This window comes from Malania oleifera, chromosome 1 (assembly GCF_029873635.1).
Source record: "Malania oleifera isolate guangnan ecotype guangnan chromosome 1, ASM2987363v1, whole genome shotgun sequence".
Classification (NCBI taxonomy): Eukaryota; Viridiplantae; Streptophyta; class Magnoliopsida; order Santalales; family Ximeniaceae; genus Malania; species Malania oleifera.
The window spans coordinates 143,596,596-143,668,684 of NC_080417.1; the positions used below are offsets into that span (position 1 = coordinate 143,596,596).

Consider the following 72,089-nt stretch of genomic DNA (forward strand, 5'->3'; position numbering starts at 1 on the left):
CTTGTAGGTTTGCGTTAGGACCACTCTATCTAAGGATAAATGTGAAATTTGGAATAGCTTCCCAAGAGAGGGGGTGAATTGGATTCTTTTCGTTTTTAATATTTTTAATACTTATGACACCAAAATAAGAAAGTAATAAACTATCAATCACACTTCAAGATACTAAAATTTAAATTCACAAGCCAATCAAGCAAGAATTTAAGAATCTTTATCAGCTACCCTGTAGATATTCTTAACCTTCTTTGAACAAAACCTTTGTATGCACTTCTCTTGATTAATATTTCTGCAGATTGACCAACGTACTCCCTTTTGGGTTTCTGCAAACGGTCAATCGAAGCGTACTTTCTAAATATCAAGAGTTTTCCTTTGATTCTAACTTTAGATCCTGCAATCTGCACTTTAAAACATACAATAATAGATTGTACAGAAAATAATAAGTAAAGAAGAAAGAAAGACACAATGTTTTTACGAGGTTCGGCTTCAACACAGCTTACGTCCTTGCCCTTGGCAAAACACCGAAGGGTTGCACTATAGCAGTTCCTTTACCCGATGGAACAACACCTGTTTACAATCACTCCTTAGCCAAGGCTAGAGCTTGCCTTCTTCAAAAAATATTCCCTTTTTTGGTCAACGATATAACAACCTCAAATCGTTCAAAATCAACAAGAAAAATAATCAGAAGATTGTGTACATAAGTGCTCACACAAAGAGCAGGTTAGTACAATTTCAAAACTATATACTTCAAAAGATAGATATCAAGAATGAAATACACTTTTGAAGCTTAATAAGAATTTCACTAAATTCCTTTTCTCCAAATGAGAAATCAGCAATCTAACTTTAGGAATTGATGAATAAGAATATCAGAATCACAGCACTTTTAGTTTGCAAGAGATGATTAAGATGAGGCTTTGAGAGCAAGAGAGCTTATGAGAGATTTTCAAAGATTGGTGTCTTTTGATTTACAAAAACCATGTATTTATAGGATTTCAAACAAGTTTCCTTGTTGCAAAAGTCTCCTTAGAGGATTTCCCAAGTTGTTAGAAAATTTGGAGCTCAAACAGCTATTATTTAAAATATTAAATTTTAAAAAATCCACCCGTTGAACAGTGTTCAAATGACTGAAGAGTCGAGTTCAGTCATCTGAAGTTCCTGAGACCCTTTAAAAATTGAACTGGACACAGGGTTAGATGACTGAAGATAGGGTTCAGACGACCGAAGAGTCGGGTTCATATGATCGAAGATACAAGTTCAGTCATCTCAACAGTTACTACCTGTTTCTGTTTCTTCCCAGAAAATCTTCAGACGTCTGAAGTAATTCTTCTGACATCTAAACATGAAGTTCAGTCATCTGAAGTTACAACTTTAGTCATCTGAATAGAAAGTTCAGTCATTTGAACAGACAAAAACTGTTGAAAAATATTTTCCATGAAAAAAACTGATTTGCTCTCTTAATCAAAACTTGTGTTAATAATCCTAAATAGGTTTTTAAGTCCTCATAATCTCTTGGAAAAGCTTCAAAACATATTTCAATTGATATTTAACTTTGAAATAGTTACAATGTATTTCCTAATAACTTTATATGTCATGCTTGAGATATTTCTCATGCTTTTTGCTTTTGAAGTTCTTTAAGTATGTGCTTGAACTTGCTTTATCTGCCAATGCTTTAATTTTTCTCTAGATCACTTGTTAGTTTAACTTTCTTGATGTCCCACACTTGATCCATACTTGATCTATACTTGCTCCATACTTGATTTACACTTGATTCATACTTGATCTACACTTGATTTATACTTGATCTTCACTTGATTTCCTAAAACAAAAACTCAACCTTTCCACATTAAAGTATCCTTAGTTTGTTATCACCAAAACTGATTGAAAGACCTTATTAGGCCAACAATCTCCCCCTTTTTGATGATGACAAACAAGGAGTAAAGATAAAAGTTTTATGTGAAATAAAGTACTCCCTCTTACTATAGGCATTAATAAGCAAATCAAGGATCCATGTGGATAGCCATGTAGTTCATCAAAAATACATGTTCATAATATGTTCATATGTTTCCATGTTCATAATATGTTCACTCTTTATTTATCCAAATGGTAAGATATTGCTGATATTGCTAATATTGCTTATTATCTTTTCTTAGAACACTCTCTCCCCCTTTGTCATTAGTCAAAAAGAGTAATAAGATTGTGAAAATCCATCAAGAAGTCATTCTTATAACAATATGTAGTTAGTACAAAGGGTCATCTAGAGATTTTTTTAAAAAAAAATTCAAGTTCCCTTACAAATAGCAAAAATGTAACACAAAAAGCTACATAGCATCATGATTATGGACATCTGAGGTACATAAGTCCTGATACTTTATTACAGAAAAAAAGTTTCATAGTGACCTAGGTTAGGTAATTTCTAACTATCCTAATCTTCTTCTTCAGAGCCATCTCCTTGCTCTTCTTCTTCTTCTTCTTCTTCTTCTTCTTGGGTTCCTTCTTCTTCAGTTTCTACTTCATTACCTTCTTCTTCAGAATCTCCTTCTTTTTCTGCAGAGTCATTATCATCATCATCATCATCTCCACTTTGAGGAGTGGAGCTAATATCCATGGGATCACCTCCCCTAGAAGATCTAGCCTGATACTTTTCTATGTGAGTGACACGCTGATCAAGAGAGGTAACCTTTTCTTTAATATTTTGTAGTCCAATGCGTACTTCAGAGGAGAAACTGGAGAAATCCCTTTGGAATGATAAGAACCATGAAGGCGTATCATGAGATGAACCAAGATCCTGTGTAGAAGAAGATTGTGCTGCTGCTGAGGCTGAGGCTGAGATTGAAGTTGACCCTGAGGCTGGTGCTGTAGATGCATATTGAGTTCTACTTGTTTTCAAGTACCATCCTGAACTCCCCTTATCATACCCCAGTTTCTTTAGGGAGTTTCTTTAGGGAGGTCTCATTGAAAAGATTATATCAGGTTCTTTTGATAAAGAATTCAGAACTATTTGCAACATGAAGATGGTTGAAAAGAAGAGTAAGAATCCCTCCATAGGGAAGAACAACCTGGGAGGATTCAAGTTTGGTCCACATCCATCGAATGATTAAGCCAACTAGGTCTAGTTTATTTCCTTTAAGAAGACACAAAAGGACAAAACATTCAATATAGGAGAGATGATCAAAAGAGCCTTGTTTAGGGAGGATGTTGTTTGCAACAAATTTGTGTAGAATTTGGCCTTTTAAGCTTAATTGTTTGTATAATGGAGGATGCCCAAAATAAATAGGTTCTTTGTCCATGATCATTGGAAGGAAAATTTCAAGAGTGAATCCTTCTTCTAGAATCCAGGATAGAGTAAACATAGGACAGTTGAAATCTCCCGGACTAATTTTGAAAATGCGAGACAATATTTCAGAATTTAGCAAAATTTTCTTTCCTTTAACTTCTGAAGAAATAATCCCATTTTCATTTGTCATATTAGCATAAAAGATTTTGAAAAGATGAGGATAGCATCCTTTGGGTTGCTGGGTGATAAAATCAAACCATCCTATGGCATGAAATAAGGGAAGGATATCAGGAAATTCAGAATCAAAAAATAAGATATCCAAAATTTTACCTAGGATTGGATCTACTGTACCGAGTGAAGTACGATAACGAAGTCGAGCTCGAGGAACCACAAGCCACTTGTCAAGGTTTTGAGCATCCTTCCCAGATGAAGACCCTTGGTTGGCAGTGTGCTTGATACGAGGCATGGAGATACTTGATTTTGGATGCCCTAGGTTTCGTGGACTGAATCTTTAAAGAAGGAAACAAGCTTCGAATTTAGGGTTTGTTGAGTGAGGAGAAGAAAAGATAGAAAGGAAGATGTTCAGATGAGTTGAGCAACCAACTTCAGAAGTCTTATATTAGGGTTTTAGTCTGTGATTTATATTTAAACCCCAAGACTTCAGATGACTGAAGATTAACTTCAGTAGTCTGAAGATTTTTAATTCTGGAATTTGAAGATACAGTAGGATCCTAGACGTCTGAAGTTCCAGGTTCAATTATCTGAACCTGTTTGCTAAAGTGTTCAGTCGTTTGGGGTATGAAGTTCAGACGACTGAAGTTCAGAGAAATGTTGTATTTATTTTTCTAATAAACCTCTCTGCTATGGATTAGCCCAAGTTCTCTCCTAATATGTATATATCTTTCTTCACTTAGGGGTTTTGTAAAAATATCAGCCCAATGGTCATTTGTATTTATAAACTCAAGAATTATATCCTCTTTTTGAACATGATCTCTCAAAAAATGATGCCTTATATCTATATGTTTAGTTCTTGAGTGTGAAATTGGGTTTTTAGATATATTTATGGCACTAGTGTTATCACACTTTATTGGTATTGTCTTATAATCTAGATTGAAGTCTTTTAATTATTGTTTCATATATAAGATTTGTGCATAACAACTTCCGGCTACTACATACTCAGCTTCGGTGGTTGATAAGGTTATAGAGTTTTGTTTCTTTGAAAACCATGATACTAAGGAATGACCTAGGAAGTTACATGTGCCACTAGTACTTTTTCTATCAATCTTACATCCAGCATAATCAGCATCGGAGTAACTTACCATTTTAAAGTCAGTGTCCTTTGGGTACCATAAACCTAGATCAAGTGTTCCTAGTAAGTACCTAAGTATTCTCTTAACGGCTATTAGATGAGATTCCTTAGGTTCTGATTGAAACCTAGCACACATACAAACACTAAACATAATATCAGGTCTACTAGCAGTTAGATATAGTAAACTACCAATAATTCCTCTATAGTGTGTTATGTCTACTTTTTCCTTTTTAATCTCTATCAAGGCTTGTGGATGTACTCATAGGGGTTCCTATGGGTTTACTTTGGTCCATATCAAATTTTTTAAGCATATCTTTTATGTATTTAGTTTGATTTATAAATGTTCCATTTTTTGCTTGTTTAATTTGTAATCCTAGAAAATAATTTAGCTCCCTTATTATACTCATTTCAAATTCTTTTTGCATACATGTGGCAAAGTCCTTGCATAGATCTTCATTTGTAGCTCCAAATATAATATTGTCCACATATATTTGAACTATTAGCATATTTTTGTTTTTGGATTTAATGAATAAAGTATTATCAACCATTCCTCTTGTAAATTCATTTTTAAGTAGGAATTTACTTAACCTTTCATACCAAGCTCTTGCAGCTTGTTTCAAACCATAAAGAGCTTTTGTTAATTTAAATATATGGTTTGGATTTTTTGAATTTTCAAAACCTGGAGTTTGTTTGACATACACTTTTTCATTTATATATCTATTTAAGAATGCACTCTTTACATCAATTTGATATAACTTAAAATCCGTATGGGCTGCAAAAGTTAGAAACATTCTTATTGCTTCCATTCTTGCTACTAGAGCAAAGGTTTCATCGTAATCAATTCCTTCTTCTTGATTATAACTTTGTGCTACTAACCTAATTTTATTTCTTACAACAACTCCATTTTCATCCTTTTTATTTCTAAACACCCATTTAGTTCATATGACTGATTTATCTTTGGGTTTAGGTATAAGTTCCCACACTTGACTCCTTTCAAATTGATTTAGTTCCTCCTGCATAGCTATAATCCAAGAATCATCATTTAAGGCTTCTTCAATATTTTTGGGTTCATCTTGAGATCAAAACGGCATAATGGTTGCAAATATTTTTTAATGAGGCTCTAGTGGTTATTCCTTTTGATGTTTCACCAAGAATTTGTTATTTTGGGTGATTTTTTATCATACCTCCATTCTTTAGGAAGCTTCATATTTTCTATAAGTTTTTCCTTTGGAGTATTATTATTGTTTTCTTCTTTTATTTCAAGATCTCTTCTTTTTGTGGAGTTTCTTCTTCTTCATCATCCTCAATTTTATTGTCATGATTGTTTGATTCATCAAATGTTATGTGTATTGATTCCATAATAGTAAAGGTTCGTTTATTATAAACCATATAAGCTTTACTATTTATAGAGTAACCTAGGAAGATATCTTCATCAGATTTTGCATCAAACTTTCCTAGATCATCTTTAGTGTTAAGGATAAAACATTTGCATCCGAATACATGAAAGTAGGAAATATTAGGTTTTCTACCTTTCCAAAGTTCATATGGTGTTTTATCTATTTTTGATCTTATTGATACCATATTTACATGTAGCATGCTGTATTTACAGCTTCTGCCCAAAAGTATTGAGGTAGATTATTCTCATTCAACATTGTTCTTGCCATTTCTTGTAGAGTTTTATTTTTTCTTTCTAAAACTCCATTTTGTTGTGGAGTTCTCAGTACTAAAAAATTATGATTTATTCCATGTTCATTACAAAATTTATCAACTTCCTTGTTTTTAAACTCTCTTCCTTGGTCACTTCTAAAGCTTGTTACATTATAACCATTCTCATTTTGTAATTTCTTGCATAAGGTTATTAATAGATTACAAGCTTCATCTTTGTTTGCTAGAAATATTACCCAAGTAAATCTTGAATAATCATCTAATATTACAAAAGCATATTGTTTTCCTCCTAAACTAAAGGTTTTAGTTGGACCAAATAAGTCTAGGTGCAAGAGTTCTAGGGGTCTTTTGGTGGATATATATTTTTTTCTTTTTGAAGCTTGTTTTTACTTGTTTTCCCTTTTGGCATGCATCACACATCTTTTCTTTAATGAATTTTGCATTTGGAAGTCTTTTTACAAGATTTTTCTTAGATAATTTGGACAGTAGGTCCATGCTTGCATGTCCTAGTTTCCCATGCCATAACCAACTTACCTCATTCATTGCTGTCAAACAAGTTATGTTTTGATTTACTAATTTCTCAAGATTTATGCAATAGACATTATTATTCTATGAGCTATAAACAAAGTTTCTTTGTTTTTAGGATTTTGGATAACACATTTTTCTTTCATAAAGATTATTTTGAACCCTTTGTCACTTAATTGACAAATACTTAAAAGATTTTTTTTTAATCCTTCTACTAATAGCACATTATCTATAGTGAGTGAAGGTTCTTTACCAATTTTTCCGATGCCAATGATTTTACCTTTGGCATTGTCGCCGAAGGTGACATATCCCCCATCCTTTTGTTTTAATGTAGTGAGCTTGGTCTTGTCACCGGTCATGTGCCTTGAGTAGTCCTAAAGCAAACCTACAATGAAGGATACTATGTGTTAGTTTTTAGAACCCAAATTCTTTTGACTTTCTTTATTTTGTTGTTAGTTCCACTATTGGCTTTCCATCCTCCTTGGACTTTAACATACTTTCTTTTTAATGGGCAATTAAACATTACATGACCTTTAGTCTTGCACACATAGCAAGTGGTGTGTTCATATTTGTTGTTTGATGAAGTGCTAGCATAATACTTAACTTCCTTAACAAAGTATCCCATGTGTAACTTTTGTTCCTTTTATTTGCTTTACCATCATAGCCTATCCCTTCTTTGTTCCCATGAAACATTTGCTGTCCAATCATCTTTTTAAAGTTTTCTTTACCTTTGGTAAAGTCATAGATAATTTTTTCTTTATCCTCTACCGCCTTTTTTGAGTTCATTTATTTCTAGATCCTTTTCATTCAAATTGTCTTTATGAGTTTTACCTAACTCTTGAGTTGCTATATTTATTTCTTCTTCCAAGTTCTTAATATAATATTTTTTTTCTTCTTCAATAGCTTTGAAAGATTCAAGTTGCTTCACTAGTTCTTTATTTTGATATTTCAAAGTTATATTTCTCTTGGAAATTTTTATGAATCTTTTATGTAGTGAGAATAACTCAGCTTGTATTTCCTTATAAGAAGGCAAACTATCACATGACTCATCACAAGACTTATTTTGAGATTCGGTTGAAGAATAGTAAGAATTTACCTCTTCGTCATTTGCTATGAAGCACATATTAGCCATCTCTTGTCCACTTGTTTTGTTATCTATTTCGCTGGACATGAGTCATCCTAAGTAGCCTTCATAGCTTCCTTCCTTTTCTTCTTGTCTTTCTTGAGCAGTGGACAGTCCGGTTTGATGTGCCCTGGTTTCTTGCAAAGATAGCATATTGGTGGTTCATTCTTACCTTTATTTTCTTTCCTACTTGTCTCTCCTTTTTCAGGTTTCTTTTTATTGAACTTTCTAGAAAATATTTTATTCCTTTTGTAGAATTTGCCTAGTCTCTTAGTAATGAATGCTAATTCGTCTTGATTTAAGTCACTTGTTTCACTTTCCCCTTCACTAGTGTTGTGACTAGATGCTTTTAGTGCTATGGATCTTTTATACTTTGGTTCAGGATTTCTTTCTTTTAAAGCGATTTTATAGGTAAGAAGTGAGCCTATAAGTTTATCTAAAGAAGTAGTCTTGAGGTTTCTTCCTTCTGTGATAGCTGTAGCCTTTGGTTCCCATATGGAGGGAAGACCTCTTAGAACTTTTCTGATCATTTCGTAGGTTGTATAAGTTTTCCCTAAGGCGCTTAAGAGATTTATTATGTGGGAAAATCTGGTGTACATACTTGATATTGTTTCATCAAAATTCATCTTGAAGATATTCGCTTGTTAACATGTCTATCCTATTGTCTCTAACATCATCTGTTCCTTCATATGTTACTTCTAATTTGTCCCAAATCTCCTTAGCTGTTTTACAAGCCATGGCTCTATTAAATTCATTAGCATCTAATGCACGGTATAACGCATTTATGGCGCTTGAATTTATTTGAAGCATTTTATAATCTAAGTTGGTCATATCTTTCTTTTCTTTTGGAATCTGTTTTCCATCAACTATCTTAGTGGGAATAAGGTTTCCATCCATAACAACTTCCCATGCTTTCCAATCCATGTGTTGGAGATATATTTCCATTCTCTTTTTTCCAAAAGGTATAATTGTGTCCACAAAAGATTGATGGACAGGTTGAGGATTGGCCTTCACCGAAGGGTGCTACTCCAACGTTTGCCATTTGATCCTTTTATAGTTTCTCATTAGGAATTTCTAGAACTTAGCTCTGATACCAATTGAAATTTGGAATAGCTTCCCAAGAGAGAGGTGAATTGGATTCTTTTCGTTTTTAATATTTTTAATAATTATGACACCAAAAAAAGAGAGTAATTAACTATCAATCACACTTCAAGATACTAGAATTTAAATTCACAAGCCAATCAACCAAATTAAATAATTTAACCAATCAAGCAAGAATTTTAGAATCTTTATCAACTACCCTATAGATATTCTCAACCTTCTTTGAACAAAACCTTTGTATGCACTTCTCTTGATTAAAATTTCCACAGATTAACCAACGTACTCCCTTTTGGGTTTTCGAAAACGGTCAATTGAAACGTACTTTTTACGAGGTTTGGCTTCAAAACAGCCTACGTCCTTGCCCTTGGCAAAACACCGAAGGGTTCCACAATAGCAGTTCTGTTACCACGTGGAACAACACCTGTTTACAATCACTTCTTGGTCAAGGCTAGAGCCTGCCTTCTCCAAACAATATTCCCTTGTTTGGTCAATGATCCAACAATCTGGAATCATTCAAAATCTACAAGAAAAATAATCAGAAGATTGTGTACAGAAATGCTCACACAAAGAGCAGGTTAGTACAATTTAAAAACTATGTACTTCAAAAGATAGATATCAAGAATGAAATACACTTTTGAAGCTTAACAAGACTTTCACCAAATTCCTTTTCTCTATATGAGAAATCAACAATCTAACTTCAAGAATGGATGAACAAGAATATCAGAATCACAATACTTTCAGTTTCCAAGAGATGATCAATATAAGGCTTTGAGAGCAAGAGAGCTTATAAGAGATTTTCAAAGCTTGGTGTCTTTTTATTTACAAAAACCATGTATTTATAGGCTATCAAACAAGTTTCCTTGTTGTAAAAGTTTCCTTAGAGGATTTCCCAAGTTGTTAGAAAATTTGGAGCTCAAACAGCTATTATTTAAAATATTAAAATTTAAAAAATCTGCTCGTTGAACAGTGTTCAAATGACTGAAGAGTCGAGTTCAGTCATCTGAAGTTCCTGAGACCCTTTAAAAATTGAATTGGACACAGGGTCAGATGACTGAAGATAGGGTTCAGACGACCGAAGAGTTGGGTTCAAATGACCGAAGATACAAGTTCAGTTATCTAAACAGCTACTGTTTGTTTCTGTTTCTTCCCAGAAAATCTTCATACGTCTGAGTTTATTCTTCAGGCGTTTGAAGTAATTCTTTAGACATCTGAACATGAAGTTCAGTCATCTAAAGTTACAACTTCAGTCATCTGAACAGAAAAAAAACAACTAAAAAATATTTTCCATAAAAAAACTTATTTGCTCTCTTAATCAAAACTTGTGTTAATAATCCTAAATAGGTTTTTAAGTCCTCATAATCTCCTGGAAAAGCTTCAAAACATATTTCAATTGATATTTAACTTAAAAAACTTACAATGGATTTCCTAATAACTTTATATGCCATGCTTGAGATCTTTCTCATGCTTTTTTCTTTTGAAGTTCTTTGAGTATGTGCTTGAACTTGCTTTATCTGCCAATGCTTTAATATTTCTTTGGATCACTTGTTATTTTAACTTTCTTAATGTCCCACACTTGATCTATACTTGCTCCATACTTGATTTACACTTGATTCATACTTGATCTACACTTGATTTATACTTGATCTTCACTTGATTTCCTGAAACAAAAACTCAACCTTTCCACATTAAAGTATCCTTAGTTTGTTATCACCAAAACTGATTGAAAGACCTTATTAGGCCAACAAAATGGTACTTGGATAGCGGATGTTCAAGGTATATGACGGGAGATAAATCCAAGTTCACTTCTCTTACTCAAAAGGATGGATGATTTGTAACTTTTGGTAACAATGCAAAAGGCAAGATCATCGAAATTGGTAAAATAGGTAAACACTCCTCACTCACTATAGATGATGTCTTGTTAGTTGATGGTCTAAAGCATAATTTATTAAGTATTAGTTAACTTAGTGACAAATGATTTGAAACAATGTTTAAGAAAGACAAATGCATAGTTTAGAATTCTGAGGATCATAAGACAGTATTCACTGCACATAGAATGAACAATGTATATTGCATAAACCTTGATGGCTTGATCTCTCAAGATATAACTTGCTTAGCTACCATGAGTGAAAATAGTTGGCTTTGGCAAAGAAGATTAGGACATGCTAGCATTAATCTCATATCTAAACTCTCCAAAAAGAATTTAGTTAAAGACTTGCCTAACACCAAGTTTATCAAAGATAAAGTGTGTGATGCTTGTCAACTAGGAAAACAAATTAAGAAAATCTTCAAAAAGAAGAAACATACATCAACTAGAAGACCCCTAGAACTCATACACTTAGACTTGTTTGGTCCTACTAGAACTTAAAGCTTAGGAGGAAAACAATACGCCTTTGTAATTGTTGGTGATTACTCCATATATACGTGGGTATTGTTTTTAGCTAACAAAGAGGAAGCTTGTAATTTGTTAATCACTCTATGTAAGAAGCTTCTAAATGAGAAAGGGTATAACGTCTCAAATCTAAGAAGTGACCATGGAAGAGAATTTAAGAATCTAGACGTTGAAAAATTTTTCAATGATCATGGCATAAGCCACAACTTTTCAGCACCTAGAACCCCATAACAAAATGGAGTCGTTGAAAGAAAAAATAGAACTCTTCAAGAAATGGCAAGAATTATGCTTAAAGAAAATAACTTACCCAAGTATTTTTGGGCCGAAGTTGTAAATACAACTTCCTATGTAGTCAATAGGGTTTCTATTTGATCAAGCCTAAACAAGACACCCTATGAATTATGAAAAGGAAGAAAGCCTAATATAACCACTTTCAAGTCTTTGGATGTTAGTGTTTCGTACTCAATAACAAAGACAACTTAGGAAACTTTGATGTTAAATCAGATGAAGGTATTTTCCTGGGATATTCTACAAATAGTAAGGCCTATAGGATCTATAACAAAAGAACACTCACCATAATTGAATCAATTCACGTAGACTTTGATGAATCAAATCTTTTTTTAAAAAAAATCCAAAAATGAAGAAAATGATGATATTTTCAAAAAGAATGATGAGATAGAAATCAAGGAAGAAAAAGAAGTAAATGAAGGAAACCCAAAAGATGAACCTATATAAAATCCGGAATTACCAAGAGAATGGAAGTATAAGGAAGATCACCCTCAAGAACAAATTATAGGTGAACCATGTAGAGGTGTAACTACTAAATCTTCTCTAAAGAATCTATGCAATCACTATGCATTCCTATCTCAAAATGAACCCAAATATGTTTAAGATGCCCTTAAAGACAACTCTTGGATAATTGCCATGCAAGAAGAATTAAACTAATTTGAGAGAAGCAAAGTATGACAATTAGTATCCAAACAGGAAAATCATTCGATCATAGGACTAAATGGATATTTAGAAATAAAAAGGATGAGAATGGTAAAATCATTAGAAAAAAAAAAGCTAGACTTGTAGCTAAAGGGTATAACCAAGAAGAAGGGATAGACTATGATGAAACCTTTGCCCCTGTAGCGAGAATGGAGGCTATTAGAATGCTACTAGCTTATGCTTCCTACAAAGAATTTACGTTATACCAAATGGATGTCCAAAGTGCATTCTTAAATGGGTATATTATTGAAGAGGTATATGTTGAACAATCCCCTGGTTTTGAAAATATAAAAAATCGTAAACATGTGTTTAGGCTAACTAAGGCTTTGTATGGATTAAAACAGGCCCCTAGGGCTTGGTATGAAAGACTTAGTGGATTTCTAATTGTGGAAGGTTTTTCAAGAGGAAAAATAGATAGTACCTTGTTCATTAAAACTAAGGAATATAACATACGTTTAATTCAAATCAACGTAGATGATATAATATTTGGAGCCACTAATGAACATCTATGCAAAGAGTTTGCAAAATGTATGCAAGAAAAATTTGAAATGAGCATGATGGGAGAATTAAACTATTTTCTAGGACTTCAAATCAAACAAGCTAAAAATGGGACTTTTATAAGTCAATCCAAATACATAAAAGAAATGATACAAAAATTCGGTATGGAAAATAGTAAACCAATAAGAACACCTATGAGTACCTCCATCAGCCTAGACAAAGATGAAAAGGGAAAACCCATAGACACAAAGTATTATAGAGTTATGATTGGAAGTCCACTATATCTAACAGCCAGTAGACCCGACATAATATTTAGTGTGTGTATGTGTGCACGTTTTCAATCAGCACCTAAGGAATCACACCTAATAGCTATTAAGAGAATCCTAAGATACTTAATAGGCACTAAGGACTTAGGACTATGGTATCCTAAGGAGACCAGTTTTGAAATGATTAGCTATTCGGATGCGGACTATGCAGGGTGTAAAATCAATAGAAAAAGTGCAAGTGACACATGCCACTTCTTAGGAAGATATTTAGTTTCTTGGTTCTCTAAGAAACAAAACTCTGTGGTTTTGTTAACTGCTGAAGCTGAATATGTAGTAGCCGAGAGTTGTTGTGCACAAACACTTTACATGAAACAATAATTAAAAGATTTCAGTATAAAAAACACAACTATACCAATTAAGTGTGATAATACGAGTGCAATAAACATGTAACGCCCCGAACCCTTAAACCTGGGTTTGGCGCTTTATACTGGATAAAATCCTTGATAATCCATAATTAACATAACATACGCAGCGGAAAACATAAATAAAATCTCCATATAACACAATACCAGAGTTTACTAATTTCTATCTATAATCCAAAGTATCCATCCAACACCTGCATTCCCATATATACATACATCTCCAAAAGCATTTCAGTATTTCCACAACCATCCTGTTCTTAACAGGCTTAAAACATAAAAACTTAAAACATAAATATTTACATTCCCCCAAAGTGTTTTGAAAATATACCCTTTCTCTTTAAGTCCCTCAAAATGCTAAATACCCTCGAGCTCCCTAAGCTCAACCTCAAGGATGTCCTGAAAAAGAAATAATCATATTCGGGTGAGACACATCTCACTAAGGGAAGAAATATACATATTAAAATAGCGTGTGGCCAACATGAGATAGATAGATATCATTTTTATTTCATTTGCAAATCATCATATAATATTGAAATCGTTTTCTGAACCTAAACAATCACATGCAAATATTTAACCCACGAGATTACCCAAGAATAGGGGTGATTACCCGCCCATACAAGTAGCACCCCTCTGCTCTGATACTTAGGTAACCCTAAGGTCACAATTAAAACATATCAGAGCACTCACCTTACTCAGTAAGCCCTCAAGTGGTAGATTAATCTCGTACTCACACAATTCAACAATAGTTTACTGGCAAAGGCCCTAAGGATAGGGAATCCTACCCGCCCATAGAAGTAGGTTCCCTCTGCCCTAGTGTTTTATGCAGCTACTGCCACATCTGAAGCTACTAGTGCACTCGCCTTACTCAGCAAGCCCTCAGGCGAAGAGTATGCCTCGCCCAATCATAACATGTTCTACATACATACATACTTGTATTATCATAATACATCATTCTGTTCTGTCATTATACATTCATGCACATTCATTCCTGTTCATAACTTAACTTTACGTTTCGTTTCACTTTAAGTAACTTTTTCCCATTTACATCATTTGCCTTTGTCATTTCATTTCATTGCCATTTCATTAGTCATTTCATTGCATAACATTTCATTTCATTACTTCATACTACAGCTGGTCTTTAGCCATCATCAGTTAGTCTACGTAGAAACATGCTAAATCTGCTAACACAGCTCCTTTTAGCTGTCATCAGTTAGTCTACACAGAAGTGTGCTAGATCTGCTAATATGGCTCTCTTTCAGTTGTCTTACATTTACATGGTTGTATTTAACAAACACAGGCAACATTATCCATATCATATTTTATTCTCATTGTTTTACTTACTTAGCCTACATCTCATACATTTAACATATAATTTGCACAGATTCTCATGCCACACAATTTAGCAGTAAAATTTATACATATTTCTCATAAAATAAGGCAACCCATATTTAACATTTACATGCTCAAAATACACTTCATTTCTTACATAATTCCTTAGAAAATTCTTTTCACTTTTGTTTGTTTACTTTCACACATACATAACTATATCGACAATCCTAGGCTCAGAAAACATAAATTTCATGGCTGGCATTTTAAACCCACATAAAAACATATATATATAAATAACACATTTTTTTTTTTAATTCATGAAAAACCTGATTTAATATATAAATTTCTCCCTTACCTTGTTTCTTTAACTACGCCAACAGGGACCCTGAAAAGATGCCTGTGGCGTTCACCCGGATCCTGAAATTAAATTCCTAGTTCCAATAAATTATTCCTGAATAAAATATTATTTAACTAATTTCTAGGCCCATAAATTCTAAATAATTAAATATATCCTTAAATATAACCAAATTACCAAATTTTCCAAATTAATTAATTTATTTCCCCAAAATACTACCCATCTAGCCTTCCCTAGGCTCCACGCACTTCAATTTAACATTTAAACTAATATTTAACATTCCCACTTAATTTTATAAATTATGCTTGCGGGGCCCAAAATTATATCCGCAGCGCTTACCCGAACCCTGATTCAAAAACCTTAATTTCATTAAAATTATTTCTAAATAACATACTATTTAAATATTTTCTAGAGTCATAATTTTAAATTTACAGTTATACCCGCATATTTAACTAATTTGCCAAATTTCCCAAATCCCACTCTCGCTTTGGAGTAGGGCCTAGAAAATCTCAATTGAAAAATTATCTACGTCAAAATGACGACGACGACGACTAGGACCACGTGGTGGTACCTGTTCGCCGATTTAACAGCAGATTTAAAGTAAAATTGAGAAAATGGGAAAAAATTACCTTTCCCCAGTAACAGTGCCTAAGTCATTCCCACGACCAATCTACTCCAGTAGAAATGTCAGCAGCGGAACCAGGATTCCAACGGCACCTTCCGTTTCCCAATCCGCTGCCAATTCACTGAGAAATTGAGAGAAGGAGAGAGGCGGAGATGGAAGTGGCTGGCGTGCAGGAGAGAAATTTCAGGGGTGGGAGGGCGAGCTGCTTCTCTGCTTCTTCTTCTTCTTTCTTCTCTTCTTATCTTCTTCAGATTACTTTATATATATATATATTGCTTTAACTTACATATATATATATATATATATATATATATTATATTACTTTAACTTACATATACATATATATATTAACTTTTATATATATATATATATATATTATTTTAATTATTATTATTTTTTAAATCCAATGTGATAATATTTAATTTAACAACTAATAATTTAATTACTTAATTAATTTTTTTTTCAATTTTTTTTCCCACGTCATTTCTTTTATTTATTTATTTATTTATTTTTATTATTATTATTTTTTTAATTTATTTTAATCCTTTTAAATTTTCGGGTTTTTACAAAACATATCAAAAAATCCTATCTCACACTCAAGAACCAAGCACATTGACATAAAACATCACTTCCTAAGATATCATGTCCAAAAGGAAGACATCGTTCTAGAATTCATCAATACAAATGATCAATGGGCTAATATCTTCACTAAACCTCTCTCAGAAGATAGATTTATAACCATTAGAAGAGAGCTTGGTCTACTACATAGTAGAGAAACTCATTGAAAGGAAAAGCTCAAAGAAAAATATACAGCCAGGCAGCCAGCCAACTGACTCTACGGTCAGCCGATTGACTGAAGAATTCTTCTTGGAATAGAGGCTAGTCAGCCAACTAATCCCGAGGTTAGCTGACTGACTGACAGAGCAACCCTAGACACTCAAGTCATTTGAGTGGTCAGTCAACTGACCTAGGGTTTGTCTCTTCGTACGCTCTAAGTTTGTTTTGGCATATACTTTGATATGGTGAATGATACAACACTTAGTTTGGCTATTTTCTTTCCCTTTGTTTCTTGAATAATAGACTTCATGCTTATGTGTCATATGCTACATGTGTATATCTTGAAATTGGTATCTTGAAATCTTTAATGATGATGCAAAAATATTAATGATTTATGGCTTACTATATTTTTGAAAATCTGAGCATATAGTTATTAGGCATGTTTTAGAAACATGAGTTTTGAAATGACCTGACCATGTATGTTTATGATGGATCACATGAATAAATGAAAAATTTCCACCCAAAAGCAGTGCATGATATGACATCAATGTTGGTAACTAAAGAAGTATATTGGTATCCATGAACATATCACTTGGTTTTTTAGCAATACAACATAATTATGAGCATGTAATGATATTGGTAACATAGTCATGATCTTAGTGTTTGAATGATGCATTATGCATGACAAATGTGATTTTTGAAGTATTTGTTTTTCACAAATATGAATGTTGGGTACCATATGCATGACTGAAAATTTAAAATGTCACAACACATATGCAATAAGAATGCCAAATATGAAATATGACTATCGTAGCACACTATATATATACTATATTTCAATATATTGAGAAGTGTGTGTTTATCTATTCATTTGAACTTAATTTTTTTCTCTTTTTGATTGATGTTAAAAAGGGAGTAACATTGAGCAAAAAATGAGCATGATAAAATTGAGCATTGAAAAATTCAAGAATGAGATATGTATCAAAAAAAAGAGGGAGAAGTATTTGATATTGAATAATCTTGAACTTGAATGATGAAATGAGCATGATATTGTATGATGAGCATGATTGTATGATATTGTAATTGGTCTTGAAATTGCAAATATTGTAGAGAGTAAAATGATGCTTGCTGTAAGGGGGGTCTTTTTAAGGCTCACTCATATTTTTTTTGCTCCTCATTTGTCATCATCAAAAAGGGGGAGATTGTTGACCTAACTGGGTTTTTCAATCTTATTTTGATGATAACAAAATGAAAGATGTTTTAACATATGTTGTTGAGTGGTTTTAATTCAGGTCTATGTAAAAGGACACTCACAATTAACCATGGAAGTAAGCTGGAGATCAAAGTCAATCAAATGAAAACTTCTAAGAACATTGAAGAAATAAAAGATACATGAAGAGCTTAAAGGCCAAGCAGACCTTGAAGTAAAGACTGAACCTCTAGACGCTGCAAGACTTAGTGATTAAGGAGATCATGCTTAGAAGGATATTTATAAATTCTTCAAGTCATCACTATTTGGATATGTGAAGCTCTTTAAGATACAAAAACTTAAAGACTAGCACTTTAAAAAAAAACTCTTGAAAATGCTTTTGAAAAGTTATAATTAAACTTTTCAAGTAAATTAGATTTTAAAGAAATCAGAAATAGAAAATATTTGAAAAGAGAAGACTGTCTAGCCAACTGACTAGTGCAAAAAGTGATCCAGTCGAGTGAATCAGTGACCCAGACAAGTGAGTGAGTGGACTGATTTTGTGAAGAATTTTTGAATTTCAAACTTATAGGAAGATTTTCAAAAATTATTTTTATAATTTAATAATTTTTGAAAAGTTACCTAAATGGATGATTTTCAAAATTAATTCTATAATTTAAAATTTTTTGAAAAATTACCTAAATGAAATATTTTCAAAATTAATTCTATAATTTATTTATTTTTTTGAAAAGTTACCTAAATTCTTCATGTTAAATAAGGAAACTTTTCCTTAAAAAGGTTTATAAATACCTTCCTTACTAAATGATAAAACATTCAAGCAATACATGATTTCTATACTAAAGCTCTCCCAAAGCTCATTCTTGATCACACCTTTACTAGGGGAAAACTCTACGAAATTGATGGATTAAAAAGGGGTTCTGATTTTGAGTTGCATCTAAAATTCTTATATCAACAAGAAAGAAACTTTGGTAACTTCTAAACCTTGAGTTTCATATTTTCTATTTAGTTTTGGTTTTAAAGTACGATTTGAGATTTAACTTGTTGATTACGTGCTTAAATTGCGTAATTAGGTGCTTTAATTCATGCATTGGGAATCCTATTTTGTATTTAAATGCCTAATTACCCTCAATATTTTAACATTATGTTCTATTTATAATATTTGAGTTTTATTAAGTAATTTATGAAATTTTGGAATTTTTTTCTTGTAGGGCAATTATCGGAAGCCAAAAACTGACGACACTTTTTAATCTATCGAAATCAGACGTGAAGTTAGCATACGCCGTTTTATGGATTATTTCGACAATTCTTCGTAATCTTGGCGTAACTTTCTCATCCGAGCTCCGATCGAGACAATTCAAAATTTTGGGAAAAGCTGAAAAAGAGTTCTACATCTTTTATGTTTTAAGCTTTGAGAGTTACGAGCTGTAAGAGGGTCAAAAGTGGGCTTGAAAGAGGAGGACAGTTCGTGTACCTTTGAAAAAAAAGCCGAGTCATCTCATAAGGGTGTGCGTTGGGTACATAGAAAGGAAAGACAAAAGAATGGAAAGAAAAAAAGAAAGGAAAGAAAAGCAAAGAAAGAAAGGACAAAAGGAAAGGAATGGAAAAGTCAAAGAGGAGGGTTTCCTTGTGGAGAGAGCCATGTGCAAGAAGAGAGGAAAGGGGGTAGTGTGCTGGGCTGGAGAGAAGAAAGCCGCATCGTAAAAAATAAAAAAAAGAATTGATTTTTCTTGGTGAGAAACGCAAGGGAGGCAAAACCAAATAAAGTTTCTTGAAAAAATTATTTTTTTTTTAGCTTTCTTGTGGTTTTCTTTTGGAGGTGCTGCGAAGATACACACACAGCCAGCAAAGGAGAGTTGGAAACACGCAAAAATACTATCTTTTCAGAATCAGAAGGCGGCGAACAAAGGCGGTATTCGGGGTGTTCATGACGCGCGACGGCGGTGCGGCGAGTGTTGATCTTTTCCGTACGCTCCAAATTGAAGAAAATATGGTGAAATCTGTTATGTTGAATTTAATTTTCGAAATGAACTAAATTTTTGAATTCTAGGAAAACAATGTAGCCAATTTCAAACTATGTTTGTTCTTTGATGCTAATCTGAAGTAGTTTTCATTAATGTTTATTTAAGTTATTCTGTGCCTAATGCTTTTAATTAACTGGCCATTAATTAAATGATTTTAGTCTTGTGATTTGCTACTGAAAGGGGGGATTACAGGATAGATCTTGGATAATTTAGCATTTCTAAATATAGAGATCGAAAGACTTGTATGAACCTACGTAGCATTAAAATTCGAGGGTCTTACTGCGTTCTTGCGTTATTAATTTGCATACTCTTATGTTAAATAATAAACAAGAATAGGTTATGATTGACTATCGAAAGAGGCTTTTGAAAAAATTGGTGATTTGCTAACAAACAAAGAAAACGAAGTTGAATTAGCTAAATAGGTAAAGCATAGTGAGAAACTAGGTGAAATCGGTTTCTTAGAAGTTTTCACAATCATCAATTTGACACGCGGTATCCAGTTTTAAATTCTCCTGAATAGTTTATTTAAAGTAGCTTTGTTTCAATTTTGCAGTCTAAAATTATTAATTTTTATAAATAAAATCTAGGTTAGTAAAATTTCAGTACTTGGTAAAATTAAGACATCAATCCCTGAGGACGATACTCTACACATCATTATATTATAAAACTACAATATTGTGCACTTGCAGTTTGCACCGGTCACTTGTACAACTTGCTCTGTGTTTGAGAGTGTTTTTGTACACAGATATCCATTTCATTACTACTTGATCTTTGATGGTTCAAAGTATAGTTTGATTGTTGGAAAAAACATAGATTGTTGCTTGGAGATGTTTTTCTTCCTGAAAAAGATGTTGGTTATTATAAAGGTTTTTGTTTCACACAGAAGGAACAAAGTATAGTGAAATCTTTAGGTGGTTTACCTAAGGCAAGGACGTAGGTTGGGGTAAGTCGAACCTCGTAAAAACAGCGGTGTCATTCTCTTTCCCTTACTCTCTTTAAATTTCAGCAAAAATATAAACTGCGTGGATGTTATAATTCTTTCAATTATAAAAATAACGTATATTGGAAATTAAATAAACCAAAGTCTAATTTGTTTTTGGGCTTACGAAAACCGTAAGGGAGTACGTTGGTTAATCAATTTTTTGTGAAAACCGTAAAGGAGTACATTGATTGGTTAACAACCCAAAACATATTAGCTAAAAGTTTATTTAAATTCTTATTTTGAAAAAGGGATTGGATGTTATTTTAATTTTCAATTCAAAGACCAACTACATGCCTTGCACATTCATAAACAAGGTTGCTGAATATTGCAAAGCTAATATTAATTACTTGTATGGTGTTTGTTTGGCTTGAATAATTATTCAATTGGTTGTGTATGTTGTGATTGCGGATTGAATAGTTGAAGTAAGTGTTCGTGTGGATTGCCTAATCAACAAGAATATAAGAAGTCTTTAAAAGATTGTAAAAAATCAAGAACTTATAAAAAGATTCTCAAGAATTTTAAATAACTCAATTCACCACCCTTTTGGGACTACACATTTGGTTTCAGATTTGATGCTCCTTATCATTTCGAATTATTTTGAATCATTTGGTGCAATCAGATTTGATAAAAAGAATGAGTTGAAAAATCATAAATGATGGGGCTTATGTCCCAATTTCCCGCTTTGTTCGCACATAACATATAAGTTATAACATATAATTTGCTTAAATAATTTACAGATACAGTATCCTCGCTTTAAAAGATGAGATTGTCCATAAATTTGTATGGTTACTAAATTCAGTTCCAAGGTACTCATGTTCATTTTGACCTCTGAATTGACAAAAATAAAATAAAATAACAAGATAATAGCATATTGAAAAGTTCAATCTCAATTGACAAAAATAAAATAAACTAGATAATAGTAGATCCAGGAGCGAGGAGTTCAATCTCAATTGACCAAAAAGAAAAAAGAAAACAAGGCATTAAAAATTCTGTGGCCGAAGGTGCCCAAGGATTTCCTGACACGTGGTCATATTATTCAATAGTTCTTGAATTTCTCCTATATATATATATATATATATATATGGAAGAGCAGCGGCCAGCATTGCTAGTCATCAGCAACTACTCATTTCTATGGTCCTAAAGAAGAAAAGAAAAGAGACAACAATAATAATGTCTGGTGAGGGGGTAGGGGCTCGTGCTACTTCAGCCCAACATGGTGCTGTGGAGTCCCCGACGTCCATCCATCGCTCTGCCGATTACCAACCTAGCGTTTGGGGGCATCATTTCCTCGCCTATGCTTCTGATCACCACTCCCAGGTATATACATAGTGCATTTATTTTCCGGCCATCAAATTTTGTGCAAAAGCACGTTTTGATCAAAAGAAAGAATTTCTTTTAATATTTCAAAATTTTCATTGTCCTTTTCTAAGATTTTAAATTTCATTTTTAAGATGCTTATACTCTTTAAATTGATTGTCTTTTTTATAAATTATAAGAAAGAGTTTGTATCTTTTAGTAAATCTCCAAAGAGGTCCCTATAATATTTAAAATCATAAGCGTAGATCCTTCAAAAATAGCTCACTATCTTTTTTACCAAATCTCAAGGGAGGTCAATATTTTTCACCCCAATCGATGACAGCCAACCCAATCGAACCCAAATGATACATATTCTTCTTTGGCATTTCTAAATTGATAGGGAAATGATTGAGGCTAAGATAAATGCACCTCTAGTGGTGTTTTCGTTATGTACCTTTTTATCTAGTTGGTACGCTACCTGAAATGCATTTACCAAGAAATTGTAAGAATCACGTTGGTTTCTTAATTTATTCTATTGGGCTTGTGCAGAAAACTTACGATGCAAAAGAGCAACAATTATTTCAAAAGCTTAAGGAAGAAGTGAGGAGGTTGCTAGCAGTTACTACTACTTCTATACACTTTGAAATGCTATACTTGATTGATGTCATTCAACGTCTAGGAGTGTCTTACCATTTTGAGATTGAGATTGACCAAGCGCTAAAAAAATTTCATAACACATTCCTCGAAAGCATTGATGGAGATAATAATGATGATCTTGAGACTGTTGCTCTCCGATTTCGTTTGCTTCGACAAGAAGGCTATTTTGTTTCATGTGGTAATCCTTAAATTTGTTTGCAACTTCAAATGCTCTCTAAATTAATTGTATGCACATTAAAATATTAAACAAAACCTTTATGTCATAAATTTTAAATTGTTGTTGAAGCAGAAGTATTCAACAAGTTTAAGGATAACAAAGGCAGTTTCAAGGAATCCCTTGTTAGCAATGTGCGAGGAATTTTAAGTTTGTATGAAGCCACGCATCTTAGGATTCGAGGAGAAGATGTCCTTGATGAAGCACTTACTTTCACAACCTCTCACCTTGAGTCCTTGGCAACCCACTTGAGCACCCCACTTGCAGAACAGGTAAAACATGCTTTGAAACAGCCCATCCACAAGGGTTTACAGAGGTTGGAGGCAAGACGTTACATGCCAATTTACCAGAAAGAAAAGTCACATAACAAAGACCTACTAATGTTTGCAAAGTTAGATTTCAATCTATTGCAAAACGTGCACCAGAGAGAGCTTGGTGATATTGCAAAGTAAATATTTTTTTTTTTCAATTATCATATTATCACATGTGTGTGTGTGTGTGTATTTATATATTTTTTAATTATTGCAATGTCTTTAGGCTAGAATATTATATTAGTTAACGTGGGCTATTTTCAATTTATATATTTTAGGTGGTGGAAAGATTTGGATTTTGCCAATAAGCTTTCTTTTGGAAGAGATAGAGTGGTTGAATGCTACTTTTGGATATTGGGAGTATACTTTGAGCCTCAATATTCCCTCGCTAGAAGGATACTTACCAAAGTAATTGCCATGACTTCATTTATGGATGACATCTATGATGTGTATGGTACACTTGAAGAGTTAGAGCTGCTTACAAATGCAATTGAGAGGTTTGAACATGTGCTTCTTCTACTTACGAATTCATATCATAGAATCCATATTCTTTAACCTTCAATTCTTTTCTATTTTTCCTTAAGATCTCACTTGACCATTTGACTATCTACCTTGATTTTAGGTGGGATATCAGTGCCTTAGATCAATTACCAGAGTACATGAAAGTATACTATCAAGCACTCCTAGATGTTTATAATGAAATTGAGGAAGAAATGATAAAGGAAGAAAGATTGTATCGCATGTACTATGTCAAAGAAGCAGTAAGTCTCATATTTATTTTTGAGTTAATTATATACATAAAACATAATTATGAAGCAAATGATTGACCTAGTTGCTTTTTTTCTTTTTCTCTTTGTGCGTAGATGAAAAGTCAAGCAAGAGTGTATTTAGCTGAAGCCAAATGGTTCCATGAGAAACACATGCCCACGATGGAGGAATACATGCGCCTTGCAGTACTCACCGCTGGCTATCCAATGTTAGCAACGACATCATTGGTTGGAATGGGAGATATTGTAACAAAAGACACCTTTGAATGGATAGTAGCAAATCCTAACATTGTCACTGCTTCATCAATAATAAGTAGACTAATGGATGACATGGTATCCCACAAGGTATAATGCATTAGCTAGCTCGATATATATGCTATTGTTTCACTAGTAGCATTAATTATAAGGAAATTCATTAATTCTTAAATTGATTTTTTTATATAAAATTAATTTTATTATCTATTTAATTTTTCTAACTTTCATTTTTTTGAATGATTATTTATGTAGTTTGAGCAAAAAAGAGGACATGTTGTCTCTGCTGTTGAGTGTTACATGAATGAATATGGTGTTTCCGAGAAGGATGCCCAAGATGAATTTCACAAACAAGTAACAAATGCATGGAAGGATATCAATGAAGAATGTCTTCCTCCAACTACTGTCTCCATGCCCATCCTCAAACGAATTATTAATCTTACCCGTGTGCTTGATGTTGTATATAGGAATGAAGATGCCTACACTAATGCTGGAACTGTGTTGAAAGATCTTATAGCTTCATTGCTAATTGATCCTGTGCCTGTATTATAAAAATGGGTATATGTTGTTCATTACTAAATGCTTTGTTTTATCTATAAAGTTATTGTTGTTTGTTTGTTATGCTCTTTAGATGCAAGGATAATGGATTGTAATATTGTTTCAACATCTTAAATTAATGAAATAAAATTACATGTCAAATTAATATCCTATAAGCATCTCTATATGTTCTTGTATATACATGCATACGTGGATGGATACATGTTAGAGAGAGAGAGAGAGAGAGAGAGAGAGAGAGAGAGAGAGAGAGAGAGAGATCTATTTAATATACTGAATAGTGTCAATTACCTAAAGGGAAGAAAGTACAAGGTTTATTATTGTATTAAATATACTGTCGCGACGTCCCGGACCCGCCAAACACGCACGGGTGCAGTTGGGAACTAGAGAAAGAGTGAATTTTGAAAAGAATATTTTCATAGAAAACATGGTGTGATGAAGTCGCCACTAACCTTTTGAAGTGTGGTTAGAACACTTGATTATTACAAAATTAAGGGTAGAATTGGTCTACATTACCAGAGTTGCGTTCGGGAGTTCGGTTATGCGAGGGGAAGGTATCAGCACCCCCTATACGCCCGTTCTTACGAACGGTACCTAATTAATTGAAAATTATCCCAAAATAAATTTAATAAGCCTTTGAAAATTATTCCCTTTCAAAAATCAAAGAAAATGCACAAAATAAAATACTATATGTTGACCTTATTGGTCACGCCCTTGATTATGACAAATACTCATTGTATCTAATGAGTGTTTGAGTTTTTGTGTAGGAACTAAGATTGTTGAGATCAAGATGGGTACAAAGCTTAAAGCTTGAAGACCAATACACGTTTTTCAGTTGTAATATATTTCAATTAATTGGTCAGTAATAGTAACTAGGGCTTTGGCTTGTAATAAACTCACACACATCACATGTATGATAATACGTAAGTTCAAACAAATCGTGAATGAGAAATGACCTTAGAAAGACCTTAGGGTTCGGTCGACCGACATCGAACTTTTTCAATGTCTTCAAATTGGACCTCAAGTGACCCTAAGACACACAAAGTTACACATATGTTTGTTAGGCACTTGAATAGGGCTTGTATGTTTTGAAACGGGACCGAAATGCACACATGGTGCACTTTCGGTCGACCAGAACAGTTAGTTCATTTTGGCTTGGTCGATCGAAACCTCCCTAGGTCAAAAGTTTGACCACCTGGTCGATTGAACTAGGTTGTTCAAAGAGACCTGGTCGACCGAAACCCTCCCTGGTCAACACTTTGACCATCTGGTCGACCGAACACTTTTGTTCTCCAACTACCTGGTCAACCGGAGGGTCCTCGGGAGAAATCCCAGCGGTCTGGTTGACCGAACCAACTAGTTCAAAATGGCCTGATTGACCAAACCTCGGAAAACTAAGAAATCGCCTTCTCCTGGTCGACCGAGCCCTTAGTTCAATATTCCCTTGGTCGACCGAACCATATAAGACTTGGTTGACCAAAACATTTCTGGTCGACCTGACCTCACGAGTTGTCCTGATTTTTTACCGCAGTGAATATTTTTTAAACAGGGTTAAAATGTTTTAAACATCATTAAACTTTCTTAATAATACCCAATAGGTCCCCAACGGTCATATTTCCTCAAATGTCTATGTATATGAGATCATTTATGCAAATTAGCAAGGGATTAACCACTTTGATTAGGAGAAATTTTTTGAAATTTTCAAATCTTATAATACTTCTATTTGAGCTTCCTACACTCATATTTACCTTCTCATACTGATTAAACCCTTTGTAAGTTGATCGAGTGTTAGTCTAAATAGGTTTGCTCTCCCTCTCTTGATTGATTGATTCGATTTTTACGAGAGCTAAACTTAAGTGTTTTTAGAGGACTTTTGCTAATAAGCCGATCCTAAGAAGACTTGCTTAAGCTTCTGAGTATTGCATTTGTGTTGCAATATCTTAGGAAGCTTGTATTTGTCTTTGGGTTGCAAAATCATTTTCAAAACATACTCAAATATCTTGTGTGATTTATATTGATATATTTGTGAAAAGATATTTGTGTTTGTGATAGTGATCTTTGTTGCAATATTCACTCACTCATACATTATTTGCTGAATACAAAGATTACACATCTTTTGCAAACCAAGCATATACATCATTTGATACTTACATGCTTGAGATATCCTGCTGATTGAAATACTTGAGACTTGACATTTTTGTGTGAACTTATTTGCTAAATATTTTGTGATACAAAAATTGTTTGTTTGTCACTCTTACGTACGCATTACACATATAGAAAATACTTTTGAGAGTTGAACCATCTAGACCACATTGAGCTTACATATTAAATCATATTATGGTATATGTTATTGCGCGTATTTGGGTACATATCTACTTTACACGAAAGCACAATCACTGTACCATTTGATTGTCTCAAAAAGATGAGATTGTTCATAAATTTGTACGGTTACTAAGTTTAGTTCCAAGGTGCTCATGTCCATTTTGACCTCTCAATTGACAAAAATAAAATAAAATAACAAGATAATAGCAGATTGAAAAGTTCAATGACAAAAATAAAATAAATTAGACAATTGTAGATCGAGGAGTGAGGAGTTCAATCTCAATTGAGAAAAAAAACAAAACAAAACAAAACAAAACAAAACAAAACAAACAAACAACAAAGACAATAGCAAACTGAGGAGCTTACAATGGAGACTTGTGAGGCCAGGTGTCAACTCAAATATCTCAAATTTAATATTTTGTACAATTTGTATGGATGGGGTCGGTAATTAATTGACTAATCTACGAATAAGCAATGTGGAGATTTCATGACACGTGTCATATTATTCATTTTCCATATCATTCAATTGCCCAAGATTGATTGTTAGTTCATTAGTTCTTCAATTGCTCCTATATATATGGGAACCTGCAGAGCCGAGCAGCGGCCAGCATTGCTAGTTATCAGCAGCTACCCATTTCTATCGTCCGAAAGAAGAAAAGAAAAGAGATAATAATAATGTCTGGTGAGGGGGTAGGGGTTCTTGCTACTTTAGCCCAACATGGTGCTGTGGAGTCCCCGGCCTCTATCCGTCGCTCTGCCGATTACCAACCTAGCGTTTGGGGGCATCATTTCCTCGCCTATGCTTCTGGTCATCACTCCCCGGTATATACATAATAGATTTATTTTCCGGCCATCAAATTTTGTGCAAAAGCACTTTTTGATAAAAAGAAAGAATTTCTTTTAATATTTCAAAATTTTCATTGTCCTTTTCTAAGATTTTAAATTGATTGTCCTTTTATAAATTATAAAAAAGAGTTTGTATCTTTTAGTAAATCTCAAAAGACGTCCCTATGATTTTTAAAGTCACAAGCCTAGATCCTACAAAAATAGCTCACTGTCACCAAATCTCAAGAGAGGACAATATTTTTCATCCCAACCAATGACAGCCAACCCAATCAAGCCTAAATGATACTTATTTTTCTTTGCCATTTCTAAATTGATAAGGAAATGATTGAGGCTAAGATAAATGCACCTTTAGTGGTGTTTTGGTCATGTACCTTTTTGTCTAGTTGGTACATTACTTGAAATGCATTTAACAGGAAATTGTATGAATCACATTGGTTTCTTAATTTATTCTATTGGGCTTGTGCAGAAAATTGACAATGCAAAAGAGTAACAATTATTTCAAAAGCTTAAGGAAGAAGTGAGGAGGTTGCTAGCAGTTACTACTACTTCTACACACTCTGAAATGCTATACTTGATTGATGCCATTCAATGTCTAGGAATGTCTTACCATTTTGAGATTGACATTGACCAAGTGCTAAAAAAATTTCATGACACATTCCTTGAAAGCATTGATGGAGATGCTAATGACGATCTTGAGAGAGTTGCTCTCCGATTTCGATTGCTTCGACAATAAGGCTATTTTGTTTCATGCGGTAACCCTTAAAATTATTTGTAACTTCATATGCTCTCTAAATTAATTGTATGCACATTAACGTATTAAAAAAAAAAACCGTTATTTCATAAATTTTAAATTGTTGTTGAAGCAGGAGTATTCAACAAGTTTAAGGATAACAAAGGCAGCTTCAAGGAATCCCTTGTTAGCAACGTGCGAGGAATTTTAAGTTTGCATGAAGCCATGCATCTTAGGATTCGAGGAGAAGATGTCCTTGATGAAGCACTTACTTTCACAACCTCTTACCTTGAGTCCTTGGCAACCCACTTGAACACCCCACTTGCAGAATAGGTAAAACATGCTTTGAAATAGTCCATCCACAAGGGGTTATAGAGGTTGGAGACAAGACGTTACATGCCAATTTACCAGAAAGAAAAGTCACATAACAAAGATCTACTAATGTTTGCAAAGTTAGATTTCAATCTATTGCAAAAAGTGCACCAAAGAGAGCTTGGTGATATTGCAAAGTACATATTTTTTTTTTTCAGTTATTATATTATCACATGTGTGTGTGTGTGTGTGTGTGTGTGTGTGTGTGTGTGTGTTTATATATTTTTCAATTATTGCAATGTCTCTAGGCTAGAATATTATATTAGTTAACATGGGCTATTTTCAATTTATATATTTTAGGTGGTGGAAAGACTTGGATTTTGCCAATAAGCTATCTTTTGGAAGAGATAGAGTGGTTGAATGCTACTTTTGGATATTGGGAGTGTACTTTGAGCCTCAATATTCCTTTGCTAGAAGGATACTTACCAAAGTAATTGCCATGACTTCATTTATGGATGACATCTATGATGTGTATGGTACACTTGAAGAGTTAGAGCTGCTTACAAATGCAATTGAGAGGTTTGAACATGTGCTTCTTCCACTTGCGAATTCATATCATAGAATCCATATTCTTTAACCTTCAATTCTTCATTTATGGATGACCGTTTGACTATCAACCTTGATCTTAGGTGGGATATCAGTGCCTTAGATCAATTACCAGAGTACATGAAAGTATACTATCAAGCACTCCTAGATGTTTATATTGAAATTGAGGAAGAAATGATAAAGGACGAAAGATTGTATCGCGTGTACTATGTCAAAGAAGCAGTAAGTCTCATATCTATTTGTGAGTTAATTATATACATAAAACATAATTATGAAGCAAATGATTGACCTATTTGCTTCTTTTTTTTTTTTTTTCTCTTTGTGTGTAGATGAAAAGTCAAGCAAGAGTTTATTTAGCTGAAGCCAAATGGTTCCATGAGAAACACATGCCCACGATGGAGGAATACATGCGCCTTGCATTACTCACTTCTGGCTATCCAATGTTAGCAATGACATCATTGTTTGGAATGGGAGATATTGTAACAAAAGACACCTTTGAATGGATAGTAGAAAATCCTAACATTGTCACTGCTTCATCAATAATATGTAGACTAATGAGTGACATGGTATCCCACTAGGTATAACGCATTAGCTAGCTCAATATATGTTGTATATGTGTATGTATATATATATGCTATTGTTTCACTAGTAGCATTAATTATAAGGAAATTCATTAATTCTTATATTGATTTTTAAAAAAAATAATATTAATTTTATTATCTATTTAATTTTTCTAACTTTCTTTTTTTTTTATTATGATTATTTATGTAGTTTGAGCAAAAAAGAGGATACGTTGTCTCTGCTGTTGAGTGTTACATGAATGAATATGGTGTTTCCGAGAAGGATAACCAGATGATATTCACAAACATGTAACAAATGCATGGAAGGACATCAATGAAGAATGTCTTCCTCCAACTACTGTCTCCATGCCCATCCTCAAACGAATTATTAATCTTGCCCGTGTGATTGATGTTTTATATAAGAATGAAGATAACTACACTAATGTTGGAACTATGTTGAAAGATCTTATAACTTCATTGCTAATTGATCATGTGCATGTATTATAAAAATGGGCATATGTTGTTCATTACTAAATGCTTTGTATTCTCTATAAAGTTATTGTTGTTTGTTTGTTATGCTCTCTAGATGCAAGGAATAACGGATTGTAATGTTTTTTCAACATCTTAAATTAATGAAATAAAATTACATGTCAAATTAATATCCTGTAAGCATCTCTATATGTTCTTGTATATATATGCATGCGTGGAGGGATACATGTAACGACCTGCTTATTTTACCATTTTTTTTTCCGTAATAATAAAAACCGATATAATAAACCTAACAGATCATAACCAATCTGAACCCATGAATACCAGGGATACATCAAAAATACAACACGGAAGCCTAAGCAGCAAAAAACATAAAATCATATACATCTCATATTACCATTCAACACAATACCATAGTTTACTACATCCATCGCATACATCCCAAAACAATCAAAACCAGTCCTAGGGTTGTCACCCAAAATCCATCTGACCCTAGTAAAAGACTTACCCTTCAGATAGGGTAGGACTAACTTACTCTAGCGTTGCGGAGCTTTATCCGCTCTCCTATCCGAGGCTCCTGAAATGTTCATATAATTTGGGGTGAGACACCTCTCAAAAAGAAAAATAAACTAATATCAGTGTGTGACAACATGAGTACTTTCATGTTATACATATATCAGTACATAAGCATTCCCAATAAAACTCATACGTATCATATCTGAGAAAACATATGTAAGCATAACATGATATAATATACTGGGTTTCCATACATATAAACCATCTTATAATATTGTACATAGAAAATATCCTGGAAGGTTAGCTGGCTGTTGTCATGTCTTACCCCCACATGACTGGGTTGTGTGCCTTGAAGGCGGGACTTGATAATGATCATGATCATAAAGCTACAATATCGTGCTCGTGAAAGCCTAAACCAAGTTCACCAAGTTTTGATAACATATAACATATATTAAAACAGTGATGCATGGCTATTTCATAATAATAATTACCAAATTAATATCACCATATCACTTTTCATATATAACGTGAAAATCATCGGCCAGTACGCCGGCATTTCATATTTTACCATTCACGACCCGTACGCCGTATTACATATCAAATTTAAATTCTCACTCGTACACCATCATATTGTATATAAAGCTCAAACCGTACACTGACATATCACATAAAATCCTTGAACCGTACACTGGTTTATCATATCAAAACTCTCGTCCCGTATGTCGATATATCATATCAAAACTCTCGTCCTGTACATCAATATATCATTTAAAAATAAATCCTCTGTATCATTTCAACATTTTTCCTGAAATCATATCATACTCATTTTGTAAATATAGTACTCCCATAGTAAATTTTACTCATGCCACACAAGATAGGTATTTTTCATATTTAAATCATACTATCATTTACAGCAGTATTTCCCAAACATAATAATTGTATACATTTATTTTCCTGAAATTAAATACTATAAAATTATACATATACTTCTATGAAAACAACTGATTAATTTATCCCCTTACCTGATTTCTAAAAAGCCCCTACAACAACTAGTCTTATAACCGCAGGGTTCCCCGTTCAACACCCTAAAAACAACATTTCCCAGAACAGAAATTCAGTATTTTTACGCATACTACATTTTCTACAACTGTGGGGAATGCCAAATATTGAATAAAAGTCTTACCCTGAATTTGGGATGGAGTCCAAGCTAGCTCCACCAACAATCCGTTCCAGCAGATTTGAAGAGAACTCTCCTAGGAGTGTCGTGGTGGCCTCAGATTGTCGAACGGGTGATAAATAAGCCTGATATCTTAGAGAGAAGAAGTGAAAACCGAAATGAGAGAGAGAGAAGGGTATTTTGCATGAAAATCCGCTGAAAAATAAAGTTTAGGGCTATTTATACATTGGCCTTTGTCGACGAGCCACGTTGCCTCGTTGACGAAGCCATGAAGGAAGTTTGTCGACGAATGCTTGTTCCTCGTCAAAAAATTTCAGAGTTCGGAGGATAGCCTCTCAGTATTTTCTCGTCAACGAAACGCGCCCTCCTTGACGAGCCCAATAAGCCACTTCGTCGATGAATGCAATTCACTCCCTTTTTCAATTCCTATTTTCCTCCCTCTTTTATTATTTAAATACCATAATTCTTTGATTCACAACATTCTCCCCTCCTTATAAAATTTCGTCCTAAAAATTTTCTATCCACATGATTCACCATCCCCTAAAGAAAACAGTCTTTTTATTTTATTACTTACCCTTATTTATGGTGGAGGAATATTGTGATTACATTCAGAGTTCTAGGAGATTGCATACACAAAATAAAATTAAAAAAAAATTCTCCCAAAACTAAAAAGATTACTTACTAACTAAACTACAACATGTAGCTGCAAAAGAAATATTACACAATCACTTACATTTTCCTTTATTATGATTGAACACTATGGAACAATTGCGGGTATTTCTGCTTTATCTATTTCTTAAATTCCCATGAAACTTCTTCTATTGCGTGATTCTTCCATAGGAATTTTACTAAAGGAATCTTCTTGCTTTGTAATTCTTGTTCCTTCCTGTCCAAAATCTGTACTGGTACCTCCTTATAAACTAATGAGTCATTGAATGCTATTTCACCATAATTGATCACATAAAAAGGGTCTGGGACGTATTTCCTCAACATGAATATGTGGAATACGTCGTGAATCTGGACAACATAGGTGGCAAAGCTAGCCTGTATACAATCGACCCCATTTTCTCTAGAATCTCGAATGGGCCAATGAACCTAGGGCAATGTTTACCTTTCTTCCCAAATTGCATAACCCATTTTTAATGAAGTTATTTTTTAAAATACATGATTACCAACATGAAACACCAATTTCTTATGGCAATTATCGACATAACTCTTCTGTCGGCTCTGAGCTGCATTGATTTTATCTCTGATGAGTCAAACCTTATCATATGCTTGCAGTACTAACTCTGGCCCTACAAATCTTCGTTCACCGATCTCATCCTAGTATAAAGGAGAATGACATCTCCTATCGTAAAGTGCCTTAAACGGTGTCATGCCAATGCTGGCCTGATAACTGTTGTTGTACACAAATTCCATCAGTGGCATGAACTGAGTCCAACTACCCCCAAAATCTAGCACGCGTGCTCGAGGCATATCTTCTAATATCTGAATCGTCCTCTCAGTCTGCCCATATGACAGAGGATGGAACGTCATACTAAAGGATAACTGAGACCTTTGACTCACTCAAAAAATGAGCAGCTCGGAAGCTATCTCAAGTATAGGAGTTCTGTCGTGTAATATTAAGCCCAATGGCTAAATCGTCTTCTCAGGGAATACGTTTTAATCTCTAATTTTACGTTCATCCAATCGAAAACAAAAATGTACTGAACTCAGTTCAAATTTAGGATTTTCAAGATTGTTTCAATTATACTTCTGATGAATTAAATGGCACGTAATTTAAAAACCCTAAAACTAACATTCACTAAATTTAAAAAAAAAAAAAAACAAGTATGGAAATCCTAGTCTACTTAAGGAAATACCTAAACACGCATTAATAAAGATGGCAACTACAAATAAGGAATTAAAACATGCAATAGAAACTCAATCAAACACACACACACACACTAAAAATCAAATCTTTAATATGAATCAATAATTCAAACCAAGAACTCGAACAAAAATGCAAATACATAAAAAATCTAAACTTTGAATGATACCAAAAAATAAAAATACGAACTTTGACAAAACTGATCCTAACTAAATATGAACTTTGACAAAACTGATCCTAACTAAATTAATTAAATAACTTGGAACATTAAACTAATCTACATAAAAAAATTTAACCGAAAGAGAATAAAAAAAAAACAATTAAACTTCAATAATAATGAAACACCCCAAATAATATTCAAAATCTAAAAATAACAATAAACTCAAATAAAAAGTTAATAATATTCAACTGATTAATTAGTAATAATAAAAGAAAGAGAGAAGATAAGAGAGAGAGAGAGAGAGAGAGAGAGAGAGAGAGAGAGAGAGAGAGAGAGAGAGAGAGAGAGAGAGGGAGAGCAAGGCCATGGCCATGCAGGAGTTCTCGAGTGCTGCAATGGAGGGAGTCTTGAGGAGCTCTGTTCGGATCTGCTGTTGATATGCTCGGGCTGATGCTGCGGTGGCTGGAAGAATGGTGGCTGCTACTGCTCTGTTCTGGGAGTCGGTGACCGAGGGAAGTTGGTGCTGGCAGTAGGTGGCTAGCCATGGAGTAGAGGATGTCGCGACGTCCCGGGAGCGCGTGTGCCCCGGGCGGCGAAATTAACAATTAATTTAATATTTTCAAGAAAAACATGGTGTAGGAGTCGCCACTAACCTTTAGTGCGGTTAGAACACATGATTACTACCCCGTTAGGGGTAGAATCGGTCTACATTACCAAAGTTGGGGTCGGGAGTTCGGTTACGCGAGGGGAAGGTACGAGCACCCCCTACGCGCCCGTTCTTAAGAACGGCACCTAATTAATTTAAAATTATCCCTAAGTTAATCTAATAAATCTTTACATTACTCCTTTTTATGAATTTATAAATACATAGGAAAATAAATAAATATATACATATATTCCCTCAGAGCTTAGGGTACGTGATGCCCGAAGGCTCATACCCCCGCAATAAAATCATAGGGAATTATAATTAAGAAAATACACTCCCAAATTTTGAAATTATATATAAAATTTTATAGGAAAATACTAACATGGGAGGTTTTTAATATATGGTAATAGAATATAAGTCTCACATTCCTACTAACATATTATGAATGTCAAATTAAGTAACTAAATACTATATATATTAATATATTAGGGACACTTAATGCTAAACATAGTAAGGTTCTAATAAGATTAATACTAAACATATTTACATACTAAAAATAGCTGATACTAAAATACTAGGATACTAATAATTAATACTAACTATATTAATATATTAAAAATACAAAAAAAATAAATAAAATAAAATAATTGATGCTAAACATGTGATTAAAATACTAATTTACCAAACATATAATATCCATTAAACCCTAAATCACTAAATACATAATATTAGAAAGAAAACACAAAAATGCTAAATATGTAATATTTACCAATATGCTAATATGCGATATACCTATAACTAAAATTATTAATTTACATATAATGTCAATAAAACACCAAGCTCTTAAATATGTAATGCCACATTATCACAATAATAAATTTACAATATTATAAAGGTGCTAATTAATATAAGGAATATATAATATCAATAAAAAATTTCTACCATACTAACATAAACATATATACCATAAATGTTACAAAAATCTAACCCTACAATATGAGCATCATATCAACAACAAAGTTCAAACATTGAATGTTAAGACGACAAACAAAAAAATCTACAATAATAATAATAACCGTTCAATCATAAACACAATAAAAATGAAAACATGAATATCAACCTTTAAACAAATCTTACAGCGTAGTAAACCCTACATCAACGAGACAAAAAAAAAAAATCTTATATATTAAACATTGAAGCAAACATTACAATACTAAAACCTTACAATAATAACCCTAGAGTTTATGTAAACATTATTAAAAAGACTTCGAAACTACTCCCACAATTAATAATTTCAAACCCTAGATAAATATAAACAAGAAATAATGTGGCTAGTTCAACACCAAGAAAAAAAAAAAAAATAGTTTACTTAAATAATAACAATAAATCAAGCCTACTAAACATATAGATAATAAAACATAATAAAAAGACTAAAAACATTATCATCTCAATACCTAATCCTAAAGAGTACAATACCAATTAAATATATATGTATATGTTTACACACATAATGTAACAACAATAGACATTTTTTTTCTTTAACTATCAATTATTAAATAAAAAGAAAATTCTGCAGTAAAAATAGCTAGTTAATATCACAGAAAGAAAATAAAATAAAATAAAATAAAAACAATACACATGCCAGTATGTAATGAACTGTGTGTGCACAGTGTGCGTGTGTGCGTGTTGTGTGTGTTCTGTGCGTGTGTGTGGGTGTTTACAAGGTGTGTGTGTTTGAGAGAATCACCAAGGGGTTGCCGGAGATGATGGCTTGGCTCGGCTCGGTGGTGGCCTCTCGGGTCTGCAGGGCCGGTGGCGCTGGGAGCTGGAGTTCGGTGTGGAAGGAGCAGCAGCAGCAGCAGTTGCAGAGACGGACACCGGAGGAGTGGTCGGTGCAGGGGATCGCTCGATGGTGGCTCGCGATTGCCGTGGAGTTTTCCGAACTGGGTGGAGGCTGGCGCAGGACAGAGGAGAGTGACGATGAAGCCGGGAGTGGTGGTTCTGCCGTCGGGATCCTTGGTTGGAGTTACAGGCGAGAACGGAGAGGGGGATTCGTCACCGAGGTTGCTGTTCGCCGGAGATGACGGTGGTCTGTGAAGGCTGGTTTTCTGCTGTAGGTATGGAGACGTTACGTGGAGTTGCTGGCTGACGAGTGGGAAGATGGCCGGTGATGGTTGTGCTTTCGGATGGAGGTTGTTCAGAGGGGATGGCTGGAACAGTGGATTTTTTGTGGAGAAGAAGAAGAAGAAGATGGGAATTTTTTTTTCGTCTGCGCCCGCTGTGCCCCTCGGCTGTGCCTGTGTCCCCTGTGTGTGCGCTGCCCCCTCATATAAACATTTTTTAGCAACCCTAACCAACCTCTTTTCCTTTTTTGGTTTTTTGCATTTTATGGTATTTTTTCTTTTTGGAAACAATATATATGAGAATAATTATTAATATGGTAATAATAATAATAATAATAATAATAAGGTAAAAATATATATATATTAAAATAATAATAATAATAATAGTAACAACAAAGATAATAAAATAATAATAATAAACAATATAAATAGAAATAAAAATAAAAGTAATAATAATGATACTAATGAAAAGATAAATAATAATAATAATAAACAATATAAATAAAAATAAAAATAAAAGTAATAATAATAATACTAATGAAAAATAATAATAATAAATAAGATAATAATAATAATAGTAATAAAAATACTAATGATAAAATAATTAATAAAATACTAATGAAAATAAGAATAGTAATAATAATAAAGTACTATTAATAATACTAATAATAATAATAATACAGAAAATAATAATAATAATAATAATAATAATAATAATAATAATAATAATAATAATAATAATAATAATAATAATGATAATAATAATAATAATAATAATAATAATAATAATAATAATAATAATAAAGATACTAAAAATAATAATAACAACAACAATAATAATAATAATAATAATAACCGAAATAATAATAATAATAATAGTAATAACAAAGATAAATAAATAAAATAATAATAATAATAAGAGTAATAATAAAGGTAAGCATACTAATAATAATAATAATTAAAAATAATGTCAATAATAATGAAAATAATAAATAATAATAATAATAAACAATATAAATAGAAATAAAAACAAAAGTAATAATAATAATAAATAGGATAATAGTAATAATAGTAATAAAATACTAATGATAATAAAAAATAATAAAAATAATAATGAAAATAATAATAATAATAATAATAATAATAATAATAATAAAGTACTATTAATAATACTAATAATAATAATAATACAGAAAATAATAATAATAATAATAATAATAATAATAATAAAAATAACAAGATTAGTGAAGATTAATAATAATAATAATAATAAGAATAAATAATAATAATACTAATAATAATAAAATAATAATAATAATAGTAATACATATATTGGGCCTGGGTAAAAATGGGGTGTCTACAGAGGAGAAGAAGATGGCTGCTGTCCTCTGCTGTGGAAGGCCGAGAATGGGACTGTCTGAGGCAATGGCTTGTGGTAATGTGCATAAGAGGGCTGGAAGAGAAAGGAGATTTGTGAGTATTGGAAAACAGGGGAAGATAGAAAGAGGAAAAGAGAGAAATAAAATAAAACAGAGAGGAACTAGGGCAAGAGAGGGAGATAGCAAGCAAGAAGAAAAGAAGAACAAGAGAAGAAGAGGAAGAAGAAGAAGAAGGCTGGGGTTGCGCCCAACAGGAAAAAAGGAAGGAGAATGGGAAATTTAAATAAAGGAGAGAGGATGCTTGCCCTAACTCATGACCTGGATGGCTCAACTTGACCCAATTGGAGCTGACCCGGCAACTTGACCCAACCCGAATTGTTATATTTCTTTTTCATTTTTTTCATTCTCTGTTAATCACAAATCTGACTCTTCTAGAGTCCGTTTCTCACAAAACTTAAAACAAGAAAGTTGTAGATAATCCTTTCCTCTTTTTCTAGAAATTTGAATCGTCTTGATCGGAACTCGAACGGAAAAGTTATACATGAAATACGAACAAGTATTGGTTTTGGTTTCCGAGATTTTTCCTGCAACAAAAAATTACCAAAACTTCATAAATAATGCAATAAAGTTTAAGAATGATGATTTTGACACTTTATTAAAATATTGAATAAATTTAGATATTTAATTAAAAATGTAGATACCCTATTTTTGCCCTAACCAAATAAAACAAGGGGTCCTTTCTCATTGTATTATTATTATTATTATTTCCTTATTTTTATTATTATTATTTTATTATCACTATTATTTCATTATTATTATTATTACTATTTTTATTACTATGATTTCTATTGTTGTTATTTATATTATTATTTTTATTTTCACTATTATTATTATTATTAATTATTTTCCTATATTGATATAAGTAATTTATTATTATTACTATTATTTTATTATTATTATTTATTTTCCTATATTGTTATAAGTAATTTATTATTATCACTATTATTTATTCATTATTATTATTATTATTATTATTATTATTTTACTGATAATATCTTTATTATTTTTATTTTTACTATAATTATTTATTATTATTTACTATTTAGTAGTATTATTATTATTATTACCTTATTGATACTTATATTATTATGATAATTATTATTATTATTATTTCCATTTTCATTATTACCATAAGAATAAAAGCATAAAAAAAAATCAAAAAGGAAGTTTTTTTTTTAGGGTTTTTCCAAATTTTTTTATATAAAGGGGGCATGCACACGGCCAAGAGGGGGGCGGAGGCGCTACACACGCATTAGTGAAGAGGAGAAATTTTTTTCTCTACTTCTTCTTCTTCTTCTTCTTCTTCCCGGACAGTCCTCTCCACCGACCCATGGCCGCTGCAAACACCCGAGAACCACACCATCCAAAGGAGCCGTGAGCATCCTGCAGAGTGGGCACACGACAGATTCACCTTCTCCAGTTCACTAGCCCCGCCATCCTCACCAACAGACGACGGCCGTTCGTCCACCTCAATTCTGGCGACCTCCTTCGCCGGCACTGCCAACTCCAACTGGCAGCAACTCTCCTTTCCTCTTCATCAACTCCGGTAGCCACCCCTCACGTTTCTGTCGCCACCACGATCTCGAACAGAGCACCACAGCTCCGGCAAAGACACAGCAGCGGTCCATGCTTCTTCTAGCCGAGTCATCCCTGCGGCGGCCACCTCAATCTGACGGTCAACCTCACCCTGCGCCGGTTGTCGCCTCCAGCATCTTCCCTGCTCAACAGCACCAGTCATCTTCTCCCGCGCTTGCTGTTGTTTTTCTCTGGTGTTCGTTCGGCGTTCATTCGTCTTTCCAGCCACCCCTGCTCCGGTCACCCATCTTGATAGTCGCCGTCACCGTCACCGCCCTGCAGCATCTCCAGATTTCCGACCACCCTCCTGCAGAACCCCCTCCTCTTCACGGCCATCTGATCCTTCTCCGTCACACCGGCAGCAGACCAGCAGACCCGAGCACCATTTGCACCACCCGAAGGCCCTCTCTGCAACCACGTCACAGCCTGCATCGGCGGTCATCTTTTTCTCCGACCAACTGGGTATACTTAGTTATATATATACACTATATTGACCATATTAGTATTATTATTCGTATATTTGATAGTAACATTATTATTATTTATATATTATATTATTATATTGTTTGTATATCATTATTAATCATGTTATTATATTGTTTGTATATTATCATTAATAATATTATCATATGGTTTGAATATTATTATTGCCATTGCTATTATATGGATTGTAGTTGTGTTGTTATTATATTGATGGTATTAGTATTATTACCATATTGTTTAGGTATTAGCATTAGTAATGTTATTATATAGTTGGTTTATTATTATTAGCATTATTATTATATTAATTATATTAGTATTAGTATTACATAGTTTGTATATTACTATTGGTATCAGTATTGTTATTGGTATTTTATTATTAATATTTGTTCGTATACTATTATTAGTTATATTATTATTAATTTATTAGTATTACTACTATATGAATTGTGTTAGTATAAATGTTGTATTATTTGTACATTATTGGTAGTATTAAGTACATTGTTTATGTATAAATACAAGCATATTGTTTATTATTGTTAAAATATTATTATTATTATCATCATTATTATAATTAGCATGTTATTGATATTTTTAGGGTTTGATTGCCTCTATATAGATTGTTTATTAATTTTAGGGTTATTAGTGTTTCCATATTATTATCACATTTTAACTTTAGGATTTGTTATGTTTCCAAATTATTAGTACATATTTTTTTAGGGTTTTTGATTTATTTCCATTTTATTGCACGTTGAATTTTTAGGGTTTGATTATTTCCATATCATTGTATATTTATTTTTAGGTTTGTCTAAATGCCATAATTTCGTCTTATTTGTTTCTATGTTTGTTTATATTTAACTTTTAGGATTTGAATTATTGTCATGTTTCCTTTATTGTTAATATTAGGGTTTTGTTAGTGTTATGTCAAAGTTTTGATTATTTATGGTTAGGATTTTTGCATGTATTTGTTAAGATATATTATTATCATATTGTATAGTTATTAAAATTATGATATATGTATTATTAGTCTAGTAGTATTATTATGATATAATATTAATATTTACGTGTTATGATATATGTATATATATATATATTAAAGTGGTATTATAATATTGTATTGGTATTTATGTGTTACTAATATTATGAGATATATATATATATATATATGTGTGTGTGTGTGTGTGTGTGTGTGTGTGTGTGTGTGTAGTATTATTATTACAGGTAATGTATAATCATTATAAAATATTAGGGCTATTATTTTCACATATTTCTGGAATTTTCAACTATATCCTATGTTTATATTTTGTATTGCGATATCCATTATTTCTAGTATTTTGGTATTATTTTAATAAGTATTTTTTATGTGGGTATATCCCTATGATTTTATTACGGGGGTATAAGCCTTTGGGCATCACGTACCTTAAGCTCTAAGGGAATATATATGTATATATTATATTTATTTATTTATTTTTCATGTGTATTTATAAATTCATAAAAAGGAGTAATTTAAAGATTTATTAGATTAACTTAGGGATAATTTCAAATTAATTAGGTAACATTCGTAAGAACGGGTGCGTAGGGGGTGCTTGTACCTTCCCCTCGTGTAACCGAACTCCCGAGCCTAACTCCGGTAACGTAGATCCAATCTACCCCTAACGGGGTAGTAATCATGTGTTCTAACCACACTAAAAGGTTAGTAGTGACTCCGACATTCCATGATTTTTCCTTAAAAATATTAAAATTGATTTTTATTTCGCCGCCCAGGACACATGCACTCCTGAGATGTCGCGAGAAAAAATATAAGCCATAAAGACCGAGTTAAAACGTCCAATTACGCAGTTTCGGCACGTAATCACACCCCCCAACTAACGTTTTGCTAGTTTCTAGCAAATGACGTGAATGAATCTCAGGGTGGTATCTACAACTACATACTCCAGTAATCATGAAATCAATGCACATGCAACACAAGCATACCATTTCACATACGAGAATACTACTGAATTTCACACAGGCTTGTTCATATTTAGTACACACAACTCCAAAGCATATCACTTATGCAAGTTTCATCGTTTATATGTCATTTAAGAGCAGTATACTCACATGAAGTTAATCAGAGGCACATTCAGAGTTAATGCAATCATATAAGTACGAGTATAAACAGGTAAACTCTCGAGGTGTGTGTGATGTGTGTGACTCAGTACACCTAGGACACCAGTGGACACCTACAGAACGATCGCTTTGACTTGGCCTAACTGGTATATCCTCAAGAACACTAAAAGAAAATGGGTTCACTCATCATTTGTGAGAAGGAGTGTCACGATCAAACATCCCACATATTAAAAGGAACAACGCTAAGTATATGGAGTGGACTAGTTTGGAAAGGATCTAACCTATCTATGAGGTGTCGGGTCTTTCACCCTAGCATCTTCTCACCTACTCGCCATATCCAACTGAGACCACCCTAGATCAACTCATTGAAAAACTTGTTGTGAATACATTTGAGGCATTAATCAGTTGAAGAATCTTCATACATGGAAAAATGTGTTGTGTCCTTGTGATATGTATTTAGACCGGCATTGACATTTCATTTCATGCGCATGTGTATTGCTTATTCTTTATTTTGCTCATTCTTCATTTTTTGTCTTTTCTTGATCAATTAGGACAATCATAATACTTCTTTTGTAATCTTCATACTATCAATGGGAATTGAGCTCGAATAGGAGTTCATGAATTAAGTCTATCTCTAGGGGTGCTCAGCCTTCACATTTTGAGTAGGCTACAAGACCTAGGTTTCTATCTCCCTACTAGGTGTCACCTTTAGGCTAGCAAATCAAAACATAGACTAGTGTACAAAGGAATCATCCAGAAAAAGAGAATTGAGTTCCATGAACTTTGATTTGATATTTATGCTCAAAAGGATGATAAATAGCTCAAGGATATCTCACAAGGTGTCATAGTCGCCATGGGTGCTCTCTTAGTGCTTACAGGAAACCTTAAGTGCAATGAATCACATGAATGTGTTTATTCGGCCTCGTGAGATGTCGTGTAAATACAGGAAATTATATAGTCAAATTAACACGAATGTACTACCAATCGATTCTTTATGGAGTCATAAGATCATATAGAGAGAAACTATGCATGATTGACTCAAGTGTGTAATTCGTAAGTTATGCGCAAGTATGTGAAAGGTATACACAGTGTTAAGCATGGCATAGTGCAATGTAATTCCTCAGTGCTTCTCCTTTCTTTTTCTCTTTTTTTATCCTTTTGATTTTTTTGATTTTTTTATAATATAAAACCCATATAAAACCCAGTACGTGTACGTGCACAGTGTTACATGTGAATGCTCATCCCCCCCCCCCAACTAAAGTGGAACATTGTCCTCAATGTGAAAGCATAGGGGAAATAGAAAAGACTGTGCACGGGAAAAGTAAAGCATACCTGAGTGATGGGATAATGGAAAAGAAATATTGAACAACGAGAAAATAAACCTGAAAACTAACTAAAAATAAAATAAGATAAAATAAAAGGAAAATAAGGGAAAGAAAAACATCACAATTGTCTGGCGGAGGCTCAGGAGGAATTTCATTTGGTGGTCGCAGGTCTATAAATTGCATCAGCGGGTCTCCAAATTTGAGCCGCCACAGTGGATCAGTTTTCATACCTGCACGAAAATCAACCTCAAATGAATTAATGCGTGTCAAAATACCAAACAATACGTGTGCAGGTCGACCCTCGTGTGTGGATAAGAAAGGGTCTTTATTCAACATTGTGTCCAGGAAATGTGCTTGTTTATGAACTAACGGTTGAGAGAAAGTGATCGGAATAATTACCTGCAGTTCTTCAGAAGCATTAACATTAAAGGTTTTACCTGGTTCTTTGAAAATTATATGCTCACCAGACTGGTCACCCTCTTTATCGGGTGTACATATCATCATACCACTGGAAAATTCTGCCTCCACATTAGACTTTTTGACATCTGATTCATGCGGGATTGACGATTTCATGATTTCTGAGCTCGGAGTATAAGGTACCACAAGTTGGTACTCCGTATGAGTATTAGTCTCCTCATCAACTAACTGCACCGCTTGTGGCCCTGTTTCCTTTGATTTTTCTTTGATCTCTTCTGGTTCAGCCATGACTTCTAGTACTGGGACAACTGGTTGTCCGATGATGAGCATCTCAGGTTGGGGAAATTCTTTCTTGCTTCTTGAAGTAGTGGTGACCTCTGCTATCTCAAGAGAAACATCGTGTATTTGTTGGTGTGGCTCCTGGTACTTTTAAGGACTAGGTTGAGGTTCTATGAGCAATTCTTCTTTTTCTAAGATGTCCAACTGCGTGCTTATCGCATTAATGGTATCCCACAATTCATTATTATGATCAACTTGAGTTTGCATGAATTGTTGGAGCATGTTTGCCATCTGTGTTGTGCTATCCTCGAAAAGGTCTAACGACGTACAGCTCGGAGGGATCTGTTGTGGCTGATATTGAGGCGGAGGGTTGTTTGGGCAGTTTGGTGGCTCGTATACATCTCCACCACCGATTATGCTGATAGGGTGTGCAGTTATGGGTGCCTGAGTGCATCATGTGTTCCACTGTGGGACATTGTCAACTAAGTAATCAAAGAATGATAATACCTGACCTGGATCCTCACTGACGGGCTCTCCATTGCACATGGTCTAGAAAAAATACTTGCAATCAGGGGTAAGAGCAGTATAAAAATAATCAGCTAACCTCCATGAGTCAAACCCGTGATGTGGGCAAATACTTAGCAAATCCTTGAATCATTCCCAACAAGCCCGAAATGTCTCATTATCCTGCTGCACAAAATTAAGAATCTGTTCCTACAAAAATTGAGTTTTCTGTGAGGGACAAAATGCATGCAGAAATTGACGCTCTATATCAGTCCAATTAGTGATAGAGTGAGGTCTCAAGGAATGAAACCAAATCAGTGCCCTATCCTGCAAAGTAGCAAGAAATAAATTCAATCTAGTAGATTCGTCAGCTCTAGCATGAGAGAAAAACATGTTGCAGGTTAACTTAAACTCTACTAGGTGCTAATAAGGGCACTCAGATTCCGACCCGTAGAACTCAGGTAGCAATGACGTCCTCCCACACTGCATCATGAAATTAAGCTCATCATAAGGAAAAACAGTGGAAGATGATGCAGTGGCATATTCAAGCTGCAAAAAGTCCATTATCGTTCGTGGTGCAGGTGCAGCCATTTTTCAAAACTCAATTTTTTTCTGTTTTTGTTTTATGCTTTTTTTTTTCTTTTTCATAAAACTAATAAAAATGACAGGCAAAATCCAAAATTGAGACTAAGAACGACATTCCTCGGCAACGGCGCCAAAAACTTGACTCACTTGAAAAATGAGCAGCTCGGAAGCTATCCCAAGTATAGGAGTTTTGTCGTGTAATATTAAGCCCAAGGGCTAGATCGTCTCCTCAGGGAATGCGTTTTAATCTCTAATTTTACGTTCGTCCAATCGAAAACAAAAATGTACTGAACTCAGTTCAGATTCGGGATTTTCAAGGTTGTTTCAATTTTACTTCTGATGAATTAAATGGCACGTAATTTAAAAACCCTAAAACTAACATTCACTAAATTAAAAAAAAAAAGACAAGTATGGAAATCCTTGTCTACTTAAGGAAATACCTAAACACGCATTATTAAAGATGGCAACTCCAAATAAGAAATTAAAACATGCAATGGAAACTCAATCAAACACACACACACACACACACTAAAAATCAAACCTTTAATATGGATCAATAATTCAAACCAAGAACTCGAACAAAAATGCAAACACATCAAAAATCTAAACTTTGAATGATACCGAAAAATAAAAATACGAACTTTAACAAAACTGAAAAATATGAACTTCGACGAAACTGACCCTAACTAAATTAATTAAATAACTTGGAACATTAAACTAATCTACGGAAAAAAATTTAACCGAAAGAGAATAAAAAAAAACAATTAAACTTCAATAATAATGAAACACCCCAAATAATATTCAAAATCTAAAAATAACAATAAACTCAAATAAAAAGTTAACAATATTCAACTGATTAATTAGTAATAATAAAAGAAAGAGAGAAGATAAGAGAGAGAGAGAGAGAGAGAGAGAGAAGAAGGTCGTGGCCATGCAGGAGTTCTCGGGTGCTGCAATGGAGGGAGTCTTGAGGAGCTCTATTTAGATCTAATGTTGATATGGTTGGGCTGATGCTACGGTGGCTGGAAAAATGGTGGCTGCTGCTGCTCTGTTCTGGGAGTTAGTGACCGAGGGAAGTTGGTGCTGGCAGTAGGTGGCTGGACGTGGAGCAGAGGAGAAGAAGATGGCTGCTGTGCTCTGCTGTGGAAGGCCGAGAATGGGATTGTCCGGGGCAGTGGCTTGTGGTCATGTGCATAGGAGGGCTGGAAGAGAAAGGAGATTTGTGAGTATTGGAAAACAAGGGAAGAGAGAAAGAGGAAAAGAGAGAAATAAAATAAAACAGAGAGGAACTAGGGCAAGAGAGGGAGATAGCAAACAAGAAGAAAAGAAGAACAAGAGAAAAAGAGGAAGAAGAAGAAGAAGAAGAAGGCTGGGGCAGCGCCCAACAGGGAAAAAGGAAGGAGAATAGGAAATTTAAATAAAGGAGAGGGAAGATGAACTGTGTATAAAGATCTATGAATCTCTTTTAAGATGGTCTTCTTGATATCAGCATTAGCAGGAACACATAATCTAGATTGGAACCGAAAAACCCCATCATCTATGATACTAAACTCCTCCCCCAGACCACTCTGTACTCTGACTATTACCTCTGCTAGTTCTGGATCATTTTTCTGAGCAGCTTTAATCCTTTCCTGTAGAGTAGGTTGTACCACTAAATTGGCAATACATACCTAAGGATCACTCTCAACCAACTCTATACTGAGTCTCTCTAGATCCATCATAATCAGATACTGAATCTCCATAGCTGCCAGTGTTGGTCCCACAGACTTCCTACTTAACGCATCAGATACCACGTTTGCTTTTCCTATGTGATAATTGATAGTACAATCAAAATCTTTAATAAGCTCTAACCACCTTATCTATCTCATATTTAATTCCTTCTAGGTTAAAAAGTACTTTAGACTCTTATGGATGGAGATAATTTCGCACCGTTCACCATACAGGTAATGCCTCCAAAATTTCAATGCGTGTTCTACTATAACCAATTCAAGATCAAGGGTAAGGTAGTTCTTTTTATATTTTTTCAATTGCCTGGAAGCATACGCTATCACCCTACCATGCTCCATCAGTACATAGCCAAGTCCCTTTAGGGACGCATCACTGTAGATAACATAACCCTCACACCCTGACAGGATGATCAACACTGGTGTTGTGACAAGTCTTTGCTTCAATTCCTAAAAACTCTGCTCACAGCTGTCATCCCACTCAAACCTGACATTCTTCCTAGTCAGTTGTGTCAGAGGCCCTGATAATGCTGAGAATCCCTCAACAAAATGACGATAATACCCAACTAACCCCAAGAAACTCCTAATCTCCTAGACGTTCCTCGGTTTAGCCCAATTCACTACCGCCTCAAGTGTACTAGGATCCACAGAAATACCATCTCCTGAAATGACATGCCTTAAGAACACAACCTTCTCAAGCTATAATTCACATTTACTGAACTTCGCGTACAACTTCTTTTCCCTAAGCGTCTGTAAAACCTACCTGTATTGAATCAGGTGTAATCCCAAGAGTGGGGGTGAATTAGGTATTTAAAAATTCTTTAACAGTTATTTACGCCTTAAACCCTTCTTATATATTTACCAATAAATTCTTATTACTCAATTACTTCAGTGTAAGACTATCCAACCTATGTATACAACATAAACAATTTAAATACAATGCTGAAAATAAAGAGTAAAGGGAAGAGAGAAGACAAACACAGTTTTACGAGGTTCAGCCGACTTGGCCTACATCCTCACCTTGAGCAACCACTCAAGGATTCACTAAATCCCTGCTCCTTAAATTGGGACAGAGCTTCCCTTACAATTTGCTGCTTACAAGAGGCACAACTCCCTCCTACTCCACTGCTTATAAGAGATATAGCTCTCTCCTCACACACCGGTTCACACACCAAACCGTGTAAACAATAAGATATGAAAAATAACACTCAAAACAATGCTTCTAACAAAAGCTTGTGAATGGCTGTGGTAAGCAACTTCAGCACGAAAGTGCACAGTGTCAGTCTTAAGCGAATGGCTGAGTGAGCGGGAAGGGAGCATCAGGTCAGAAAGTTTAACATGTGGATGGAGAGGATCTTCGATGAGGGTGGAGAACCTGCGAAGACATTCTTTGATCAGATCCCTCCTCATATGTAGACTCAATGCCACGATGGTGGAAAAAGGTATGGGAACATGACGACAAACCTCGTCGAATGTTTCAATGCCGTCCTTAAGGGCGCTCGTAGCCTCCTAATCACTGCCCTTGTGCAACTGACATTTTATCGTGTTGCACATTATTTCAACAGCCGACGGGAGGTTGCTCGTAATGCAATATCAGGAGGAAATGCATTAACTCCTCATATATTGCTTGCGATGGAAAGAAGGAAGTTGAAGGTGACCGGACATCACGTGATGACGTTCAACCGGTCTAGAGGTACTTTTAGCATCACGACTGCACAGTTGGGACCTCATAAAGGAAACAATATGTAAACCCTGCACATTCAAGATTTGCACGTCTGCTCGTATGGGAAGTGGCAAGCGTTGCACTTTCCATGCTCCCACCTTCTCGTTGTATGTGCAGAGACACGTCTGAACGCCATGTAGTATGTTGAGCCTTGTTGAAGCACTGCCGAACATTATGCGACATATGCGGCGGATTTTCAGCCGATTATGCACGAGGCGTACTAGCCAGCATCGTCGTTGCCGACTATACAGGCAAATCCAGCATATACTCGACATAAAGGTCGTCCTAGGAGCTCCTGTATACACAATGAAATGGATGCTAGGGAAGGTAGGAAAAGGAGCACGTGCAGTATATGTCATTAAGAAGGACATAATCACACAAGGTGTACGAGAAGGACCCACTTGGGCGATGCAGTTGGACTATCGCATTGATGTCGTATGCAATTTGAGACTCATTCACACCCTTCTTTTTTTGTATATAACTATTCTTATGAGGTGATGCATTTTACAGGATTGATCCAGGGCCGTTTGATCCGAGCGTCTTGACGATGGGCGATCATCATAGGGCCAGCCGAGCATGGGCTGACCCTTGTTCTGTCGAGGGGGCATGTAGTTTGCAGAGCGTTGGTTAGAGGAAGACCCCCGCATCGTCTAGCTGATACGCGATGCGGGGTTTTATGGCATTTATCGAATTGCTCATATCCAGTTTGATTGGCATCTCGTCACAGCATTGGTGGAGCGATGGAGATCTGAGACGCACACATTCCACCTAACTCATGGCAAGGCCACCGTCACATTACAGGACGTAGCTATTTTTTTCGGGTTGCCGATTGATGGGCGAGCCGTCATTGGTCGCACTGCCGAACCAGTGGAGGGACCTATAGACCGTCAGGGTCGACTTGCCCTGCGTACTGTGTGTGAGCGTTTGTTAGGCGTCGTTCCACCTGACAGTAAGTTGGTTGGTGCACGCATCTGTCGCGACGTCCCGAGAGCGCGTGTGCCCCGGGCGGCGAAATTAAAAATCATTATATTTTCAATTAAAAACATGGAATGTCGGAGTCGCCACTAACCTTTAGTGTGGTTAGAACACATGATTACTACCCCGTTAGGGGTAGAATCGGTCTACATTACCAGAGTTGGGCTCGGGAGTTCGGTTACGCGAGGGGAAGGTACAAGCACCCCCTACACGCCCGTTCTTACGAACGGTACCTAATTAATTTGAAATTATCCCTAAGTTAATCTAATAAATCTTTACATTACTCCTTTTTATGTATTTATAAATACATGTGAAAAATAAATAAATAAATAAAATAATAAATAAATAAAGATAATATGTACATATATATTCCCTCAGAGCTTAGGGTACGTGATGCCCAAAGGCTAATACCCCTTGCAATTAAATCATAGGGATAATAATTAAAAAAATACACTCCCAAAATTTTGAAATTATATATAAAATTTTTATAGGAAAATACTAGTATGGGAGGTTTTTATATATGATAATAGGATAATCAACAACTACTTAAAATATTAAAAATGTCAAAATAGGTAATAAAATATCATATATATTACAATACTAAAGATTCTATCCAAAAAGTAATACCTTATATACTGAGAATACTAAAACTATCTTAATATGTAATGCTAAACATCCTAAAGATACCATATTAAGTTGTATTCTATATGTTAAAATACTTAAAAAAAACCCTAATACGTGATACTAAATATAATAATAATACCATATAATTCATAATAATAACAATAAACATATAATATGAACTTAAATACTAAAATACCATATGAACTAATAATAATACTAAAATGCCATAATAATAAACTAATACTTATAGACTAAAATATAAATACCACCATAAGAGTAATGTAAACATAATGATAAAGATAAACCTAATAAACTGCCTAAAGATAAAAATAATAATATATGAACATAGTAATACCTATAAATACCACAATATATATAAGATGGACATAGGAATAATATAAACATGATAACGAACAAAATATCCAAAACATCACACAATAATGAAAATTCCACAATAAGTAAAAAGTAATGATAATAACTCTCCAAGCGGTACACCAATATCCTATAAACACCACTACACAAATAAGAAAATAACTAATAAAGGAAATAAACCAAGTCTAGGATTAAAACATGGGAACTAATGAAAGGTTAAGAAATAATGAATATATTACATTCTAAAATATGCATAATCACAAAAATTAGCATACGATCCTAAGAAGAATGAACTTAAATCCTAAATGAATACTATGACGAAAACGAACCCTGCAAAACAAAATAAATAAATAAATAAATCAACGTCAACTATATATATGAAACCTGAATTAAAATTTCTGCCAAAGTTAGAAAAATCCTGCAAAAAGTCAATTAATGTTAGATATACGCATATATAAAATACCAATTAAATGTACAATAAAAAAAAATAATCTTTATATGACAAAACCCCAAACAAATCCAAAAAAAAAATATATATATATATATATATATATATATACACGGGCATGTGTGTGACAGTGTGAGTGAGTGCAGGGACTTACAGAGGTGGGGAGGGGTGGTCGGCCGTGACAGAGGATAGCCGGTGAGTGTGTGACGTGGTTGTAGAGAGGAGTTGCTGTGGGTTCTGCCGGACTGACAGTCAGAGACGGTGACTGGAGTTCGGCACGGTGACGGCGAACGGCGGCGAATGAGAGAGCTTGCGGCAGCGATGGAGACGATGATGACAGCGATGGTGATGACGATTGTGAGTCTCTGCTTGGTTCTGAATCTGCAGGTTCATTGCGGCGGTGATGGATGCAGAGAGTGGCCGGAACTGAGAAAGTTGTTGGAGCGACGACGAACCTCCCGGCCACTAACGCGGGGCGGCTATGGTGGTAGAGACAGAGATGAACTGTGACTGTGAACTGGTGCGTTTCAGGAGATCTGCTAGTGGCTGGAGGCGGAGTAGAGCAGAAATTCTGGCTGCTACGGTTGCAGCAGGCTGGCCGAGGAGAAGCCGTGCGGAGACTGCTATAGCGTTTCTGGTGTGGTGCTCGGCAGCAAGGGGGCTGGAAGGTGCCGCCTAATGTGGCCGGATGGTCTGGTGCAGAGGTGGCTGTGCTGTGTGTGTGACCGGAGAGAACGCCCGAGATGATGGCAGTGTTGCCGAAGGAGCTCTCGGCTATGGTGAGGTGATGCAAAGATGGAGAGGGACTAGGGAAGAGATAGGCGTGAGAGAATGGAAGGATGGACGGAGGGAGATGGAGAAGGAGATTCGGGTTTTTTCTTTTGTGTTTTCCTCGGCCTTACTGTGTTGTGCCCCTCCCAGCGCCTCCCCCGGCTCCCTTCTTATAAAAATGATTTTGAAGAAACCCTAAAAACACTTCCTTTTTTGTTTATGGTATCTTTCTTTTTTTTGGAAATAATATATACTGCTATTATGTAAATAAGGAAATAATAATAATAATAATAATAATAATAATAATAAGGTAAAAATAATAATAATAATAAAATAATAATAATAATAGTAATAATAAAGATAAATAAATAAATAAATAAAATAATAATAATAATAGTAATAATAAAGGTAAAAATACTGATAATAATAATAATTAAAAATAATGTCAATAATAATGAAAATAATTAATAATAATAATAATAAACAATAAAAATAAAAATAAAAGTAATATTAATAATACTAATGAAAAATAATAATAATAATAATAAAGAAAATAATAATAATAATAATAATAATAATAATAATAATAAGATTAGTGAAAATTAATAATAATAATAATAATAATAATAAGAATAAATAAAATAATAATAATAATAAAATAACAATAATAATAATAATAGCGATACATACATTGGGCTTGGGTAAAAATGGGGTGTCTACAGCTGCCCCTCTTTGTAGGCTTCGTCGCTTCAAAGTAAAAGTAGGAATTCTCCTACGTTATTTGTAGCAACAAGCCTGCAAAGATAAAAGACGCTGATTTTGGACCGGGCCCAATGTAACAAAAGAGACCAAAACGATTTGTGAAAACCGATTTGCATGTATGATTGAGAGCACATGAGAATGACTTGTGTCGAGTGTAGGAACCCGAGCTATAGTTCACGGATGGGTGACTTGCACCAGGTGTGGGAACCCGAGCTATAGTTCACGGAAGGGCGACTTGCACCAGGTGTGGGAACCCGATCTATAGTTCACGGAAGGGCGACTTGCACCGGGTGTAGGAACTCGAGCTATAGTTCATGAGGGGTGACTTGCACCGGGTATAGGAACCCGAGCTATAGTGCACGAAAGGTGACTTGCACCGGGTGTAGGAACACGAGCTATAGTTCACGGAAAGGTGACTTGCACCGGGTGTAGGAACCCGAGCTATAGTGCACGGAAGGTGACTTGCACCGGGTGTAGGAACCCGAGCTATAGTTCACGGAGGATGACTTGCACCGGGTGTAGGAACCCGAGCTATAGTTCACGGAAGGGTGACTTGCACCGGGTGTAGGAACCCGAGCTATAATTCACGGAGGTTGACTTGCACCGGGGGTAGGAACCCGAGCTATAGTTCACGAAGGGTGACTTGCACCGGGTGTAGGAACCCGAGCTATAGTTCACGAAAGGGTGACTTGCACCGGGTGTAGGAACCCGAGCTATAGTGCACGGAAGGTGACTTGCACCGGGTGTAGGAACCCGAGCTATAGTTCATGAGAGGTGACTTGCACCGGGTGTAGGAACCCGAGCTATAGTTCACGGAGGTGGACTTTGCACCGGGTGTAGGAACCCGAGCTATAGTGCACGGAAGGTGACTTGCACCGAGTGTAGGAACCCGAGCTATAGTTCAGGGAGGATGACTTGCACCGGGTGTAGGAACCCGAGCCATGAGTTCACACGAAGGGTGACTTGCACCAGGTGTAGGAACCCGAGCTATAGTTCACGGAGGATGACTTGCACCGGGTGTAGGAACCCGAGCTATAGTTCACGAAGGGTGACTTGCACCGGGTGTAGGAACCCGAGCTATAGTTCACGATGGGTGACTTGCACCGGGTGTAGGAACCCGAGCTATAGTTCACGGAACGGGATGACGTGCACCGGGTGTAGGAACCAGAGCTATAGTTATCCACGAAGGTGACTTGCACCGGGTGTAGGAACCCGCTAAGTAGTCACGACCTTGCAAACCGGGTAGGACTTGCAGTGCGACGAAGGTTGACTCACGCGTGGGTGGAACCTTCGGTGTAGGAACCCGGAGATTTATAGGTGCGGGGGTTGGAACCCGTGTGGTGCGCTAGTTGCAAGGAAAGGAAGGACTTGCACCGGGTGTAGGAACCCGAGCCTATAGTTCACGAAAGGGTGACTTGCACCGGGTGAGGAAACCCGAGTAGGAACCCGGAACCTAGTTGAACGATAAGGGGACCCCGACTATAGTTCCGGTAGGAACCCGACGTTGCACTGGGTGTGCACCGGGTAGGAACCCGAGCTATAGTTTCACGGAAAAAGGGTGGCACGGACCGAGCTATGTGACGTTGCACTGGGGTAGGAACCGAGGTGCACGGAAGGTGACTACCGGGGTGAACCCAAGCTATAGTTCAAGGAGGATGACTTGCACCGGGTGTAGGAACCCGAGCTATAGTTCATTGAAGGGTGACTGCACCGGGTTGTAGGAACCCGAGCTATAGTTCACGAAAGCGTGACTTGCACCGGGTGTAGGAACCCGAGCTATAGTTCACGGAAGGGCGACTTGCACCGGGTGTAGGAACCCGAGCTATATGTACGGAAGGTTGACTTGCACAGGTGTAGGAACCCGAGCTACGGTTCACGGAAGGGTGACTTGCACCGGGTGTAGGAACCCGAGCTATAGTGCACGAAAGGTCACTAGAACCGGGACTAGGAACCCGAGCTATAGTTCACAGAAAGGAGACTCGCACCGGGTGTAGGAACCCGAGCTATAGTTTCACGGAAGGGCGACTTGCACCGGGTGTAGGAACCCGAGCTATAGTTCACGAAGGGTGACTCGCACCGGGTGTAGGAACCCAAGCTATAGTTCATGAAGGGTCAATAAGGTGGGACCGTGAATGGTCAATAAGATGAGACCTCGATGGGTCAATAAGGTGGGACTGCAAAGGGTCAATAAAGTGGGACAGTGATAGGTCAATAAGGTGGGACCACGAAGGGTCAATAAGGTGGGACCGCGATGGGTCAATAAGAATGGGACCACCAATGGTCAATAAGGTGGGACCGCAATGGGTCAATAAGAATAGGACCGTGATAGGTCAATAAGGTGGGACCGCGAAGGGTCAATAAGATGGGACCGCTATGGGTCAATAAGAATAGGACCATGATAGGCCAATAAGGTGGGACCGCAATGGGTCAATAAGAATAGGACCGCGAATGGTCAATAAGGTGGGACCGCAATGGGTCAATAAGAATAGGACCGTGATAGGTCAATAAGGTGGGACCGCAATGGGTCAATAAGAATAGGACCGTGATAGGTCAATAAGGTGGGACCGCGAAGGGTCAATAAGATGGGACCGCGATGGGTCAATAAGAATAGGACCGTGATAGGCCAATAAGGTGGGACCGCCAAGGGTCAATAAGATAGGACCACGAAGGGTTAATAAGAATGGACCGTGATGGGTCAATAAAAGTGGACCGCGATGGGTCAATAAGAGTGGACCGCGATGGGTCAAATAAAAGTGAATAAGATAATCAGAATAATTTGGATGAAACTGCTCTCATGAATGAGGTAATCAAGAAAGCTTTGAGGTGATCCAACACCTCGATTTCGTCGTGAACAACACCAATTTTGGATGTGAGGGTCGATGCCCTAATTTAAGGTAGATGACTCAATTTGGACCAGGAAAATGGCTACTTTGTATGGGGGATGATGAATCGGGTACGAAGTCTTGAGATTTTTTTGGAAAGTGTCCTCAAGCATAGGGCTCAGAATTATTCCATTGGGGATTATCAATCGGGAATGAAAACATGAGTTTCTTTGGCTGTCTTTAGATTACCCTCTTTGAGACTCAACAACCAAGGGGTCAACTGCCACAGTTTCAAAGTATGTTAATCTGTGCATTGGGGCCAGCTGCCCCAATTTCAAAATACGTCTAGACCAGAATGGCTCGGTCAAGGATGCAAACAGATTATTCTGAAGTTTATTCAACCGGGTAAGTATGAATGAATGGTGCTCTACTGCTATATGTATGCATGTTGCTACCTAAGATGCAAAAATGCAGTGATATGTTGCTATGTGTGCATAATGATGCCTGAATGCAAAGATGTATGCATGCTGAATGAGATGCCCTTTGTATTTTCTTTCTTATGCAATGCATGGAATGTGTGGTAATGCATGAAATATATGGTAACACATGAAATGTATGGTAATGCATGAATCTTTTTCTCCTTCCAACATGCTTGTAATCAACAACCCAATCTCTGACCTTGGGTGTGCCTGCTGATTCTGTCCATGTTTCAAATTTCAAAAGGCACTCAAAATCTGCCCTAGTGTTTACATGCCACTGGTCATGACCCTGTTTTTGACTTTGACTCTGTCTTGAAAGCTCTTGAATTTGCTCTAATGATCTCAAAAATTGCCTAGTTTCGATCCTTATCCACTGATCTTGGCTATGTTTTCATCATGCACTCTGATATGATGACATCGGAGTTAGTCCAAACAAAACTCAACCCAAAATCTGCCCCATTTACCATCATTTGTTTACTGATATTGGCTTCAAATTTGACTTTGACACGAAGGCACCCCAAATCAGCGTCACTAGAACTCAACACGAAGTTTGGATCATTTGAGTGCATCTGTAGCTATTCTTGACCATTTTACCTGTCTTTCACAAGGATCCTCTTTTGGCGAATGTGTCAGTGATTAAGCCCTTTTGACCATCCGTCCTCCTTTTAGAGCTTTTGAAGAATGGAAATTTTTTTTTTTTTTTTTTTTTTTGGATGGAGGAATGAATGATGAATGATCATGCATTTAGGACATCAACTTGCTAGATCAAAAGGTCATATGCACAAAATAGATGTTCTACTGAGTTCACCTGCTATTTCAATGGAAAAAATTCATACCAGTATTCGAGAGCCCTAATGATGATGGTGCTAACTTTTCGAACTGAATAACTGATTTTCTTCTTTAACCAATTGCCCCAGTTTTATTGGGGGACTATTCTTCTACCTTGTTCTGCCGTGAAATCATTGAGAGCCTCTTGTTTAATGGTTGCCCCTAGTTCAGCCAAGTTCGACCAATGTTTTGATCTCAAGATGGTCTTTAAAACTCGGGACGAAACGTAGGCCGAGGGATACAGGTTTTCAGAATAAAAGGGAAACTGAGGCTCAAAAATCCCATCCCATAACGATATTTTATGCTCCCAGTTTGATTTGAGGCACTTGCAAGATATTGATCGAACTTGTCATTTGGACAAGTTGCCTACGTACCCTTTCAGGATCAGGTCATTACGTAGTTCAGACACAATATTGCGTCTGACAAATCATTTGATACAACAATGTATACCGATCTGGTCAGGACTTTCATTTGGACTGTAATGCAGGCTAGGGTTTGGGTTAAAGAAGAAAAGAGTTAAATAAGGCTCAAAATCGTAGAGTTTATCAAGGGTAATTTGGTCAAAGATCACATGTGTAGTATGTCCCTTATTTTTCTTCTTCTTCTTCCTTTTCTTCTTCCTTCTCTTTTATCGCAACTATTGCGTTTCCTGTTAGGAAGGAATCTGAACTTCATTTGCATTGGAAATCCATTTGGGACGGATTATTTTCTTGAAACTGCCCCAGTATGGGGTGTAATCCTTGACAGGTTAAGAATAAAATTTTCAGGCTCAAAAAGGGCTTTGCAAGGGGTTTCTCTTTTGCCTTTCTTTTGGGTAGCAGAAAAAAATAGCCTGCCATCCTTTTGATAATGATTATTGTCTCAAATGATTTGTCAAATGCTAAGGCACCCAAACCCGAGTTAAATTTCTGGTGAACTGACTTTTAAGAAAAATTAGTTTAACAATCAAGCTCAAGTGGGTTAACAAATGGTAAATCAATATTGGGTTCTTTTTAGGGATAACTGATCGGCCAAAGATGGCCATCTATCATTCGATCAAAACTTGATTAGCGAACTGACATGAGATTCATGGAACCAACCCATATTTTACTGAGGCTTTCCGAACTTCTTCGCAGTATTCGAACTCATGGAGTGACGAACATTGTTTCATCTTGCTTTACTTTCCGTCTCGTAGCTTGAATTTTTCATAACTAACACCTGCTTTTGGTTCATGAATACTGGTATTTTATTTTCCTTCTCTTAGCAAGGAAACACGAGTAAACAAAATTTTGGACATTGAACTCCTGATGCAAGTGATATACGAAAATGCATAATTTTGTTTCTTTGATAGCAAAGGAAACTTCGGAGATAAAACCTTTAATAAATTGGCAACAAAAGAAAGAAGAAAACAAAAGAAGATAAAAGCATCCATGAAGGGGGCGAACAATCAAAAGCTTGCCACTTAAATTTCTCTGTTTCCATGGTCAAAAAGTAAACCCATTTATTCAGACTATATACGGAATATGTCTGGTTCAAAACTTGTTGTACTTCTTTGACAGATCTGATCTTCAAAATATTCCTACAATAGGCTCCTCCACGTCAATTGCCAATAGACCCAAATCTCTTAAGGTTTGTACTTTATGCTTGAAATGCCAACATTTTTCGATTGAATGACCTATTGCCCCAGAATGATACTCGCATCGAGCATTTGGGTCGTACCACCTTGGGAAAGGGGATTGTAGCAACAATCCTGGTATTGGTGCAACCATTTGGATTTCCACCAATTGCGGGAACAATTCTGCCTAGTCATTGGAATAGGTTGAACTTCTTTTCTCTTTCTTTCCATTAGGGGGCTCCCTCCCGTGTCCTGAACATTCAGCTGCCTTGAAATAGGCTTAGGTCCGAAGGGAACTGCTTGGGGTTGCGCACCTGAATGCACTATCTGATGGACTATGGGCTTGTAGGCAAAATTCTTATTTGTCCCCCCGGATTTTAACCACTTGGTAATGATGCCCCTGAATCATCTGTGCTTCCTCGTCTTTCTTCCTCTTACTTGGGTCAGTTTCTGCATCACCACTTTTGGTTTTTCCGACTTTGATGGCTGTTTCGATTCTCTCTCTGGTAGAAACAATATCCATGAAGTCATGGGGGGTTGCCCCTAAGAGATGCCCAAAGTAAGGATCTTTCAATGTATTCACGAATAGGGAGATAGCCTCCCTATCTGCCACAGGAGGGCTCACTGGATGGACATATCCCTCCATCTATATGCATATTCTCTGAATGTTTCATTAGGTTTCATTTGCATGCTTTGCAGGGTCATACGATCAGGTGCCATCTCTATCACATGGCGGTACTGAGCTATAAATGAATTTGCCAGATCTTTCCAAGTACGGATTCGAGCTCGATCTTGCTGCATGTACCACTGCTAGCTGTCTTGCTTCATTCAACTTCTTGAAAAGCAATGCATCATTAACCTCTCATCTCAGTATGTGCAGCCATTTGTTGGCAATACAAGCGCAGTGGGTCCCGAGCGTGGGTCCCCATGGAATTTTTTTCAAAAATCCGGCAACCTTGAATTTTGGCGGCAGAGTGACCTTTGTATCGAGGCAAAGGTCATTATGCAAATAGTGACAATTATATATACAAACAAAGATAAAAATGCATGCAGCCTATCGTGCATGACATGTATGAAATCGAATGCATGTATAAGATTTCCTAAATTACTAATTAGCTAGAATTCTAGAAAATTCCACTAATAAAACGGGGTCAGAGTAACATGACCAGTGATGGGCCACGATTTCAATTCAATTTCTCCCTTACCCATTCATGTCCTTGATGAATATGGTCCATGTACATCAGTTCGATAAAGGGTCAAATTATGTCTATGAGGTTGGGGTGACCAGGCAGTCAACCCTTAATCGGAGTCATTCAATGTGGATTATTGGACTTTTAGTGTGCACTTGGCCTCAAGATTTTAAAATATGGGCCTTCAAAACTATTTCATGATGGGTAAGGTCCTAGTTGATTTGAATTGAAAACGAATTGGGCTGGGAGTACTGAAAAAAAAATGTTGGCCGAATTTTTAGGTGGAGGTGATAGGGCTGATGAAGCCAATTTTTGGAAATCTGGGTTTGACCCTCTTTGGAATCATGTTGGGCCAAGTTTTTTCACGTAGGAAAATGTCGGGACTAGGCTTGTTTTAAGAATTTTGGGCCGATTTATTTGAAAAGGAATTGGTCGACCCATATTTCATGAGGGCTGAGGCCCTAGTGAAAAGGAATTGGGCTGGGATATTTGAAAAAATGTTGGCCAAATTTTTAGGCATGGGGTTGAAGTCCTTTTTGAATCGGGTTTGACCCTTTTGAAAATAAGGAATGCGGCCAGGTTTTTTCTTAGAAAAAGGTCCGGCCCCCAAGTTGATTTAAAAACATGGCGGTGGGCCGAGTTATTTGAAAAGCGGTCGGGCCGACCATATTTTAAAATGCTTAGGCAAGTGCTTCATTTTTGGAAAGGATAAGGCATGGTCTCATATTGGGGTTTTTTAGAATACTGGCTAAGTAGTATGTAAGTTTAAAATGGACATGCAGCATGCATGGTATATACAAGGGATCTTCATAACATATATACACCATACTATACATGGAGTAGGATGTGGCTCCTGTCCCAACCCAAGGTAGTAGATATATACATGGGTTCTCATGGCTCTATCCTAGTTAGGAAGACCTATAGAAAGTATGTGCTGGGTATGGGTCTCTATTTTATATACAAAAAGGTTCCCAATCTAACCTCCCTCCTCACCCAAGAGGGGTTTATACAAAGTTTAAAGTGACGCGGAGTTGTCGCGGGTCCCACAAGCCCTGCCACTGGGGACGCACGCTATTACAATCCTAATCTAATCCAGTAAGGAAAGCCGAGGGTATAGAGGGGAGAGTGGGGGCTGGGTGGTGTGAGTGTACTTTTTACCTAATCCCACTAGCCCCCCACATGAGGCCATGCTAGGAAACAATATGGAAACAAGATATTTACAATTAAATATATATATCAAAAGATAAGGAAACACAATATAGCAATTAATATGTGTATCACAAAAAATTGCGAAACAAACAAAGAAACAACATATTCCGATTAGTATACAAAATATCTACTTATTCAAATCATCTACAATTAATAGGTCTATTTAGAATATTTAGAAACAAAATATCTACAATGAAGTATTCCCAAATAGGAAACAAAATTTTTTAATTAAGTAGGGTTATTTGTAAATTATGGAATGCCAAGGATATTTACAATTAATTAAGGTTATTATGAATTACTATATTTACAAAATACGGAGTAATTATTTTAAAAAAGTGATTAAATTAAACTTGGGGATAAATTTCAATTAATTATTGCTCGACTCTCAAGTCCCCAGCGAGTCGCCAAGCTGTCGCAAGTCCTGGGAGCGGTGTGGCCCCGGGCGGCGAGAATTAAAAATCTTTTAATATTTTATGAAAAACATGGATGCGGAGTCGCAACTAACCTTTAGTTCGGTTAGAACACATTGATTACTACCCCGTTAGGGGTTAGAATCGGTATACATTACCAAAGTTGGGGTCGGGAGTTCAGTTACGCGAGGGGAAGGTAGGAGCACCCCCTACGCGCCCGTTCTTACGAACGGTACCTAATTAATTTGAAATTATCCCTAAGTTAATCTAATAATTCTTTAAACTACTCCTTTTATGAATTAATAAACACACATGAAAAATGAATAAATAAATAAATATATACATATATTCCCTCAGAGCTTAGGGTACGTGAAGCCCAAAGGCTAATACCCCCCGCAATAAAATCATAGGGATAAAAAAAAAATACTTTATAAAATACGCTCCCAAATTTTAAAATTGTAAGTAAAATATTTATAGGAAAATAATAGTATGGGAGGTTTTAATAATAGATATAATAATTTAAACATAATAAATAAATAAATAAAATAGTAATAAACTAGAGTATTAGGATACCACAATACGTACTAATCAACATATATAATAGAAGCTAAAATATCTAACATACCAATAATAGTAGAATATAAACATATAATATAGACTAAGATAATGAGCATATCATAATATTAAATTACTACATATACGTTATAAACAAAATACTTAAACATCCCATAATACACATAATACGATAATAATAATAAATATCCACCAATAATATAATACGTAATAAATTACTATAATACTATATACTAAACATACCATATAATGGCATGATACCAAAACACCAAAAATATTACCTAAACTATTAAGCTTACCAAAATAATTAATACCTTGTATATTAACATGCTAAAAATATAATAATAATACATAATATTACCTAGAATGCTATGTTACTAAATGTACACGGTCACCTAAAATACTGAATTAAATGTATAATGTTACTTAAAATTCTAAGTTGCTAAATATAAATATCACTTATTCAAATAAATATTATAGCATTAAAAATTTCACAACAATGTTATGGACATGACAAAATAATAATGCAATCATATACAAGAAATAGATAAATAATAAACAATAATGAACATCAATATATACACAATAACAATGTAAAGTAAACTAAATAAAACACTACTCAAAACCCTAATAACGTGAAATAACCAAAACCCTAAAATAAAACAATAACCTAAAACCCTAAAGGGTCGTATTATGAAAATAATGTAAATAATCAAGAATTCTAGATGTGAATAATATTACAATCCTAAATAATAAACAAAATCCCTAAATATCGTATGAACAATAAATATGACAAATATCCTAAATACATCAAAAAGTCTAAATAATGTCTACGCAATAAAACATCCTAAATAATATGTAACAATAAAAATAATGATTACAAAAAAAAAACGGTAATATAAGCACTTTAAACAAATATACAACAATAAATATGGACACGTAATAAAGTATTAAATAATCATCCAACACCTATAACAATAATGTTAAATATATATAGATATATAATAAAGCCCTAAACATGAAACCTATATGTTACAATAAAAGTAATTATATAAAAAAAAAAACTTTAAAGATTACACATGTCAAGGGGGGTTGGCGGAGAATGGAGCAGGGGGCAACGGGAGGTCTTGCCGACGGCAACGGTGATGCCTGGGCGGGGTGGTGAGTGGCTAAGCCTGCTGGTTTGGCTTGGTTCGGGGGTGCTCACGACGGTGCTGGAGTGGCGCTCACGATCGACTGCAGTGGAGAGGTGCTCGGTTGCTGCTGGTGTGGAGTTGGATTGCTGGTGGCTAGGTGACTCGTCTGGAGTGGTGCAGCGGTGGGTGCAGATGGCTGGTACTGGAGATCCTGGAGGCTGGCCGGGTTGCCGGAGATGGAGATAATGATGAGAGGACTGGGTCGTGAGGTGGTAGGCTGTGAATGGAGAAGATGGGGTTAGCCGAGGATGATGGCTGGGTGAGCGTGAGCCGGAGGGTTGCCGAGGTTGTGCCGAGAAGAAAGGTAAGGCTTTTTTTTTTTGTTTGTCTTCGGCTGTGCTGTGCGCGGCTGTGGCCGCCCCCTCCCTCCCTTGTGTGTATCACCCTTATATAAAAAAAAAAATTTTGACAACCCTAAAAAAAACTTTCCCTTTTTTGATTTTCTTTTTATGGTATTTTTTCTTTTGGAAATAGTATTATGAGTATAACTACTATTATGGTAATAATAATAATAATAATAATAATAATAATAATAATAATAATAATAATAATAATAATAATAAGTAAAATAATAACAAAATAATAATAATAATAACAATAATAATAATAATAAAAATAACAAAAATAAATAATAATAATAATAATAATAATAATAGTACTAATAAAAAAATACTAATAATAATAAAAGTTAAAAATAATATTAATAGCAATGAAAATAAATAATAATAATAATAATAATAAATAATATAAATAGAAGTAAAAAATAAAAATAAAAGTAATAATAATAATACTAATGAAAAATAATAATAATAAAAATAATAATAATAATAATAATAATAATAATAATAAATAAAATAGTAATAATAGTAACAATAATAAGACTAATGAAAGTTAATAATAATAATAGTAAGAATAAATAAACTAATAAAAATACTAATAATAATAATAATAAAAAGGGAACCCTCGTTCTATTTGGCTAGGGCAAAAATAGGGTGTCTACATATAGACTAGTGGGTATGCTTCAGATTCGCGAGTTCTCGGTGTTGGTGGATAAGGCCACGGTGATCGAGAGTGGTATCTGAAAGGACGAGGTGGATCAGGAATTGAGGAAGAGCACGGTATCTTCTAGTTCTCAGACAGGATCTCGTCAGGGATCATGGAAGAAGAGAAGCAAGGGCTCAGGTTACCGCCAGAATACTGAGCCCCAGGACTCTTAGATGAGCCAGACTGGTGGTCGTTGTACCAAATGTCACAGGTGGCACGAGGGTGAGTGCTGGTCATTTAGGGGTAGTTGCAACAATTGTGGCTAGCCAGACCACATGTCTCGTGATTGTCGAGCACCGAGGCAAAACGTGCCTGCAGCTAGTGGGGACCGAGGGAGTAATCAGATTCCTTAGGGAACCGCTCAGATGAATACAACTCTGGCCATAGTATGTTCTCTTGCTCCAGCGGATGCTAAGCATGCAGGTAACGTGGTGACAGGTACCTTATTATTGCTTTCAAATAAAGCTTCTGTTTTGTTTGATTCGGGTGCAACCCATTCCTTTGTGTTTATGAATTTTATGGGACAGTTTGGGGTTGAGAATCGAGACATGAATGAGGTGTTATCTGTTACTATACCATATGGGAGTGTATCTTTTTGTAGGAAGATATTGATAGACTGCCTAGTGAAAATTCATGGAAAGTTGTTACCGGCGAATCTTGTGGTATACTACATGTCAGGGTTTGACATCATTTTGGGGATGGACAGGTTGTTCTCTAGTTGTGTCGTGATCAAGTGTCGTAGAAAAGTGGTAGTTTTCAGACCTCCTGGGGAGCAGGAGTATGAGTTCGTGGGATCGTGTGTGTGTTCCACGCCATAGATTCTATCGGCACTACAGGCGAGGAGGCTACTATTGGACGAATGTCACGGGTACTTAACTTGTGTGGAGGAACCGCCGTGGGATGAGTTGAGACTCGAGGGTATTCGGGTAGTCAATGAATTCTCGGATGTGTGTCCCAGATGATTTACTTGGTTTTCCTCCGGATCGTGAGGTGGAGTTTGCGATAGAGTTGCTGCCTGGTAAGGCGCCTACCTCTAAAGCTCTGTACCGGATGGCTCCAGCAGAACTTTGGGAGTTGAAGGAGCAGCTGTAGGAATTGCTGGGCAGGGGATTCATTCGGCCTAGTGTTTCGCCTTGCAGAGCTCCAGTACTGTTTGTGAAGAAGAAGGACGGGTCGATGCGGATGTGCATTGATTACCATGAGATTAACAAGGTGATTGTGAAGAATCGTTATCCTTTACCTCGTATAGATGATCTCTTTGACCCGTTGCAGGGGACACGGGTCTTTTCAATGATCAATTTGTGGTTAGGATATCATCAGCTGAGGGTTAGAGCGGAGGATGTAGCGAAGATGGCTTTCCGAAACAAATATGACCACTACGAGTTTTTAGTCATGCCTTTTGGGTTGACGAATGCTCCGGTGGTGTTCATGGATCTGATGAACAGGGTTTTCCATGAGTACCTATATCGGTTCGTGGTGGTATCTATTGATGACATTCTGGTATACTCGAGGAGTACGGAAGAACACATGGAACATTTGAGGTTAGTGTTACAGATTTTTCGAGAGAAGAAGTTGTTCGCTAAATTGAAAAAGTGTGAATTCTGATTGAGTCAGATTGTGTTGTTAGGCCATGTGGTTACTGGGGATGGTATATCAATTGATCCTGGGAAGATTGAAGCTATGGTCAACTGGGTAAGGCCGAAGAATGTGTAGGAGGTTCGGAGTTTTTTGGGACTGGCGGGTTACTATCGTCGGTTCGTAAAGGGTTTCTCTAAACTTTCTAGACCTTTTTGCTCGATTGACCAGGAAGGGAGTTCAGTTTGAGTGGACCAGTGATTGCGAGTAGTGCTTTTAGGAGTTAAAGCACCGGCTGGTTACTGCTCCGGTGTTGACCATTCCTTTGGGGGATGGTGGTTTGTGATTTATAGCGACACGTCTCTGAAGGGTTTGAGATGTGTGCTTATGCAGCAGAGTAAGGTAGTGACGTATGCCTCTCGGCAATTGAAAGAATATGAGAAGAACTACCCTACGCATGTCGCTTGCTGTTGTGTATGCACTAAAGATCTGGCGACACTATATGTAATTCCACTAGTGGAATTCGTGTATAATAACAGTTTTCAGGCTAGCATTGGTATGACATTGTTTGAGGTACTGTATGGTAGGAGATGTCGATCTCCTTTATATTGGGACGAGATGGGAGTGTGGCGAGTTCTGGGACTAGAACTGGTACAGAAAGCGTACATTAAAGTTCGGCTTATTAGGATCATATCAGTGCAGCTCAGAGCTGACAGAAGAGTTATGCCGATAATTGCTACTAGAATTTGGAGTTCAATGTGGGTGATCATGTATTTTTAAAGATAACTCCCTTAAAAGGAGTTATAAGGTTTGGTAGGAAGGGTAAACTAAGCCCTCGGTTTATCGGTCTGTTTGAGATTTTAGAGAAAATGGGACCGGTTGCCTATAGGCTAGCTTTGCCACCTACACTATCCAGGATGCACGATGTATTTCACATATCTATGTTGAGGAAATACGTCTTAAATCTTTCTCATATTATCAGCTATGGTGAGTTAGAGCTCGGTGATTTGCTAGTTTATGAGGAGGTACTAGTGTAGATTCTGGACAGAAAGGAACATGAACTACGTAATAAGAAGATTCCTATAGTAAAGGTTCTATGGAGGAATCATGCAGTAGAAGAGGCTTCTTGAGAGCTCGAGGAACATGTTAGACAGAAATACCCGCAATTATTCCAAGAAGTCCATACATGATTAAGAAATGTGAGTAAATATGTAATGTTTCTTTTGCATATACATGTAATGCTTTAGTTAGTAAGTAGTATTTTAGTTTTGGGGGAAATTTTCTTTTGGTATATGTAATCTCCCATAACTTATAATGTAACCATGACATTCCTTACCATAAGTGAGGATAAGTAATAAAATAAGTAGACTATTTTGCCTTAAAGGGTGATGAATTATATGAATAGTAAATTTCGAGGAAGAAATTTTATAAGGAGGGAAGAATGTAATGACCCGAAGAATAATGGTATTAAATAATAAAGAGGGGGAGAAATGGAAACAGACACACAAGGAGGCAGCAGACTTCATCGATGAACGCTTCGCACTCATCAACGACATTGCATTTTGGGAGTAATAACTGAGGAAATTTATTAGGTCCTCATCGATGAACACAGAGGATTCGTCGACCAGGGTACAAGAGGGCCTCGTCAACGAAGACAAATTTTGTCGACGAGAAGATACCGAGAGAGGATTTTGGGAAAATCTGAAATTCATTGACGAAGGTGCAGGTTCGTCGATGAACTTTTTATAGGACTCGTTGACGAGGTGACATGTCTTGTCGACGAATCGAGCCCTATAAATAACCCAAAACCTGAATTTAAACGCAGAAAATTAAGAAAAATACTCTCTCTATCTCTCTCACCCTTCGGTTTCTCTCTCCTCTTTCTTTGATTTCAATTCTGTCGTTCGCCGGATTGACGATCTAAGGCCACCACGACGCTTCTGGGGAAGTTCTCTCTAAATCTTTCGGAGCGGATCGTTGGTGGAAGTGAGTTGAAATTCATCCCTGGGTTGAGGTGAGACTTTTTATGCCAAATTTGATCTTTTCACAATTATAGGAGATGATACTTACGTGAAAATATTGAAGTTTAGTTCTATGAGTTGTTGGTTTTAGGGCGTTGCTCGAGGAACCTTGCGAGTGCAGAACGAATAGGTTTTTAGGGGGGTTTTCTTTTCAGTACTAGATAAGGGAATAAACTAAAACAGTTATTTTCCATGCAAATTATTATTATTTATTACTAAATTAATTTCTAGGAAAGCATGTATTATATCTATATATTACAAAGGAAATGCGCATTTGGGAAAATACTGCTATTATGTTGAAATGTATATATATGTATGAGATGTTAGAAATTATGATTTTAGAACATAATATATGGTTTTATACAACAAATATGTGGCATGACTACTACTTTATGTGAGAAGTATTATGATATGACAATTTTATGAATGAAGTATATTTTTAGAGATTATGAAAGAATGCAGTACATTATGATTTTAAAGTACATGATAAATGATTTATTTATTTTGAATGATATGTATGAGATATTTACTGCAAGGCCATGATTGATAGCCGGCGCGAGACCATATTTATTAAATGTTCGGCGCGAGGCCATATTCATGAAATTTTCAGCACGAGGCCGTATTTATGAAATTATAAAAAATGCTATCAATCCATTTATATTAAACGCTATATTATCATGTATTATATATTATCCGGACCTGGATGTTAGTTTAGTTCAGTTCAGGAGAATTTAATTTCATATGCTCCCCTTATCAATTTGAATACGTACTTAAATACAATGGATAACACATGCACCATAAAATGCAAACATTAAGTTATGTGTAGTGTTCGTGCGTACAAGGAACAATCCATATCAAAGATGGTTCAATAAAGAAAGGACAAGGTACTTAAAACAAATTAGGACACAAAAAGAGGAAACAATGAAAATATGAGTCCATTGGTCAAGAACTATTAATCATTTTCGCAGGGATGGAGCTTAAACTTCCTTTATATATTTGCATGCATACATACTTGCATTAAGTTTAAGGATGATAGTTATTTAAAACCATTCCTTATATTCATCCTATCAAAGGATTTCAGTATGCAACAAATAATAAACATTTAGTACATAAGCATAACATATTGCATTTCATTTTAAAAGCACGATAGCCAATCAAGGTTATATTTAAAGGTAATGTAATAGGGGTTTAGTACTGATGATGACATAACTCAAAATACAATGAGTGGGTGTAAGAAGAAAAACTCCCCCTGAGTCATGCATTTTCCTTAGTTAATGGACCATCATCAAAATATGGGATGTTCAATTTAAAAGGATGATGCTCTACCATTTGGGTCCGAAGTGAAAGTACATCACCCAAAAAATTGGACCAAATGGTGTCTATGAACCAAGTTCATCCTAAGACACAAAATAAATGTGTACATGACTTCAAAATATATAGCGGTTTGGATTTTACATGTACAAACCTATTCAATTACTATGCATCCTAGGCAATAAGCATAAAGACTGTGCATGTTTTTCAATTTAGCATATAACATTTAAAATTCAACATGCACTAGTGAACGGTTCAGCATGCACCTATAACTAAGGATGAAAATTAATATTTTTTTTTTATGATTCACTCATTCTTTCAAAAATATTTTAACATGTATTAACTTATTATCCAAATACTTGGTTTTTATATTTGGGGAAAACTCTACCGAAATCTTAGCAGCATTTCGTTTGTAAATTAAACATTTTCCTATTTTACCATGCACCTGAAACCTGATAAATTTATACAATCAATTTATAAATCAGTTCAAGCATGTGAGAACCTATATCCATTACTAGCGTGCAATTCACATCACTGCATCCGTCATGCAGGAGGCGTTCAAGATAAGCATGCATACAATAGTTTAATCAATAAATCAAATAAAATATAAACTTTCCATAAAAAATATAATCATTTTACCAGCAATGGACAGTGGCATTCAGCTCAAAGTAGTTAAGAAAAGAATATCCATCCATCAAAAGAAATAATCATTTAGCACCAGTGGATATTTGCATTTTGCACAATAGAAGATTACAATTAACTATCCATCAAAGAGTTTAAACATCTTTTAATATATGGATAGTGATTTGTAGTTCAAAAATAAATTTCCTTCACCCCCTTAGTTATGCAGCCAAAGGACTTTATATTCAATTAACAATATTTGGCATAACTGATGTTTTTTTATATAGGGAAGAGTTTATAAGTTCCTTAGACTAAATTTATCATTTAAAAATGATTTATCATTAAGGCTTAAGGTTGAGTTTAGGATTAAACATTATGTAGCAAAAGATCAAATTCCTAAAGCTCATTACAATGTGATGGACAAAATAGTATGCTACATTTGAAAATATTTGTACTACAACACATATAGCATTAGGGATATCCAAAATATTTATATATTATCCAATCATGATGATATGTATATATTAAGCTTAGATTGGATATATAAATTAAAACTCACATATTGGCTAGCTTCACTAATAATATTAGTATAATAATAGTGTATTCTAAAATTTAAACCTTTAAGCATAAACCACTATTTACGCATTTAATTAACATTACCCCTTATTTATTTTATCCTAAAATCTCATGAGTATCAACAAAATTTTCTTCTTTAAGTGCACCTTATAGGATGAATCACACAAGTATCATATGATTCACAACAAAAGTCTAACACCAAATATATCATGTGAATCATAACATGAATCTTTCAATAAATTAGAAGGAAGAAAGATATACCATAACATTTTACTCATTCTTAATCGTTTGAGCTCAGGGCAGTGTACTCCTCTTTCTTGGTTTTTCTATAGCTCAAATGGTTTTCAAAAACCTTAGTACTACTACAAGACATGAATTTTTCAAGAATATTAGTAGCTAAGACAAAGTATATATGCATGACACTCGAATGATGTGCATTAAAACTATGTCTTGTTTTTTATTTTTCAAATCATTTTTAGGTTTGGGAAACTTTGCATTTTAAAACACATTTCTATGGGATATGATTTTCTACATGAAGCACATTCCAAAACCTCCAAACAATCGATTTTACAACAACATTTTCAATAAAAAAAATAGTAAAATTTATATAGTGAAAATAATGGAGGATTTGCAAAGTGCTTGTAGTAACTCAGAAAAAGAATAATAAAAAATAAAATAAAATAACAATAATATATATTATTCATCAATTAATTAATTAGACATTATTAAATTAATTAATGAAATAAACAAATAAAATGAGTAGTAAAAAAATTAATTAAATTAAATTAAAGTTATTCATTGTTAATTAATTAATTAATTAATTAAATATTATTAAATTGAATTAATTAAGTTAGGTTATATGATGGTTAAATTTATATGCCTAAATGTATAAGGATAGATGATATATATATATATATATATATATATATATATATGTATGTATATAATATGATATTATTATAATATAATAAAGTAAAAAGAAAAAAAAAAAGAAAAGAAAGGAAGCTAGAAGCTTCCTAGGCGGATTTCAAAATTGAAATCCAGAGTTTCTATTTGAAACAAGCAAAGGCCCTGAAACGCCTCCCCCACTCCCCGTCACTCTCCTCATCTCCTCTCCCTCTCTCCTTAATTTTCTTGGAAAATATTTGGTCGATCGGAAAATCGAAAATACCTCTAAATTCCTAACTTCACCACCGATATTTCTATTAGAGCAGATTTGTCATAGGAGCGGCGTAGGCACCATTCCTGGGGTAAAGTAATTTTT

The 72,089-nt window shown here is 35.2% G+C and overlaps 1 protein-coding gene and 1 pseudogene across 1 annotated transcript; both read left to right on the plus strand.

Moving 5' to 3' along the window:
- The first annotated feature begins 21,956 nt into the window (after positions 1–21,956).
- Positions 21,957–25,062, plus strand: LOC131157860 ((-)-germacrene D synthase-like). The gene is made up of 7 exons (XM_058112284.1): positions 21,957–22,172; positions 22,701–22,986; positions 23,098–23,470; positions 23,612–23,830; positions 23,956–24,094; positions 24,197–24,445; positions 24,608–25,062. Exons 1-7 carry the CDS (start codon positions 21,987–21,989, stop codon positions 24,902–24,904), a joined length of 1,749 nt encoding a protein of 582 aa, XP_057968267.1. The 5' UTR covers positions 21,957–21,986; the 3' UTR covers positions 24,905–25,062.
- A 2,842-nt stretch (positions 25,063–27,904) lies between these two features.
- LOC131149479 ((-)-germacrene D synthase-like) lies at positions 27,905–37,225 on the plus strand (annotated as a pseudogene).
- The last annotated feature ends 34,864 nt before the right edge of the window (positions 37,226–72,089 follow it).

Bases quoted from the DNA above. Each gene is read 5' to 3' on its own strand.
- LOC131157860 (XM_058112284.1), top strand. From the start codon at position 21,987: ATGGTCCTAAAGAAGAAAAGAAAAGAGACAACAATAATAATGTCTGGT. The intron at 22,987-23,097 runs GTAATCCTTAAA...TTGTTGAAGCAG, and splicing joins AGGCTATTTTGTTTCATGTG to AAGTATTCAACAAGTTTAAG. The intron at 24,446-24,607 runs GTATAATGCATT...TTATTTATGTAG, and splicing joins ATGACATGGTATCCCACAAG to TTTGAGCAAAAAAGAGGACA.